Genomic DNA, 72,089 nt, shown 5'->3' with positions numbered 1-72,089 from the left:
GAGGGCAAACACAGTTCATTCCCCTAGCTCCGTTGCCCCGGGAATAAATTACTGGCGCAAAAGTGTCTGCAATTCCGAACAGAAACCGATATATCCGATCAAGTCCCGAACAAGCAAACCCCCAACTGCTGGATCAGTTGCCATGGACAGAACCGATTAGCTGAGTCACGATGGCGCAGACGCCAAAATCAGGGTTTTTTTGAAATCGTAATTCAGATCGTGCCCATGTCTAGTTCCATCTCCACCCTTATGTTTGGCTTCTTTCTTTTGAACAGCAGGACTATTTTTTAGCTAAGTATTTTATATGTACTTGGGTGGTTTCAGTGGAGTATCCTATTCCCTGAGTGTGCTTTCAGAGTCTTCCAGTTCCCTTTCTTCCAATGCTCTTTCCCCCCAGTCTGAGTATGATCTTATTTAAAGCACAGATTCTCTTTGAGCTCTTTCCCTATTGCACAGCGAAGGCAATGACCAGGTTAATTGGCTCCCTAAAGGATTTCCTTCTGTCCAAAACCTTCCTGGCAGGCTTCCCAGTCTGAGCCGTGGATTCCATCTCTCAGGGATGAGTGCTTCTCCTCAACCATTTCTTTCAGTGTCAAATTGGCAGCCTGCTGTCTCTTCTCTTCTGCCATTCCCTGGTTCTTCCTTCCCTTTCAGTTTCATTGGCAGGTCTTATGTGTTACATCTCTTCTGTCTTCATCTGTTCCATTTTTCTAACAGTGATACTTCCCCAAGCATTCCATCTTCCTATTTGTTTGTGATCTTGGAGAGTCAAGCTGGGAGGAACAATATTGGACCCAGGAAGTGTTTCAAATTTGTTGTACCCATAACTTTCATCCCAGGAAGTATATATGAACCTCGCTTCCAGGGACAGCTCTAGTGCTGTTCCATCAGTGTCCCTCTCTGCTGTCTAGAGAATGGTCAGTTCATTTCCTGATGTCTGTCACTTGTATTTTGGCAACTGTAGCAGGCACCATTGCACTAGCTGCCTGGCAGTTCTGTGTGACAACAGATGAAATCACAAAGAAGGCAAAATCTATTTTGAGCCGTTTTTGATTGCGCTGGCCTCCAATCTCCCGAACATCTGCCAAAGCAGTGGTCCTATGTGCACAGCAGCAGGATTAAACATAGAGATACACATGCAAAGCAACACCTTCAGGTTCAGCTAAGATTTTAATATCCAGAATGCATGGCTGGCAGGAGGCATAGCTGAACCCTGCATTCTGTTTTCCTTTCTCTCTTGAGCATCACTCTTCTACTGTAAATAAATTGAGTTATCCATATGGAATAGAAGTCAAATAATTTAGAAAAACCTCTCCAGATGCCGATGACATTTTGATTGTTTGGGATTTGTATTGATTTTTTTTCTTCCAGCCCTGGGGGGGAAGAGCGGATGTGAGATGCACAGCAAGTAGATGCCAGGCATTGGGTGCCTGATTTCAAAAGGACAATGAAAATGTTGCTGTATTAGAGTTTCTGTTCTCCTTTCATTTGGCATCCAGCTTCTAGTTCTCTAGCTCCATGCAAGACAGGGAGTAGTGGCAATCAACAGGAAGCTTGGAAGCTACTTGCTGCTATTTTCTCCTCATCACTTTGGAGGGCAGCAGGCAGGAAAAGCTAGTGATCTGTAAATGCGGTAGGGAAAGGAGGAAAGTGCTCAATTTCTGCCCTTACCAATAGCCGCTGCTGCATAAAAGATGGACAGAGCAGGGGGTTTCCATTAAAGATCAGAAACAGAATTTGTAAAAGAGCCATTACCGGCTATCAAAGGAGATGGACTTGTAAGCAGCACCAGGAAACAACAGTCTAGGAAAGGACCACTCAGAGTCATTTAGACACTGTCTAAGGTAGGAACCATTTCTATCTGATGAAGCTTCCCGAACTGATTTCAATTAAGCCATGGCCAATTGCATACTTATCCATACATCTCATTTCCAGTATTGTGTTTCCCCTTAGAAAAGTATCTGCTGAAGCAGTTGAGTTGAAAGAACTCACAAACATTTTGGCAGTGCCCAAAGGGTGTCCAGTTAGCGGCCCTCACTCTGATTTACTTGCCTTCAGTGAGGTCCTCCTTACCTAGTCACCAGTGCTGGATCCAGGATTGGCCACGCCCAGAGCAACCCTTGGCTTACTGCCGCATGCGCGCGCTCCCCGCGCTGCGTGATGACATCACTTTGGTGACATCATCATGCAGGGCAGACGGAGGCAGCGTGTGGGGCTGAGAAGCCGCCCGCCCCATTCGCCTCCCTGCAGGCGAATGGCGCGGGCAGCCTCGCAGCCCCCCGCGCTGCTTTCGCCTGCTCCGCAGGACAGGGGGCAGCCAGCTTGCCACGCACCCCTGCCCTCCAGGGCAGGCGAAAGCAGCGCGGGGAGCTGCGAGGCTGCCCGTGGCATTTGCCTCCCCGCAGTACAGGGGGCAGCTGGCTTTCCGCACACCCCCTGCCCTCCAGGGCAGGCGAAAGCAGTGCCGGGGGCTGCGAGGCTGCCCGCGGCATTTGCCTCCCCGCAGGACAGGGGGGGCGGCTTGCCACGCACCCCCTGCCCTGCAGGGCAGGGAAAAGGCAGTGCGGGGGTTGCGAGGCTGCCCGCACTGCTGCCTGTGCGCTCTGGCAGCTGGGAGCTGCTTCCAGCACTCCCTCCCTGGTGGCACCGGGGGCAGACTACCCCCCCTGCCCCCCCGTAGATCCGGCCCTGCTAGGCACATCCAATTAGTTGTGCTGCCCAATTCATTGTGTGATTGTTGATTGGTTGATGTCACCCATGTCATGAATCCATCAGCAGCCAGAGGAACCAATGTTGCCAGGTACCCCCCTCCTCCTGTTATGGGGCCTGCCATGAACTATGTCAGTTTCCTGCATTGTTACCTTAAGGATCCATCAAATACTCTGTTTAAGGGCAGCATTGCCCATGCCTATTTCCTGTTCTCACTGCTATAATGGACTATGCCATCCATGCCTGTTTCCTGCCTCCTTGGGCACCTATCTCACCTGGGCCCAGCACCATGCTGCCAGCAGCACAGTACCAGCCGGAGGGAGTCTCCATGAGCCTGTCCAGGCACCCCCTGGTCAGTTCCCGCAGGGAGCCCCTTGCAGGACGGTCACTGAGTCTGCCCCTGCCACTGGTCAGCCTGCTAGCAAGCCCAGCTCGGACAGTTCACTCCAAGGCTGCCATTTCGTGAAAGCAGGTAACAAAAATCTTGGCTGCCCTCGTAAGGACTAAAGTCAAGAATAATAGGTAGCCAGAGGGCAAAAGAAGTATTCAACAACACTCTTGTTCAAGAATTCATGAATCTCTTATTAAGACTGGTAGGTCTAATAACACATGCAATTAATACATATGCAGTTCATACATCACTATATGTGAATTGCTTGTTGATATCACAAGAATAATACATATGCTTATAACAGAGTCCCTGCCTGAGGACCCGGGAGTGTACAGGCAGATGAAAATCAACCAGGTACATTTTAAAGTTGTTATTGGAAAATTTCAAAAGTAAATGTTCCTTTTTCTTCCATTTTCTCTCTCTCTAGACAAAGAAGCATCCGAGGTGTAGATGGTAAACACCAATACAGAACAAGCCCGGAACCACAGCCGGAAAAACTTCTCTTTACTTTTCAGTTCTTCGTCATAAGACTTCCTCAGGGGCATTTACCTTATGATGTTACTTCTCAGATTCGCCTGCTACATCACCCATTGCGACGTGGAAAATCCTACATGGCCATTTCGTGAAAGCGAGCTGGTCATGTCCACAGCAGCCAGCCTCGCCCTGCTATGCATATCTCAGAAGCCGCCGCAGAATGGAAGCTACGTGCCAGCTGTTCAGGACACTTTATGGACGCATCTCAATGCTACCGCCGCATTCCAGAACTGATGCCATCAAGACAACTCCAGCATTCTGGCAGATCCAATCAACCCGCCAGGCACTCCCCTCCCCTCCTTTGTCCCCTCTTCCTGAGGTGTCACAATCATACAATCAGATACTAAAGTGGCCCATCAAGGATAGTTGTAGACCCATTAAGCATTTGTTCCCCTTTTGAGAACCACATGGAAGGCACTAGCCCTAGGGTACGTTTTGGGGTATTTAAGCAGGCTTCCCCTGCCATGAGGTGCACGTGCCATTCCTATCCTGAACCTCAACTATCACTCTGTGTGTCTAGTGCAGGCATTAGATATCACACACTTCGCTGCTACATCTTTATTCCACACCGTCACCAGGTGAGTATACCCAGTTCCTTCAATCTCAAGTGGGTTCTCCTGCTAATGCAAACGGCTCTATTTTTCCTACTCTTTATTTCCTAGTTTCTTGTATGCACCTTGTTTGTGTGTGTTATTATAGGCATACACAACACTATTAGTAAAAACACATTTTATCTTTCTTAGGCCGTTTCCACACTGTCTATAAGTAGCGCAAGACTCACGGAAGGCTGCTGGCTTCCTCGCGCCATTTTTGACACCATCTGGTTACAAAACGCCACAAACAGTGATTTATGGCATTTTGTAGTCGGATGGTGTTAAAAATTGCACGAGGAAGCCGGCAGCCTTCCGTGAGTCTCGCGCTATTTATAGACCATGTGGAAACGGCCTTAGTCTCGCCTCTTTATTGCACGAGTAATCTGGAAGAGGGACTCTGGTATAGCTGGTTAAGATCCGCAATAATTAAACCCAGACTGCAGCTAATTTCCCCATAAAATAGCAGTTCTGGTAACACCAAAATTGGTGGCAAAGTTGTAGCATCCAAGGAGAACATGTTCTGAACAGAACAGGGAAGGGGAAGAATCAACCCTATTTTAGGTTTATTGGGATAGTTAGATTCTACCAGAAAACTGAAACAGGAGACTATTCAGCAAACTATAATTTCAGCATCTTATGGACTCTCTCCCATTTTCGAGGGGTAGTTAAGCTGAGCCAATTAATTCAATAACCTGGGGTAGTGGTGGTGGCTCCTTGGTGCATTTGCCCTCAATTACACAGTCCGGTGCCAATATTACTCTGCACAGACTCACCGTACAGTGTATCGCTGCTATCTCACACTTCAGGGAATGAAGCTTGATGTTTGAAAACCTCACTGTTTATGGTTGTGCTCATATGTAATTGGCTTGCCATGGGAAGGGAGCCAATACATGCAGTTGCCAAGCAGATTTCAGAGACCACTACTTCTTCAGTCTTATGAATTTGTCCTTAGTGATTTCTGTATGGGTACAAATGCATTGCACATTTGACAGGCTTGTAAATATCTAAAGCACACACTCTCCTCCAAATCTACAGCCAGCCCCATTCATTGCAACCAGTCACTGTGGTTGCCTTATTTAGTGTAGAAAGTCAGATAATCTTCCTTTCTTCTGAGGCCATTTTTCATCACACTGCAAGGCTGAAGCAAGCATTTTTGATCCTCTTCCTTTCTCCCTTAAAAAAAGTTTGTTCAAGATTTCAGAGGGGAAACATCAGGAAACAAAATCGCCCGCCAACCCCCTTTTGCGCAACAATCTGAAACTTGTATGAAAAAACAGTGGGAGACCTATTGAAAACTTGATGGGAAATTGCAGTGAGATGATAGAAAAACTTTCAAATCACAGCCTTTCCTTTGTTTAAGGACCCTTCATTTTCACTCTGATTAGGGATAGTGCCAGAACAGAGAAGACATCTTCAAACTAATCCTTTCTCTCTTCTTGGAGTAGTCACAAAGCATAGAAAGATGAGCTATTATATAGCAGATGCTTGTCAAACATGTGATTTATTCTTGCCATAGTCCATAATATCCTAAAGAAAACAGAATTGACAGACAGACAAAGCAGAGACAACATTGCAATCAATGGTCTGAATGAAAATGTCAGACACTAACATTGGTGATGCCAGCTAAAGGATAGAAGAATTACACAAAGTAAATAATCAGCTATGAACCAGGCAGACCACAAGTCAGTGTACAAGATGTACAGCCTTTACAGCAATTTGTTTGCCTTTGAGCAAGAAACTGGAGCCAGTCTCAGTTCTGTGACAGTGGACCTGTTTGATACTTATGCTTTCAACAAGGGACAAGCTTAATTTTTCTGGGAAAACTTGCAGCAGAATTCCAGCATACCTACTCAAACACAAGAGTCCTAAAGGAAAAATGTCTGTTTTATTTCCCAAAGTTATAAATAGACACTATCATGGTAAGGGGTTTGCAGGAGAGGCAAAGTCCCTCTGGATCCCAGGTATAGTGAACCTATTTTCCCCACTCCACTTAGCTTTGGCCCTGGTTTTCAAACCCCAGTAAGCATCATTCATACTTTATGTGTATTAGCAGGCCATTTATAAAATACTAGTAGCAAAGCCCATTGTGAGAAAAAATACAACGGGATCTAGAAAGGGGAGGGTGGACAAGCGGGCATTGCCTCCTCCTCCATGACTGAAGGTGGGGGGAGTGAACATTGCCACCTGCTCCCCTCCTGCTCCCAGCTGGATGAAGGGAGGGTGAGCATTGCCATCTGCTTCGTGCCTGATCCTGGCTGGGTGAAGGGAGTTGGGCACTGCCACCTACTCTGCTCCTGCTCACAGCTAGGTGAAGGTGAGGGGCAGGCATTGCCACCTGGTCCGTGCCTGATCCCAGCTGGGTGAAGGGTGGGGTGGGCATTGCCTCCTGCTCCACACTTGATTCTGGCTGGGTGAATGAGGATGGGCATTGCCTCCTACTCTGTGCCTGATCACAGCGGGGTAAAGGGGGGAGGGCATTGCCACCTGCTCCACACCTGGTTCCGGTGGGTTGAAAGGGGGACAGGCATTGCTACCTGCTCCACTACTGATCCCAGCCGGCTGAAGGCGGGGGGGGGGCATTGCCACCTGCTCTGAGCCTGATCCCAGCTGGATGAAAGGGGGGGCTGGCATTGCTACCTGCTCCACTCTTGATCCCAGCTGGGTGAAGGTGAAGGGCAGGCATTGCCACCTGCTCTGCTTTTCATCCCAGCTAGGTGATGGTGGGGGGCAGGCATTGCCGCCTGCTCTGTGCCGGATCCCAGCCTGGGCTTCTGACCGTGGCACACTCTCTGGAGGGACAGGCTGCCCCCATCTGGGCTTCCTTCCATGGCAGTGTCCTCTGGACGTGCACCAGGGTAGGAAGTGAGTTGTCAGGAATATGGTTAGTCTTTTATATAGTAGGATGGGAGCTCAAAAAAAAATGTCTGAAGAGACTTCATGAACACAACAAGTGTATCTAGGTTGCTTTTCACCCCCACATTTATTTTGTGAAACAGTAATAAATCACAATGTGGTGTTCAAATGACATTATTCATCAGGAGTTTGCCCCTTCCCCCCAATTAGGATCTACAAATACAATATTTTTGGCATGTAAAGGACTAATTATGATGAGAGGGTTCTTTTTGTTGCTCTTCTGTAGTGCAAAATAGCACAGTTACACTAAAATAACACTAAAACAAACTAACAAAAAGAATCCCTTCAGTATTAACCCTTTAGTTGCTGAAAAACTAATGCATATTGGCACAAAAAGGTGAAATTTTAAATTTTAACAAAAATTCTGTGGTATTTTGCAAAGTACCGATGGGCTTTTCCTGAGGCCCCTGATTCTTGGTGTTGCAAATGTGCACACTAAAAGGTTTTGAGGTGGGGTGGAGAAGAGAATTACCTCAGTATCCATGGTCATCAGCAGAGACACTGGGGGAAAACAGCTTGGGCTCAGGGAGGAATGTGTTGAAGGTTTTAAAAGATTACAGTGTCTTGGTGTTTAAAGGCTTGATGTCAGGGTTGGGCCTGATAAGTCCTCCTTGGAAGATGAGGAGGTTGTAGTGACTAAACCGGAAGAGATCAAGATCTTGGAAGACCCCACAGTTCCTGTCAGATAGGCCATCCGCTGAGATGACAGGACCAGAAGCCTAAAGTGCTCCTGAACAGGAGCCAGACATGGGGCCACAGAAGAGCCCATAAGTGAAACCTCAGAGCCCCTGGAGTGGAGGAGACGGACAACCTGGGTAGAGGCTTAGCTCTGTGGCCTGTCTGGGACCTCTCCTCCACCCACAAACCTTGTGAAAATCAGCAACTATCATGAGATTTTGCAGAATGTTGGTGTGGCAGTAGCTGCCTGGATTTCTTCACTTTTTGGTTTGTGGGTGTGTGAAGTATATTGTGTATTTATTTTGGGACTACATGGCTTGGGTGTCCACTGATTTTATTTGTGGTGTAGCCCTGATGTGATGGGGGAAGAAGGGTGGCGAGCTCTGAGTAAAAGCACTCTCTGGACTGAATGCCGGCCAATTACCTCTGTACTCTGGCCTCTCCTTTCCTTCTGTTTAAACCCCACAATATCAGCTGCAATATCAGTAAAAAGCTTTTATTAACTGGATGGTAAGCTTTGTGTACCCTAAAGGGCCATATTTGTGACCCTAATAATGTGGTACTTAATAGTTACATACTTGGAAACTCTTCCCACAGCTATTTTGACTTGACAGACACAGATGGACATGAACAACAGCCAAAGATTTGTTTACAGAAAATAATAAGAGAAACAAGTTAAAGATTTAGTGGGGTATATTTTTACATCTGTAATGCAAGACACAAGGTTTTTCTCACATTAATTTTCTGCACTTAGCACCCTTGTTCTATCAAGCAAATTACAACATGTATTATAGCTAGCTTCCTGACACTCTAATTTACAGTACCCTTCCCATTTTCTGCCTGGATTATAAAGCCTCCTTCCTTTCCCCACTCCTCATATCTGACAAAGGGAGGTTTGACTTTCAAAAGTTCATACCTTGGAAATCTAGTTGGTCTTTAAGGTGCTATTGGACCTAGATCACAAGCAGAGTTACACCCTTCTAAATCCATTGATGCGAGTGGGCTGAGAAAGATGCTTAAAATGACACTATCACATAATGGATTTACAAGCCCAGCTTCTTCCTTCATAGGACCAGGCCCTTTCTGTACCTATTTACTGTGTTATGCTTGGGCCCCGGTGAACCTTCAAGTCACATAAAAATTGGAGACTCTGAAGTGGATTGACCCCCCTTCCCCCCTTTTTGTTTCCAGAATAAGTGATCATTTAACAGTAGCCAGGCAAAGCAGGCAGCAGCTGTTCCTCTGGTGAAAATGGGCAAGTAAAAGAGAGAATGTGACAAATGGTGTTTGCAAACTCAATCATCATATGTCAGGGAGCTGGAACTTGTAGCTGCTTTCAGGTGAGTGAATGCTCCATGGAAAACATAGAGTAGCCTTGCATAATGTGTCACCATTGGTAACTGTCCAAGTAATGTTCATGCATGTAGCGAATTTGCCATAAAAGAGAACTTTAAAAAAAGAATTGAAACACTGGCTCAGCAAGCACCTGTAACAACAATCAGGCATCTGCATTTAAGTTTGGCCCAAAATAGCCTTCATTGAAAAGACAGGAGGAAGACAAATCCTGTCTGGATTCTTTTCAGCATTCCCTCTGCAACCTTCCTATCATCTCCCCCACCTCCTTTTGGAAGAAAGAAGACTCTTTAGTGTGAAATACAGTCTTGCTTTGTGTCTCCATGGAGACAGTATAAACACATCTGCTTTCTCTTGGGCTGTGATGAAAGCACCCTGCGCAGAATTTATAATCGAAAGGAATGAAAAACATTATTTCATGCTAGGACATTTCAGTGACAGAACTCAGAAATGGAGAAAATTCATCTGCACGTTGAATGGGTGAGTTTCAACATAACTCGTTCTTGGCACTTATTCCCATCAGAGGATGAGGAAGAAACTCAGAAATCCAAGTCACAGCTTCAAAATGTTGCCACTTCAAAGGCTTGGGAGTTTGAACAAAAACACACTTGATATTAAGCTGATATCAAGAGGTGGGGGAAGGATGCAAAGCTGTGAAATGTTTTGCGTTTTCTTAAGTACTCCTGGTTGTCAGAATGGCCACCTGGGGCTGCTAAGGCAACTAACAACTAAAATACAGCATTATAAAAACAAATCAGAGCAGAGTTGGATTCAGCCAGTTTTTTTCATTCAGTCTCACCCAATATCCTTCCATTCTACAATCCCTGTGTCTTTTGTACATGTAGGTCTCGTCATCACCCACAACATAACTTAATTTTTTTTTGTAGCCTGTCTTTCTCATTGAGGCTCAAGGCAGATTACACAGTTGATGTGATCAAGAGGATGGCACATCTGCTAAGCAATGTACAAGGACTAAAATCTGAAGCAAGCATCGAATGTTAGACATGATTCCGAATGCAGAGAAATGGCATTGCATAGATACAGGGCAGAAAAATGGTAGTACATCCGCAGAAAACAGTCTGATGGCAACAGGAAAAGAAAAAAATGTGATTACAGGATAAGACATCCAACAAAACAATACCACATCCCGTAATTGGAGGTTTAGTCTGCAGTCCCTTTCCCTTTATGAATGCAACACAGTACAGCCCTATTACCTTGACAGAAATGCCTTACTGAGCAATTCTGTTTTACATAGCTTGTGGAAGTACAGAAGCATAGGAACCTTACTGAGCTCCTCAGATGGGCCATTCCACAAGGTGAGGACTAGAACAAAGAATGCACATGTATAGGGTGTTGATCTTGCCCATTTGCAGGTTGCCATCCGCAAAAGGCCCTAATCAGTTGACCGTAGCTGTCATGGTGAAACTTAGGAGGAGAAATGGTCTGGCAGAAATAAGGAGGATCCAACCCATAGTACAAATCAGTGTTTGTTTTAGCCTGAAGGTCACTGGGGAAAAATGCATGCTTCTTTTTTCCTTTTCTCAGCTGAAGTGACCATTGGAAAAAAACAACCCTTATCATACTTTCCAGTTTTTCTAAATATATGGCATTAATTTTTGTAACACACAGTATGCATAATGTAAGCTCACAGAAGTTCTTCTCTAGCAAATTTTCTTTATGTTCAGAATTGCAAACCATATTAGATCGCCAGCATTTTCCTGCCTGCTTACAGAGATGCTCAAAGCAATTAGTACTTAGTTTTATATAAGGTTATGTCAGGAATATAGCACAATCATAATTAACGTACAGACATCTTACTTGTTTAAAAGATGGGTTACTTATTAAAAATGCTAGAAAGCTGAAGATGTAAAGGAACATAATATATCACTCAGCGTCGAAACACATTCCCTGCATTGCTTGCAGCTGCTTCCTTGCTTGTATCATATAATTAAGGTAATAAAACTTGTTGTCCAACACAGCTGAGAAAGTGATAAACAATATTGAAGCAGTTACTCTGGACAGCAATAATAGACAGCGATAGTAGATAGTAATAATCTGTTTCTGTAGATAACTTCAACCCTGAAAAGCAACAGTGTGGTGGTGGTGGGGGGAACCACTCGTATGCCTTGAGCTGAAATTTCCATAAGTTTTGAGTGATGGCCTCTCACACAGTACAGCATCAGGGGAGATGAGATTATATTGAGTGTTTGGTAAAATAACTTATCTTCGGATGCCAAAGGGATAGTGTTTCATGTGATCTGAAACTAGAACTGGTCCCGAGAGAGGAACATCCTGTGTTAGGCTTTGAGAGATGGTAGTTGGGCAAAACCTCTGAAAGAATTCATCAAGGCGAGAAAAGAAAAAATATAGCTGTGTCAGAAGCTGGTAGCTGAGTGAGTGAGTCAAGGGCAGGAGCCAGATTCAGGAAACAGATTCAGGGCCAAACAAAGCCAAAATGATACAGCTTGAATTGTCAGTTCTGAACTGAAAGTCCCCATCAGCCACAACTTTCTGTAGACATTGATAAGGGTCAGCTTGAATACCTAATTAACTTCTTGTGTGTCTAATTGGTATTGGAAATTCAAGTGTGGACCATATTCAACTTGAGATCAAAACTACTATCAAGAACTAATAAGATAAACAAAGTTTATAATACCCTGATTATGAATTTTGGTGATTCAGCATTTGAGTCCAGGAGCATGTTAAAGACTAACAAGACTTCCAGGGTATAAGCTTTCGAGAGTCAAAGCTCCCTTCTTCAGATAGCTTTGATTCTCAAAGGCTGGTACCCTGGAAATCTTGTTAGTCTATAAGGCGCTACTAGACTTGAATCTTGCTCTTCTACTGTAGACCAACAGTATCGAAGGCCTCAGACTTACCTGAGGCCAGGTTGCTGCTGGCAGGTCGGGGGGGGGAGGCATGGCGGCTGCCATCTTAGGGCTCGCCCGGCAGGCTCCGGGCGAGCCCTCAGCCTTTCAATTCAAACCCCAGCGGTCCAATCATGGGCGCCGGGGGTTGGTCCGGGGGGCGGGGCTGGGGAGTGAACTGCATGCTCGCAGTCTTCCCTCTGGTCTGGTTACTGGGCATATAGCTCCGCAGCCAGCCCCCGCCCTCCTCAGTTGGCTCGGGCTTCAGAACAGAGCAGATCGGAGCAGAGAAGATCGCGGCGAGGGAGCGAAGATCGTGGAAGTCTGAGCGGCCGGGCACAGGTCGGAGGCAGGAAGTTTGAGCTGAGCCTTGCGCCTCGACCCAGCTGGGAGAGCGGCATCGGCCCAGCCTCAGCAGAAGACTGCGCGGCGGGGAGCTCCCGAAGAACACGAGAGCACGAGGTTGGAGCTGAGACTCGTGCCTCATGCCAGCAGGGAAGCGGCACTGCGGTGGATCGGGAAGACAGAGAGGAGCATCGGAGTCAAGCCTCCCCATTCCCTCAAGCCATCCCAAGGCCGGGAGCCTCTGCGAGCGGTTTGTGGGCCACATGGCTCCTTCTAAGCAGGGCAAGACCAGGGGTGAGGGCACTTGGCCTGCCCGGGCCACGAGCAGGAGGGGGCAAAGGGACCGCCCCCTTGGGCAAGGGCGGGAACCCGGCTCCCTCCCCTCAGGCCACATACCAGGAGGGAAGCCTCGCCCTGGCTCATGGCAGGCCAAAGGCAGTGGGCAGCCCCAACCTTCCACTTCAGGCACGGGCAGCGCCAGATGGAGTGCAAAGGCCAAGGGGCCCCTGTTGGGGTTGGCGGGGCCAAGGGTGCCCTCTTCAGCCGCCTGTTCTTTGGAGGGGAGGCAGAAGGGGCAGGGGCCAGCCAGGAAGGCTAAGGGGCTGGCCTCCTCTAATCAAAGGTCTTCTCCTGAGTCCCTAACTAGCATCAGCCGGGCTTTAGAACTCCTCACGGCCCGGGTCGAACAACTGGGGAACTCCGGGCCACGGACAGGTCAGCCTGCCCCTGGGCCTGTCGAGGTCCCCCAACGCAGCAGGAGCAGCAAGGCGGCAAGGAGGCGTTCCTTGTCGGGCTGTGAGACACCGCGGTCTCCCTCCACCAGTTCCGAGAGCTCCAACAGCAGGGAGCGACAGAGGCCGGCAAAACGGAGAAGAACTTCGCACAGGAGGAAAAGCCATCATTGCCGCTGGGAGGAATCAGACAGCGAGGGGACAACAGGTGAGTCCTCATCGTTGGAGGATGGGGCCCCATGGGAGGACTATTGGGAGATGGCGTCGGGGGTCCCGTGCTTGCCAGACTGGGCCCTCTGGCGTCGGGCGGGGGTTTCTGGGGATGAGGGCACCCCCCGGGAGGTTTGGGACTCAGGGGAGGTCCCCCCTCATGGATCGTCCTTCATGGATGATGAGGAGCCCCCAGGTCTTCACCTGTCCTGCAAGGTGCGGGAGCGCATCCTAGATGGCTATTACTTGGACATCTTCTCTCTCCTTAAACCGGAGGCGGAGGATGGGAGGTCGGCCCCCTCATCCAAGCGGGAGAGGAAGGGGGGCAAGAAATCGGTGGTCGAACGCACGTTTTCGAGTTGGCTAGAAGGATACTCAGTATATATGGGGGTGATTCAGGCAGCATATCCCAACAGGGGCTGGCACCTGTCAAATCACCTGAGTAATGTTCTGCGGGCCCGGGCCTTGGCAGGGGAGCAGGCTGCCATGGATTATGATGAGGCCTTCCTCAAGAGGGCTTCTCATAACCCCGGGGCGCGGTGGGACCTCATCAACCAGAAGCTGTGGCTCTGGCTGGTGGGGCCGCACATGAGGGGCAGGAGGGATGGGTCCCATAGTGGGCGCTGGTCGGGCCACCGGGACAGGCCCAGAGGTCCGTGTTGGGAATATAATCAGGGTAAATGCTTTCGTCCTAAGTGTCGATTTGACCACAACTGTGATTCCTGCGGTGGTCCACACGCACGCCCCTCTTGCACTCGGGGATCTGACCCTCCGCAGCTCTTTCGTGGGGGCCAGTCCTCCAACACTGCTGCCCTCAAGGACGGAGGGCCGGGAACCTCCTCCTCCCAAGCCACCGGTGGCAGTAACTGACCCTGGCCCAGGAATACTGGGCCTCGCCTGCACCCCTATCAGGCTTGCACCTATTCTCCCTCTCCTCGCTCGCTACCCAGATAGGCAGGCTGCCCGATATTTGCAGGAGGGCTTCTCCGTGGGCTTTCACATCCCATTCACAGGGCCTCGCGTCGCCACCACCTCTGGTAACTTAAAATCTGCCAGGGAGTTGCCGGAGGTGGTTGCGGCCAAGGTAGCCAAGGAGGTGTTGGCGGGCTGGCTCACCGGCCCCTTTGACACCCCTCCCCTCCCCAACCTCAGGGTGTCCCCGCTCGGGGTCGTTCCCAAGAAAACCCCAGGCGAATATCGCCTGATACACCACCTGTCTTACCCCAAGGGTTCATTGGTGAAAGATTTAATCCCCCCCGAGTGCTGCTCAGTGAGGTATGTCTCGTTCGATCACGTGGTCCACCTTGTCCGGGCGTGTAGGCGTGGCGCCCTTATGGCAAAATGCAATGTGCAGTCTGCCTTCCGCCTTCTCCCGGTCCACCCTTTAGACCACTGCCTGTTGGGTTTTAGGTTCAGGGACAAGTGGTACATTGATAAGGCCATGCCTATGGGCTGTTCGGTGGCATGCGCGGCCTTCGAAACATTCAGCACATTCCTCGAGTGGGCAGAGAAGGAGCGCATGGGGTCCCCTTTCATCACACATTATTTAGACGATTGTTTGATAATGCCCCCCCCCGGCGGCTCAACCTGCGCCGATCGCCTCAGCTCATTTCAGGCCCTAGCCCAGCAACTGGGGGTTCCCCTCACACAGGAGAAAATAGAGGGCCCTTCCTCCCACCTCACTTACCTGGGCATCGAGCTAGACTCTGTGGCCGGCATATCTTGCCTGCTGGCGGACAAACTCAGCCAGCTCAGGGGCCTCATCGCAGTGACCCTCCCCCGGCAGAAATGTACCCTAAGAGAGCTTCAATCTATCATAGGCCGCTTCAACATCGCTTGCAGGGTGGTTTCGCGCGGGCGGGCTTTCTGTGCTCGCCTCTCCAGGGCTTGCCGGGGGGTGGCTGCCCCCCACCACTGCATTCGTCTCACCAGGGGCATCAAGGCTGACCTCCGGGTGTGGCTCGATTTCCTGTCCAGATTTAACGGGGTCTCCCTCTGGCAGGACCTCCTAGATTTAGGTTCCGACTTGCAAGTCCGCTCAGATGTGGCCTGGAGCCTCGGGTTTGAGGTCTATTTCAATGGGTGCTGGTGCGCACGCCACTGGCCCCTGTCTTGGGCAGGGTCAGGAATCCTCAAGGATCTCACCTTCTTAGAGCTATTTCCCATTGTGGTGGCGGTGGTCATCTGGGGGAGCTTGCTACGGGACAGGCGGGTCACCTTCTGGTGCAATAATCTAGCCGCTGTTAAGGTCATCAACAGGTAGTCTTCTCGCTCTGAGCGGGTCATGTGTCTTATTTGCCGTTTTTTGCTAACATGTCTTGCTGCTAACATCACCTTCTCAGCCTGTCATGTAGCAGGTGTGTATAATGGGTTGGCCGACGCCTTATCTCGCTTCCAGATGGAGAGGTTCTTCACGCTGGCACCAGAGGCTCAATGTACCTCCGACCCGTTCCCGGAGGATCTGTGGTCGACTGGCGGGACTCCGTAATGCAGGGAGTATTGTGCTCCGTGGCCCCTTCTACCCTCCGGGCCTACACTGCGGCGGCTGAGCGCTTCCTGGCCTTCTCAAAAGCATCCGGCAGTCGAGTGTCCTGGCCCGCCTCCCAGGCCATTGTTCTGCAGTACTTGGGACACCTCAGGGGACTGGGGCTTTCCCCCTGGTCCATGCAGAAGGATTTGGCAGCCATCTATTTCTTCTGCAAGGCACAGGGTCACCCGGATCGATGTGACAGCTTCATCGCCTGCCGGGCCTTGGAGGGATGGGCCAGATTGGCCTCGTCACCCCCTGACCACAGGCACCCCATTACATTACCTATCCTGGGCTGCATGCTGTAGGTCATCCCCAGCCTCTGCTGGTCCGCATTTGAGGCACAGCTATTTCACACTTCCTTTGTTTTGACCTTCTTTGGGGCCTTCCGCGTCAGTGAGGTGGTGGCAGGCTCCCGTTCTGACGCATCTGGGTGGGCCCTCATGGCCTCCGACCTCGCCTGGTCCCCTTGCAGGGTTTCTATCACCTTGCGCCGCTCTAAAACTGACCAGCAGGGCCGGGGGGGGGCACCGTCATGCTGCGGGCGGCAAAGAACCGTGGCTTATGCCCGGTTAGCGCAGTCAAGGCCTACCTGGACTGCTGTCCGCTCCACGCAGGCCCTTTCTTCATGCACAAAGATGGTTTCCCCCTCACTCGCTACCAGTTTTCAGCTGTCTTGAGGGCAAGCCTACAGGCGGCCAGGCTCCCCCACATGCAGTTTGGGACGCACTCCTTTCGAATCGGGGCCGCAACCATGGCTGCCAGCCTGGGCCTGCCCGCTCCTGTTATCCAGTCCATTGGCTGCTGGTGTTCCAGTGCCTTTTGTTCCTACGTCCACCCTATGGGCTCAGTTTCTCGCTAATGGTATGGTGTTTGTTTGTTGTTCCCAGGCAGGAAGAAGACCGTGTGGGTGTGTGGCCACAGCATCGTTCATTGGGATGAAAAGTATGTGGCAGCCACTGGCTGGGGCCAGCATCTGGGCCTGGACATTCACCTTCATATCCAGTGGATAGGGGTTCGTGGCATGCTGTGGAATGCTTTGGTGCCTATGCTGACTCGTCAGGCCCACCAACGGGGCCCACCAGATGCCATCGTGATTCAGCTCGGGGAGAATGACCTGGGCAAGCGCGAGTGTCTGGACCTGAAGCATTCCTTGTGTGCCGACTTGGACTACCTGCAGGGACTCTTCCCCTAGACGGCCTTTCTCTGGTCGGACCTGCTGCAGAGGTGCGTCTGGCGCGGGGCGTGTTGTCCCAAGAAGGTGGATGGCATCAGGCAGACACTGGCTCGTGCCATGGAGCGCTACATCTTGGAGAATGGGGGACTCTTCATCAGGCACCCGGACATTTCTCATCACTTGAAGCCCCTGTTCCGTCCTGATGGGGTCCACCTTGCCAGTTGGGGGCAGGACATCTGGCTGCAGGACATTCGGGATGGCCTGCTGTCGTGGCTTCAGTTGTAGGAGTGTTGGTGGGGAGCCCGGTGGGCTCTCATGGCAGTTGGCATTGGATCAGATCCCTTTGGGGGGGCAGGGCCTGGGGGCAGGCCCCCTCTAAGGGGATTCCCATAAGGAATCTTGGGAGCGAGTTATGAGGGGCATGCCCAGCTCGGGGGCTGCCAGGAAAACTCGCTCCCAGGTGGCAGGGGAGGCCACCCAGGGGTGTACACCCAGGTGACTTCCCCTCAATGCCACTCCTTGGGTCCCCCCTTCAGCCTGGCTGAGGGGGGTGGGGGTCATTGACTGGCAGGCTTGCTGGGATCTGACCCACATGCTGCGCCAATGCTCCTTATTTTGTTAATAAAGTTGTGGCCTTGTTTATCCCAAAACATGTCTGAGTCTGGTTTTGTCACCACACTTTGCTGCCCCCACTCTCAGCCACAGGCAGCAACTCACCTGAAACTATCTTTGGTGATTCAGACTCTTTGCCTCCAAGGCACGCATCTCCCACCCAACCCCACTGCCCAAGTTCCTCCCTGGCTCATTAACTTCTCTCTCCCTCCCGCTCTCTTCCTACACACTTACTGATAGCTTTAGAATGAGTCTGCACAGCAGATGCTGCTCTTAGTTATAAAGTCCGTATGAGGTTTGTTTCTTTAGAAAAGAAATGGATGTTCTTTGTTGTTAAAGAACTTCATACTGTGATAGGAAAAGAGGAATCAGCATGCTATCTATCTATCTAAGTTAGAAGGCAGAGAGATTCTAAAAGGGAAATCCTAAGAAGAGTTACTCCAGTTTCAATGGGCATAGACTGGAGTAACTTTGCTTAGAGGCACATCTTGTCCTCCTGGCCTTTAGACAAAGAAGCAGGAAAAGAAAGAAGTTAGCTGGAAGGAAGGAAGACCCTGAGAGTAGAGATGGGCATGAACTGGAAAAAAACCGAACTATGAACTTTCACGAACCTGCCCCTGGCTTGCGAACCGGTTTGTTTGGTTTGTGAAAATGTCACATCCAAGTCAGAAAAATCATCACTTCCGGGTCAGCAGAAGGTCACTTCCGGGCCAGCAGAAGTTCACTTCTGGATCAGCAGAAGGTCTGCAGGAAGTCCATCCCCTGTTGCCTAGGAAACTGATTGATTGGCACCAGGCTGTCTGCAGTGACAAACCAAAAAATGAACCAAACAAACCAGCCTAGAAGTTCATGGTGGTTCGTCAGAAATGGGATCTGACAAACTATGGTTCGCGAACCATGAACCAGCCTGGTTCGTGCTTAATTTTGGTTCATATTTCAGTTCATGCCCATCTCTACCTGAGAGTAGCAATCTGAACAGACAAGAGGAAATCTACCAAGGAAACCGAGCTATCCACCTTACTAGCTCTGCTGCCCCCTCTAGAGTACTGGTATATTTGGTACAAAAAGAAATTGTACAGCCCTTCATTTCCAACACCAGGCTGCAACTACAAGAGTTTTTTTCACCTCTGCCCCCTTCTTGCTATGGCAGCTTCTAGGTGTCAGGGAACCTGGGAAATGTAATTTCCCCATTGGTGTCAGGTTACCTGAGTGCCTTGGTAGCTGTGATACTGCTACCTCCCTCCCTTATAGAGAGTCCTATGCAAAGATCACTTTCCTCTTCTTTTTGATCAACCTGAGACAGGTTCAGTAAAAGGAGCTCTCTATAAATAATGTCTAGCTGAATTCTACTATGAATTCTAGTTTCAGATCACATCAGTATTCAAAGATGAAAACTATGAATGAGCTTGTGCACAATTTTTTAAAGCTATAAAATACAGAATTGTGTCAAAGGTGAACAAGTTTAAATCTCTAAAATGTAGACGTAACTTTGTACTTATTGGAAAGCCATATAGAAAAAAGAAGTTCACCCTTTGCGAAATGACATATTTTCCTGAAACTAAACTTTATTGAAAATAGCCAGTTCCATAGCCATTACTTCTGCTCCTGGAACACAATGTAACAACTGATGAGTCTTTTCAAGATTTTAGATCCAACTTAATTATAAGCACTTGCAACAGGTACAATCATTAAGAAAGATAATTGCGGGCTTTGTTCTTTAATTTTGACCTTGCTAAAACAGCAATTGCCATTGGAAAAAATGTAACAACTGATGACTCAGTTGTTACAGTCCTTTGTATATGTTTTTTTTTCTTATACAGCATATCTATCAATCAATCAATCAATCAATCAATCAATCAATCAATCAATCAATCATCTCATTTATATGCCACTTTTCTCTCTAATGGGGACCAAAAGACAACCACCCTGTGAGGTAAATTGGGCTGAGAGAGAGAGAGAGAGAGAGAGAGAGAGAGAGAGAGACTGCTTCAAGGCCACCCAACAAGCTTCCATGGCAGACTGGGGAACCAAATCTAGGGAATGAAACACTCTGTGAGATTCGTATGTTGAGTGGCTGCCTCCCGAAGAGAACCTTTACAAAATATGGCTAGTGTAAAAACAAGAATTTGTTTCTTTGCCATAGGTACGCTATCATCCTGAACAAAGAGAGATGTATTTTGAAAAGGGATTATATTTTCTTTTCAAAACCAACTGGTAACAGGAAGTCAGGGAACCACTTATAGGGAAGGATAGACTTTCTTTCATAACATTTGGAAACTATGAGAACAATCAGCTTGTGGTTTATCCGTGCATAGTAAGTTTATTTTAAGACATTTAGGTAAGAGGGCAGACATAGCAACTAATGGCATGAAGTGGCAAGCTGAGGTTTAAAGGCCTGACATTCATCTTTAGCTGTGTCATTGGTATTTCTTCCACAGATATTTGATCCACATTTTTTTCTGTCACAATGCACAAGCCTCCAGAGACTGGATTCAGCAACACACCCTGAAATGTTAGCTAACCTCCTCATACCTTAGAACACTGTTTTGTTAGAGGATTAGCATTTCTTTTCTTATTGCAACTCTAGCAGGAATTTCGCCTTCCACATATAGACAGCTACCGTTTGTTGCCTTGTCACAGTATTGGGTGGGGGAGTGGCAGGGAGGATCTAAAGCACTTTACAAAACTCAATCTTTGAAGCGGTCTGATTAAAGGAGGTGCTATAAATGATCAACAGTTTCATCTGTCCGGGGGCGGGGGGAGGTTTGAGGTCCTAATGACACATATTAAAGGCTCTGTTAGCAAGGATCTGCTCTTGTCAGTTAGGACTAGACATGGGCATGAACCCAAAAAATTTAACGAATCCGCAGTTCGTGGTTCGGTGCCGATGACGATCCTGAAGTCGTGAACCACAACAGACATTTCCTGTTGCTGAACCGGTTCGTAGTTTGTAGTGCTCAGAATGGCCCTGTTGTACTTAGAGAGCCCATATTCACAGGGAGTGTGTAGCACGCTCTCCTCCAGCCAGCACCCAAGTTTGGTCAAGATTGCAATAGGGATCTTGGAGTTATACCTCTCCAATCTGAGGCCCCCAGGAAACTCCCACAAAAATCCAAGCTCAATTATACACTCTCTGTATCTCCCCAAAGGCTAGCAAGTAGCAAGCAACAGCTCTCACACTCCACTGCTCACTGAAAGCGAAAGCCAGCCTAGGATTGCAGTGCTTTTTATAAGCTGAGGTCCCATAGAGCAACGCAGGAGGTCTGTGTTTGGCCATCAGAGCTACCTATCAAGGTTTGCAGGGATGAGATTGGAGTGCCTGTGGCTACAGAACACTCCCTCCCCCTCCCTCCCCTGGGTGTCTTCTCCCAACTTGTAACCACTTTGCAGCTCCATGGTTGGAAAGAAGACCTGCTGATCAAGGTAAGCTGGGCTTCGATTCAGGTTTCCAGGGCGACAGAAGGAGTGCAGACAGAGTTCAGGCATTCCCCCGGCTCCATTTCCAGGGGAATTGATTGATGGTGCCTGACTGTCTGGCTTCCCGAACCGTGGCCAAATGCACCGAACCAGGCTTCTTTCTTTTTTTTTTTTTATAATTTTTTTTTATTTTTCATAACTACAAAACACTACACCAGACTATCACGAGGAAAGGGGAGAGGGAAAGGACAAAGGGGAGTGGAAAAAGAAAAAGGGGGGGGGAATGAACTACAAACACTAAACACTACACTTCAATGTTTCCCTTCATACTGTCATAATACAAAAATAGCTCCATAGAATAATGATGGAGTGGTTAATCATACAGAAAATAAACATTTCAAATTCTTATTAAACTTTCCTCCCCCTTCTAGGTCCCGGACGCAATTCTCTCTGTGCAACTGCTGTTGCGATGCTCTCCTCCTCCCCCCCCCCTCCGGCTCCTCCTTTTCTTCGTTCTTGGTGCAGCAGAGTTCTGGGTTTTTATTCTCAAAATCCTTTAGTTGATCTTCTGATAATATCTTATAGGCCTGATCTTTATATCTGAACCATATTCCTTCCGGGAATAACCATTTGTACTTTATTTCATGGTCCCTCAGAAGAGCTGCAAACTTTTTATATTTAAAACGCCGTTTCCGGACTAGAAATGGAACGTCCTTCAAAATCTTGACTTTCAAACCCATAAAGTCCAAATCCGCATTGTATGAGTTATATAGGATGGTGTCCCGAATCTTTTTAGTTGAAAAGTCAATAATGATCTCACGAGGCAACTGTCGCTTTGTTGCATATTTTGAAGAAGCCCGACGGACCTCCAAAATGGCGCTTTTAACCTCTTCTTTAGTCGTCCTCGCGGGTGTCGCCAGTAGTTCCAAGACCAAATCCCACAGATCCTCATTTTCTTCCTCTTTCACGTTTTGGAGACGCAAAATTGTCTGCGTTCGTTCCACCTGTAGCCCGATCAGTTGGTTCTCCACCAACTTCAGCTCCTTTTTTGTAGCCTTCACAAGTGACGCACTTTCCAGAGCAGACTTTTCTGCCCCCCCCGCTGCTGCCTTAATGGTTTTCACCTCGCTTTCAATTAAGCCCACCCTTTGATCAGTTTCGTTCAGCTTGTCAACAAAGGGTTTTATGGCTTCCACCACCGCCCTGCGCACCAACTCTTCGAGCGACTCCCCTTTCTGCAAGGTGGCCAAGATTGACTTACCGAGAGCGGGACTTTGCTTCTTTGCTGCCATTTTGGGGGGGGGGGCGCCAACAAAATTCTGGAACTCCACGAAGGGGAAGAGCGAGTCTTCTTCAGATCAACCTCTCCTTCACAAACGCTTGTAGAACAGAAGGGATTCGCTTGTTTACAGGCTTCCGCCTGTTTCTTTTACTTGCCGTTTCTCGTTGCCCGGCGGCACTCGAGGCGCCGCGCACATCTGCCGGCCTCCATAGGGACAAACGGGCAATTCCCCCCCCCCGCATTGATTTCGGGGAGTTCTTCCCGCCGCGTCCCGGACCCTGGCTCCCTCCCTGGGAGTCCTGGGGGCTAATCCTTACGGATCAGCCGCCCGGTCAGGGTGCCCGGTCGTTTCCTCCCGGACCAGCCGAGAGGAGCGTCCGGCATGGCTGAGAAAACGAAACCGAATCCCGAACCAGGCTTCTTTCGAATGCTGGTTTGTTTGCCGTGGACAATCATGAACTGCCGGATCGCGATCACATGATCAACAATTTCGTGGGTTTTTGAAGTTCGTAATGCGGTTCGTCCCCATGTCTAGTTAGGACCTGGCATTTTCACATAAAAATGCTGTTCTGGATTTCTTGGTTGCTGCCCTGTTCCCCCCTGAAGCAGTCCAAGAACTGTGCTTCCACAGTGTAGCCTTCTTCCACTTTTTATCTGCTTTTTCTTTGGTTTTGACTTAGGCTTCCTGTAAAATGTTTGGTGCTTTCATCGCCTACTGAGAACAGCAACGCATTTCCTTTTCAGTTTTTTCCCCTTTGGAATACATGTTATATCGATATGGGGGAATACCATGTGGCCTTATTTGCTTATATTACTAAAGGAAGGGCTATGAAAAAAATGGGGGTGGTGCTGCTGGTTCCAGAAGAGGAAAAAATCAAACACAGGTTGTCGAAGTACTTGCAGTTGTTTATGTCCAAGCCCCCGCCCCCAAAAGCTGCAAGATCAAACATAGGCCATTACTTCCTCCACCTTTGTAAACTTACTCCACATTTGTTACCATTCCAGCCAAAAAAGACAAAAGACCTGTACACATTTACTTGAGAGTAAGCCTCATTAAATTCAGTGGGATTCTTCAGCGGGTCTTCTATAGCAATGTATCACCATAAAACACAATGTTATGAAAACAAACATCTGTGTTTTCCAGTGAAAACAGAAAAGAAGGGGATGGGTATGAAGAGGTGATGGTGTAGTGGGCGGATACGGATAGCACCTTTCAAAGTGCAGCAGACATTACAGATTCCACAAAAAAATTTATTGGCTGATGTTTTCCCTCTTGTTACTTTCAAAGAGGCTATTTTCATTTTCTTATCTATAAATATAAGGAAAAAATTAATCCTGTAAGAATTTTAGCTAAATTGTAATTCCATGTCATTTCATGTTTTTTTTGTATTTATTTCTTACCATCTTAGTTTTAAACTTGTAAGCTTTATTTTGTTATGTAAATATGTTTTAACCTTTTGCTGTGGTACCCTGTTATATGTTGGTGTATAGGTGGGGATGTTATGGCCTATGGCTACAACAATAAACCAATCATCACCTTTCAAAGTGCGGCAGACATTACAGACTCCGCAAAAATCACTTCATCGTGTTCCTTCTGAAAACATCAGCACAAAAGTGAACTGGGAAAAAGGGGGGGAAACACATGAAGGGGGAACCTGGAAAGAAATGTCTGGAAAACAATACTGTGTATAAACTAGAGGTGAAAACAGTGCATTTGGGAAGCCAACCTGCAGCAAAAATTCCATGCATAAATGCACCGGGTCTCATTAGTAAACCAGTTTAAAACTGGATTGAAGATGCAACTAGATGAGACAGTAAGAAGTCCGTGGTACTGTTCTTACTCGCAATACTATTCTTACTCACTCTAGATCCTTTCCCTGCAGTAATTTGTTACCACCTACGATAATACAGTTAATATCTCTGTGCTTCTATCATACCTCAACTTGCATTAAAATATAAGACCTTCCTCTCCAGAGGGCATTCTGGATTGCTCACAGCTATGCCCCCACTCCACCCCAAGCCTGTTCCCACTAGACTTCCAAGTCACACAAAGTCCAGCATCAGCACAAGGCAGCTGCAGCAATGATTTATCACAGAACGTTCTGTTCATTTATTTAAAAATTTATTCTAAGCACAAATATGCATTTCAGGGAAGAAAGCAAGGCAGTTTCCAAAAGAACATAAAACAATTTCTGACTCGGCAAAACTAACAAACATCATTTATGAAACTCTTAGCAAAGGTGCATTAAACTTCTGTCAGTTGATTGATAAATATTCATCACTTCTAGGCTCTTTTTAGGGGGCTCAGAAGGAATGAGATGCAAAAGTGAGAGATTAGATGCAAATTTTCCTGTCTTGGGATCAGGAACAATGGCAATGCTTTTCACAGGATCAAGTGGGTTGTACTCAGTCTGTAAGAACAGCTGTGCTAGATGAGATCATTGGTCCATTTTTCCATCATCCTGTTTTATGCAGTGGCCCCAGAAGCCAATAAACGGGGAATAGCCAACGCCTGCCCCTATACTTGCCTCTCAGTGCTGTTCACTTACCCATGAAGTTGGAGATTTCATTTTGTCATCATGGCCTATACCCATTGACAGATGTACCCTCCCTAAACAGACATAACCTCCTTCAGTTTGTGTAAGGGTCTGATTACATGGGTGCTACACATGAGGTGGGTTGATGGAAACCCCAAACCAACTTGCATTTAATGTGTCACTGCACTCACCTTCAACATGGTGGTGATGGAGAAATGAGCTTACAAGCTCATGTGGAGGCAGGAGTGGCTTCATCAGTACCTGCTTCAGTACCTGCTGGGGGTGGGCTCTTACTGCCAGAGACACATGACAGTCACAGAGATAGGTGAGTGTGATCACAAATTAAACACCTCACATTTAGCATACATGTAATCAAACCCTAAGCTGCTTTTATTTTATTTATTTACTTTAAAACTTATTATTAGAGTGTTGGTCTAGGATCTGGGAGAACAAAGTTGGAATGCCCACATTCCATGGAAGCTTGCTAAGTGAGCTCAGGCCGGTCACACACTCTCAGCCTAACCTACCTCACAGCATTGTTGTAAGGATAAAATGGAGGACAGGAGAATGATGTAAGCTGCTTGGAGTCCCCACTGAGAAGAAAGGTGGAGTATAGAGGAAGTAAATAGATTTTAAAGCTCACAAGAGGCCATTGCTGCATCCTGTGGTAGTAAATCCTACAAGTTAATTACTCTCTGAGTGAAAAAGTGTTTACTTTGGGCCTGAATCCACAACAGAGCAACTTCATTGGGTGCTGACAAGCTCTAGTATTATTAGAAAAAAGTTCTTTCTGTTCACTTTCAACCTATACAATTTTATAAAGCTCTTCATGTCTTTCCTTTGTCATCAGTGGAAGATGTATTGAATACTTCAGGGATGATTACAAATATAAAATACATGCTGGGAGCCCACAAAGACTTGTAGGGGTCTCTTCATTTTCCCCTGTATCTCTTTCTTCATGCTATTTTTTTTCATTCTTTCCTCCTGGTAGCCCCCATATCCTCTCTCCTGTCCCTGCCTTCTTCTCTCCTTCTCATTCACCAACCAAACTTTTTTATCTGCCTCCACGGTGTTCAGCTTTATGTGATTTATTCACTTCAACCTTGAATTGGGGTTGGTAAATGATGGGCAGCTAATGGAGGGTCTGCAGGACAGGAGTAATGTACATGCTCTGTGTAGTTCCTGATAATAACTGAGCAGCAGTGTTCTGTACCAGCTGCAAGCTGATTTTGAGGGAAGGCCTATGTAGAGGCATTATAATAGACAAGTCTCAGTGTTACCAAGGCATGAATCCCGGTGACCAGATTGGCCATGTATAGGTAGGAGACCATCCTGGCTAGTCTGAGTTGGGTTTTTTCAAAATGTTCCATGTAGAAGTTTGCTATAACTGGGCTGAGAGGGCTCCCCATGGTCACCCCATCCATCTGTTCATAGAATTTGTTATCCCATTGGAAGTAACTGGTTGTCAGACAATGGTGGAATAAGGCTGTTATATCCTCTGGACAAATCTGATTGATAAGTGCGATTGTGTCTTTTACCGGAAAGCCTTTGACAATATATGTTTGTGGTTGACAATATATGTTTGTGGGGGCCAACTGGCTCTCCTCCAGCCATCATCCAAGTCAAGATCCCTACTGCACCACTCCCAGAAACCTGACCTGAGCAGGCACCAGGAAAGGTACCAATAATAAATAATAGCTTGGCCCAGAGCCTGGCAGCAGCCCTAGAACTTCAAGGGATAGATCCCTATCCCACCACACACAAAGAAAATTCAAGCTCCAATGCACTCTTTCTATCAAAATGCCAACAGCAACTCTCTCCCTCTTCACTGTCTGCACACTAAGCCAGAGTTGGGAGCCCCCCTCCCCCCCTGCTCTTTGCTCCCTTGTTGTAACAAATTTGGGGCGCCACACTTGAAAGGAAGACCTGCCTATCAAGCTAAATTGGGCTTAGATTGGGGTTTCCAGGGCAACAGCAGGAGTTCAGACAGAGTTCAGACAATCCCTGCCTAAGTTGCCATGGCAATTGATTGCAGGTGCCAGACTGTTTGGCGTCACAAACAGCAACGAACAAGGCTTGCAATGACCACCTGTTTGTTTAGAATGGGGCTTCATGAACAACTTGTTCACGAACAGCAGATTGGGCTGTTCATGCCCATGTCTACTCAGGAGGACCTGTGCACCAGGGGATTTGGATAGTGAGATAGACGGCTGGGTATCATCTGCTTATTAGTGATATCCAATTCCATAGCTGTGAATTATTTCTCCTAAAGGCTTTACATAGAAGTTGAACAACATAGTAGGTAAGGTTGTGACATGTGGAACACCACATGATAATTCCCACACTGAAGATAGATGATCACGAACAGCAACCTTTTGAATCCATTCCAAGAGGAACAATTTATATCAATCCTTGATAAGTACTTCTGCCTCCAAAAGCCTTAACAGTTTGGCTTACTGGGGAACTAGGCAGCCAGTAAACAAGCAGAATGCCTAATCTATCCTTAGATCCCGACATAATGACCATGCAGTCAATGCTTGCTATAGTTTGTACTGAGAGTCTGCAGAAGTTGAAAGTCTCACCGAGTATAATAGCCCCCTCTCCTCTCCAAGCAGCTGTGTGGAGTTGGTGGAGGACCATATAACTAGGTGAGTTAGTTGAGACAGATGCACCGCATCATTTTCATCCAATCATTCTGTTATATGCAAGCCAGTTCAGTTCCCTTATTTTCCTGCTGCATACTTAAGGATCCAAATTTCTAATCATTGCCCAAAATAGTCCATGCTGCCCTGTCTAAATAAAGACATGGGCCGTTTCCAGACGGCTTACCTTCTGCCACTCCATGCCGCAATGTCGCGGCTCGTCCTGGGGTGAACGCGAAATATCGCGCGAGTTTTGTGCAACGTTGTACAAAACTTGCGTGAGAAAACGCTATATTTCGCATTTTACCCGGCACAAACCGCGACGTTGCGGCATGGAGCGGCAGAAGGTAAGCCATCTGGAAACGGCCATGGGGAAACTGCCCTATACTTACATGAACCTAGAAATATTAGATCCATCAGGAAATCTGTACCATCCTATTAGTCATGGCTGGGTATGATTTGTAGCCATGTATGACATGGACTGCATATAAGTTAATATCTCTTTATTTTGTTACATTTATTTATTTATTTTTATTTATGTCATTTATAGTCTTCCTTTCTCACTGAGACTCAAGGTGGATTACATAGTGTGAGATTAGTACAATCAGTAGCAAGGACAAGGGCATTTCCATAAACAATGTCATAGGGTAAATGAATACAAGTTTGCAAAAACAGCATTAGCAAGTATCCAATACAGGGTTGAAGAACTGCTGAAACAGAACATAATCAATTCTAGGACTGACATTAGACAACATAAAGCACAGGTAGTATACAGGAGTACATATTTAAAGCAACAGATAATATGCAAGGCAACATAATGGTGAAGTCTATGGTCCCTATCTCATCAGCAAAACATCTGAGACCCCCTCCTTACAATACCACCCTCCTATCTGAGTTAAAAGCCTTTTTGAATAATTTGGTTTTGCATTGTTTGCAGAAAGCCAGGAGCATGGGTGCTCTCCTGATCTCCTCAGGCAGGCCGTTCCACAGGGTAGGGGCCACCACAGAGAAAGCCCGTGTATGGGCTGCTGCTGATTTCACCCATGTGCAGGCTGGCACGTGCAAGAGATCCTGTTCAGATGAGTGAAGCTGATGTGGAGAGACATAGGGAGGAAGGCGGTCCTGTAGCTATGTCGGGACAAGGCCATGAAGAGTTTTGCATGTAATAACCAATACCTTGAATTGAGCATGGTAACTGATAGGTAGCCAATGGAGTGACTATAGGATGGGAGTGATGTTCATGCTCCAGCTCGACATGTTCTTCATTGTATTTTTCTAGATTGTGCCTCTGTAGTGATTCCATTGTCTGTCTATTATCATACTTGTGTTGAGTCTGTAATTTCCCCACAGTCATGACAGAGTACGGGAGGCAGTCCATCCTGCCTGTGTTTTCCCACACCCCACTCTCTTGTTCAGCTCTCCTTGTCTCCATGTTGCAGTGCTGGCTAGAGCTATCCACAGATATATAGGGATATATCCTTTGCAGGGATAAAAAGTGAGTTGTCAGCAACACAGTTTGCCTTTTATATCTTAGGATGGGAATCATTTCAGTAGACATGATGTAAATGTAGTGATATAACTGGTCCATAGCATAGGAAATTCAGAAACAGAGTTTTTCTTTTAGCTGAGCAGCCCCTTATATTCCATTTGAGCATGTTTGAAGGTGTAATAAAAGTGTTGAGAGGGGGTGGTAGATGACTTCCATTTTGAATGTCATAACTTTGAACTGTGAGCCCAGAGTGCAGATAATGAGACACCAAAATGTATCTTGTATATCTTGAGACAGCCAGACAATAAGGTACTCAAATGTCTAGACTCAGACAGGCGGCAAGGCAAGAAGAAAGTACGGGAAAGAACTAATGAGGAGACCCTCTTCAGTAAAGATAAGAAAGGCATCAGATGTGTTATTTGCCTGTTCGCAGCTACTCGAGCAGTTCTTACAAAGAAGCTGTGGATATAACACTTTTTTTAAAAGCTATCTTGTGCCACAGTCATTACCAAGGATTGCCTTTTTAAAAAGTGAGTAGGCTGAAAAACATCCAATGCCTTATAAACATACGGAGGAATAAGAAAGTGAAGTGTACCTGCCTCTGCCCCCCACCGAGGACTGTAAATAAAGTACGCTTATTTTTCAAGGATCTAAAGGAAACCTTGTAAGGAGTTCAAGCACACGTGAAAGCATTATCTTTAACCATATTTTGACGATGCTTATTTTCTCTCATTCTGGATGATGCAGTTAGACCACGCCATTTTGTTTCACCCAGGAATGGGAAATGCATGCATAGAATATCATCGTCACAGGGTTGCAGAGACCAGAACATTCCAGTCTTGGCCCATATACATCATCTTCCAGTTTGTTTCTGAGCCCAATTCCTTGACCTTTAAAGCCCTATACAGCTTGGAACCAGCATACTCAAGGACGGACTACACCCACACAAACATACCCAACCACTAAGATCATCTTTTGATGCCCTGTGGGTATCTCCACTCGCTGAGACTAGGGGAGTGGCAGTCTCACAGAGGGCCTTCTTGCCTATGGCACCAAAACTACAGAACTCACTCTCCCTAGAGAGAATCACCTGTCCTCTTCTGCTGCCATCTTCTAACAGCTGTTGAAGAATTTTGTTTTGTTTTGACTGCTGTTCCCACAGTTATCCCTCCTTACTGCCCTTTGTTTTAATTACAGTTTTATGTGCTTTTAATATGTATTTTAGTGTTAGTTTTAATCGTTTTTTGTGAATTGTTTTTAGGATATGTTTTTATAATGTTTTGTTTTAACTATTCATTGCCTTGGTGCTTTGATTGGGCAGAAAGGAGGCATACACATTTTGTAAATAAATAAACCCACACATACTGGATGGGAGATACACTTCTGGACAGTAGTATATGTGAAAGAGATCTTGGGGTAAGAGTGGACTGTAAACTAAATATGAGCAGTCAGTGTGATGCAGTGGCAAAAAAGGCTAATTCAATCTTGGGTTGTATCAAAGGAGCCATAGCGTTGAAATCGCAGGAGGTCATTGCCGCTCTCTATACTGCCTTGGTCAGGCCGCACCTGGAGTATTGTGTGCAGTTCTGGAGGCCTCACCAAAAAGGATGTGGACAAAATCGAGAGGGTGCAGAGGAAAGTGACGAGGATGATCAGGGGTCTGGAGACTGAGCCCTACGAGGAAAGGCTGAAGGCCTTGGGAATGTTTAGTTTGGAGGAGATTGAGGGGGGACATGATTGCTCTCTTTAAGTATTTGAAAGGCTGTCATTTGTAGGAGGACAGGGAGCTGTTCCAGTTGGCAGCAGAGGGTAGGACCCGAAACAACGGGCTTAAATTACATGCTCAAAGGTACCGGCTGGATATTAGGAAGAACTTTTAATGGTCAGAGTAGTTCAAAAATGGAACCAGCTGCCTAGGGAGGTGGTGAGCTCCCCTTCACTGACAGTTTTTAGGAAGTGGCTGGATGAATATTTGTCAGAGATGCTTTAGGCTGATCCTACACTGGGCAGGGGGTTGGACTAGATGGTCTGTATGGCCCCTTCCAACTCTATGATTCTATGATTTTAAGAAATGCCAAAGGATTCTGATAAAGCCTGTGTTACAAATTTCCATTTTTAAAATCAGTTGTCATCATTTACCCCAAAGAATCGAGGAAAGAGTAACATAGCGTTGAGATTTTTAAATGATGCTTATGCGATGTCCCCCCATGTGTCAGTAATGACTTGGTGCTTGCGCAGGGGACTACCTTTTTACCTTTAAGTTTGTTTGAAGGAGACTCGTGGCACAGACTGGTAAGCTGCAGTAATGCAGCCCAAGCTTGTCACGACCTGAGTTCGATCTCGGCAGAAGCCGGGTTCACATAGCTGGCTCAAAAGTTGACTCAGCCTTCCATCCTTCTGTGGTCGGTAAAATGAGTACCCAGTTTCTTGGGTTTAAAATGTAGATGACTGGGGAACCCCATAACAAAAGTCTGCCAAGAAAACATTGTGATGCGATGTCCCCCATGGGTCAGTAAAGACTTGGTGCTTGCACAGGGGACTACCTTTTTACCTTTAGATTTGTTTGTTAATTTAGTGCATTTTCATCCCGCCTTCCTCTAGAAAACTCAGGATAGCACATATGGTTCTCCCGTCCCCCACTTTATTCTTACGACAACCCTGTACCATAGGTTAGGCTGAGAGTGAATGATGGGTCAAAGGCTACCTAGGAAGTTTCATGATCAGTGGAGATTCAATCCAGGACTCCCCAATCCTAGTTCAATGCTTTAACCACTACAGCACAATTGCTCCCCTTGCAGAAATACAGTCCCTAGGGGTCTCTAAGATATCAGTCCTGTAGATAATTGCCCACTCCTCTGTGGAGCTGGGGTTAAGTACTTTATTTTATCTATTAATTACATCCTTCCTGTCACCAAAACTTTAAGGTGGCTTGAGAGACTTTTTTTGCAGGATTTTTCAATCAATCATAAAGGAATGATTGGTTAAGTGTGTGGTCTAGGATATAAAATCTTCAAAGGTTCACTACCTGTCCTTGGATATGTTGGCAATTAGTTTCAGTTCTCCATTTGCATGGTGGACATAGTTGTGAATTATCTCAATGACAAATGATTGAAGGAAATTAGACAAATTCGTGGAGGACAGTCTATCAATGGCTATTATCCACAATGGAACCTTCATGCAGAAACCTGAGAACAGGATCTTGTTGAGGAATACAAGAAACAGAACACTGGACTAGATTGACCATAGATCTGACCCAGCACAGCTGCTCTCGAGTTCCAAAGTGCAGTGGGACCCAATTTCTTGTTAGATAATGCAAACAAGGAGGTAAAATGTGTTGGCGGTACTTGCCCAAGGATGTCTTGTTCTCTGTATCTTAATAGATTCTCCAGGGGTATTTGGTGCCTCATTACATTTTTCATCCGAAGTCTAATTAAAACAGATACTGGAAACCATACTAACAAAGTTCTTAATAAGGCTGTATTTGAGTATGTTTCTATTCATGCTGATGCTATGCAATCATTTCAGTGAGGGTCCTGAGAAGGTAGAATGGGTCAGATGGTTAGCAAGAAAACTGCTCCTTCAGAGACAGGCCAAACAATTAAAGCCAACACTGTTAGTCATTTTGCAGCTTGCCTGGGTCAGCCTGTGGCATTTCATGCCTCTCAGAATATTTAGCAGAGGAATTTCATGACAGGGCAATACTTTACATGAAAAGGGCACAGTAATTAGTTCAAGCCATGGAAGGTATTTGATTTCATAATGGCAGCCTTTCTGAATGCATTATTTTTTAAAGGAGGGTTATGCTTTCATTTAACAAAACTACAGTGATCCAACATCCTAGGGGGGAAATCTAAACTTAAAACAATATTTCTATGTAGACCAAATGCTATGATCATGTGGAACAAAAGAGAGAAACAGTAGTTATGTTTCCTAACATCACTCACCCAGGAAGCCATCCTATAAGGTCTTATATGAGAACTTGAACCTGGACTAGTTGACTCTGGGGCCACTAGTCTAAGTTCCTATGCAACCCAAGCATCAGAACTCAACCCTTGATGCAAGAAAACGAGGTCAGCAACCCAAGTGAGCCACGGACTAAGGCTGGTCCTGACTCCTGAGTGAGCCACAGGCTAAGGGCCAAGACCTCACTGGTTCTTGCCCTTTGGCACGGACCAAAGGCATGTGTCTCTAGACTCACCTATTTTCTCCAGAGGAGAAACAAACTCAGCCTAGACTTTATGCAGCTGCCGCTAACAAGATATCTCCCAGTTTCCCCCCTGCTAGAAATGCCTCTGGCCACAAGCCTACCTTATATACCTTCTCTGCTCCTCTTGAAATCTCACTTCTAACACTGCTGTTTCATTTTCTGCTTTCTCTTGTGTTCCTGTTTGTGTTCTTACTACTTGGAGTGTATCTTGCTTTGGAAACCTATGGCCCCTTTAATACAACCCAAGATTGAATTAGCCTTTTTTGCCACTGCATCACACTGACTGCTCATATTTAGTTTACAGTCCACTCTTACCCCAAGATCCCTTTTACATATACTACTGCCCAGAAGTGTATCGCCCATCCAGTATTTGTGCTTCCCATTTTTGTGGCCCAGATGTAATATTGTGCACTTGTCTTTGTTGAATTGCATCCTATTCACAGCTGCCCACTTCTCCAGAGTATTCAGGTTTTGTTGAATTTTAATTCTATCTTCTTGGGTATTTGCTACTCCTCCCAATTTGGTATCATCAGCAAATTTAATGAGCAGCCCTTCCACTCCTTCATCCAGGCTTATATGATGGCACAGAACACTGTGAGACAAGGTTATTCATGAATCTGTACATTATTGTAACCTATGGAATATCCTGCAGCACAAAATACTGACGGAATATTGGATGGTTTCTGTATCAACTCCCACTGTAGCACAGTGGTTAAGTATATATCCCCAGCTATATTGTGGGGATAATAATAACACTGACTTTATTCACTGCTCTCAGAGGATCACTAATCTGTCTAGAAGAGTGGTATTTAAGCACATTTGTTATTATTATTATTATTATTTCTTTTTTACCTCTCTGGTTACAAGACTGTTGCTTTTAAATTTCATTTATGACCTTTGGTTTATTTATTTATTCAGATTTTTTCCCCTTTTTTCTTTAACAGGAGCCCAATTTCTTTCCTCCTCAGTTTTATCCTCCCAACAACAACTCTGTGAGGGGTAGGCTGAGGGCAAAGCTGCAAGTGACGAATGACACTTGAACAGCAAGTGTATTTCTCCCTGTTCACTTGCACTCCAGTCAATCCACTTGCTGTTCAAGTGTCATTCGTCACTTGCAGCTTGGCCCTGAGAGAGACTGACTGGCCCAAGCTTCCAGAACACTGTGAGCATTTGAACATAGGTCTCCCAGATTCTAATCTGACCCTGGACCAATTCACTGTGCTGGCTACTTCTGTACTGAGAAAGGTGCTGCATTTTCAATTTAGCCACACAGGAAGCTTTTGCCATGTTTCCTAAATTCATGTTACTTTTTCTTGACTATGACTGTCAAGAGCTTCTGACTTGTGCTTCACATCACATGGCTGCACTTGATAATCTTCTGTAAATGGAAGGAAGAAGAGATGAGGCAGGGGAGGAATGCAGCTCTATTTTTCTAACATGGATGAAAAATATGGGAGGGGGAAGGAAGGAAAGCCCTACATATATTTAATATATACTCGAGAGACGTTAATACTGATCCAACAAATACTGATGCAGAGAAAGCTAAATTTTGCCTTTGCCCTTCTTCAGAGGTGAATTCACAGCTGCAACTTGCCAGATGCTGCCTACATGAATCCTCCCTAATGCGGCTTTTGAGCAAGTGTGATCCATCTGGCATCTTGTACTATATTATTATAATTCCTTTCTTGTTAAGAGAGGGAGTTCCTGTTCCAAATGCAGAACTGCCACAGCAACGACAATTTCTAAGCAACACTGGAAGCAAGCAGGGACATTCTCTTCTCCACAGTAAGCTCCTGGCACCCAAAAGGCACGCCTACCTACCATATTTACCCAAAAGGAAGATCACCCTTAAAAAATATTATGCAGAGCAATTTTTGTGTTACTGTACTTTTATTGTATTACTGTACATACCCTGTATGTGAACATAAGACGATCCCCTCCTTTTCTTGACAGCACACCTGGGAATAGAAGTGTGCTTCCTTTTGAGCAAGGGGTCAAATATTCATCCAGTATATATGACCATCCAATTCACTACACACATCAATTGCATTAATGCTATTTAAACCATTAATAGCTATTGGATCTCCATGTGCAGAGTCAGTATACCTATGGATACCTATTGCCAGGGTAGAACAACATGGGAGGTTTTGTTCTCTGTACCCATTTATGGGGTATCTTGTTGTCCAGTCCCAATGCTAGATGGACCATTGGCACGATCCTACAGTATCTTATATGCCCCTAGGACTATGAAGATTAGTTAGAAATTCTTGGAAAAATCTGCTTTTTGAAGTGCTTGCTGGCTTGCCTTTCTGTTTCAGCATGGTAAGCTGTTCTCGTCAAGCATTTCTTTAAAGGCTGACAAATGAGAAAGGTGTTAATAAGAGTCTTTAGCATTTGACATTATGTCTCTATTAAGCTCTGTACAAAATAAATTATAGAGATGTATAAAAATATGAATGGTCTGGAGAAAGTACAGAGGGGGAAACATCCTTTTTTCTTTTCTGTTGTGAGTTTGGAATCTGGCTACTATGCCAATGAGCTCGCTGTAAAATGGCATGCCTCTTGGGAACTGGAGTATATGATAAAAGAATGGTAATGATTCTAAACAAATATGGCCGATTCCCTAATAGGCCTCAACTGTTGGCTCTGGCCAAGCACCTACCCAAGCTTGTAAGAGGGGTCATCCTTAGCTGAAGGGAGTGGTGGGTATATCTCCGTGAAGAAACAGCAGTGAGGCAGATGGATTGGATGAGTTCTTATCAGCTGAATCTGTTATGTGTTGGCTGAAGCCGCATGATGAAGTACAATCTGTGGGGATCTGAGTTGGGTTAGTAGGGCTAATGCTGGTATTATCTAGGGTTAAAGTGTCAGACTAGGATCTAGGAAGCTTGCTGAGTGACCTTAGGCCAGTCACTCTCCTCCTAAGCTAATTCACAGTATTGTTGTGAGGATTAAATGAAGGAAAGGAGAATGATGTAAGCCACTTTGGGTCCTCAATAAGAAGGAGGGAAGGTTATAAATTAAGTAAATACATAAATATATTTGTCCATGAAGCAGATATTACAAAACACTCAATGTCTCCAGTGCTCTCTCCTTCAAAGGAAACTAACCCAGGTAAATGTTGCCTCTGGAAGGTCTGTTAGCAGCCAGAACCTTCCTCCCATTGAGGGGCAGTTTATAGATATGAAATCATAAACACCCTCCCTCAAATGTCAGAATTGCAAGGCACTGCTTGGCCTAAAATGAAACAGAATGGATGCCAATCACATAGGTGCCTGGAAAACATTTTAGACGTGTATCAGAGCAGCTGACTGATTAATGTCACCTTCATGCCCCAGAGAGATGCATAATTTAGGACAATGGTTCTTCCATGAATTCCTAACTAATCTCATCTACACCCTGCATCACTTCCCCTCATCCATTCACCCTGATTAAGTACTACCTAATGCTATTCACCAAACCTAGTAGCTTTCCCCATCCAGTACTCAAAGGGTCATCAAGCACCATTTACACCTATAGTCTACCTCAGGTAGATCCATTAAGCCTCTCCCAGCTCATTATCCATCTCTGGAAAACCCAATAAGTCATTGTTTTTGAGGCAAAGATGTCATCTCACTCCAGGGAGCATTTTGCCCTATATCCAGATTCTCTAGCCACCAGTGAGTGAGTGTGTTTGGATACATGCATACACCCCCAACTCCATTTCGGCCTCTTCTTTTCTATGAAATACTGATCATTTTGCTGCTGCCTCCATGAATCTCTATCCTTGAGACTGGTAGGTATTGCCTCCCCCAAAACTATTTTCTCCCCTCTCCTCCCTGATATTCTCTTAGTTAACCTCATATGTGTACTGTGTATATGTAACTTCTCTTTTCATGGGTTCTATGGGGCTTAGAAAGCAACTTTCACAAAATTTTAAGAAATAACTTTTGTTCCCTTTTAAACTTTTTAACAATTAATAAAATACAACTTTAACAAAAATTAACTCTTAAGTGCAACCATACAAAAAAACTCCAAATCAACAATGTCCTTGAAAAGGCAAACAGTTCCACATCCAAGAAGTGATGATGAGTCCTCTCTCATCCATTTGAAGCAGCTGTACCCAGGCTTCAGGCTTCTTGTTGAGAATTATAGCCCTGCAAAAAATAATACAACCCTAGTAACACCAACTACACACAATACACAAACACCACTTTAAATCATATTTTACATACAACATTTGATTATCTTATTCAAGGTGATAAGAGCTTATAATTCATTAAGCTCCCCAGCAAACAGCCTCCTCCTCAGCAGCCTGCCTCTAGCTTCTGACTCCACCCCACTGGGCTAAACCAATTAACCTCACAGGGGTTACATATAGAGTTTGCACATTTGCCATTTTATTTCTCTTTTAATAAAAACCTTTCCAGTTGAACATCTGGCTTGTTCATTTTAAGAGTTCTCTTAAGGGAATAATCTGTGTAAACATAGATGGAGAATCCTCATTACTCCTCCTCACTTTTCTCCTTTAAACTAATTCCCCCAACTAATTAGGAGACTGCCTATTTGGGTAACAGTTCTTGCTGCCTGAAGAATCAGAGAGCTTGAAACAATACTATATTATAGAGTTACTCATTGAGCCTGATTGGCCAGAAGATCAGAATGGGAAAAAACCCTTTGTTGATACAACACATAATTAACATAACTGACTTAGATGTCTTCTAAAAAAAATTTATAGGATTGTATTGTATTGTGAATTTATTGTATGTGGCCATAGGCCTTCACAATCTAAAATCATTCATTAAAAACAGAACAAAAATACAAGAATACAAATATAGTTACATATATATAAATAAAATTACTATAAAATGCATTTTGCCTAAAATGTAAACATTAAACAACATTAAAACATTTAATGTTTTAAACAACATTTATGGGGGATAAATCTGTTAGCAACTATGAGCCATGGTATCTAAACAGAACTTCAATTTTCTATGGTAGCTATCACCAGTGGGCACAATGACTCCCACGTAGCATTTTCTGGCACCTACATGATTTTGTGAATCTTGGAGATAAAATCCAAAAGGAACAGGGGAAAAGAGAGAGCTTCGGGTCTCACCCAACCAGTTAATTAGCAAGGTAATAATCTCATCCTGGGTAGGCATGTCACAACAGTGTACCCTCAGCTTGGCCACAGACACAGCCTTTCTCTTCAAATCTCTTCTGTGGCTGTACTGGGACCAAACGTTCCCTTTTCTTGGAAACTGAAACCGAACATTGTCTTTTCTCATAGCAAAGAGCCAACCAACCCGCAGATGTTCTGTGGTGGCAACCACCACTCGTTCACAACATCTCCAGAAGTGCCCACAGGCCCAACGAGTTTGGAGGACCCTGTTCTAAGGAAATGCACCTCTGAATATATTTCTGGGCCTGTCACTGATCCAGCAAGCCTTTTTAAAGGGTTCTTTTCATATAAAGCAATCTTTTGTGATAGTAATAGCTTAACTGCAGGTGTATTCATTTCATAAAATCCTAAATTTGTTACAGCAAGCCTCAGACCTACCCCATTAACATTCCTTTGCACTTCCCTATTAGAAAAACTGAAATAACATGCCACTTCCAAAATATTCATACTGTTCAATGAAGTTTTATTAAGTATCATTATGTCCCGTCATGCTTTTCTGAGGATGAATTGAACCCGCTTATTATAGAACCAAGGAATAAAAGCTCATCATAAAAACAGTGAGTTTGCTCCAGTGGCCAATGACATGAGGAAACATTCTGTAGTTAAGATGTTCTCTCTAATCACCTTGTTTTTTTCTAAAATTATATTCAATCAGCAAATTACATTTGTATGTTACAATTAGTGCACACAGAGACAATAAATACTTATGCCACATTTACCTTCAGTTGAAAGAAAGTAGTGCTGAAAAGTAGCCTCTGAAGAAGAAACGTTTAGCAGCAAAATAGCAGGACAAATGGGCCAAATCTTTGTTACAGTGATGGAACAGTATCTCCGCAGAATGCATCATGAAGCCCAGCCTGCTGAAGCTTTATTTTATGATGCAGTTTATGTATTATTTAACTAAACTCATAAAGAAACCAGCCTAAGACTGACTTATGCCAAGGACACTTAAATCAAGCCTAGCTCAGTGCAATCCTAAGCAAAATCAGACTCAAGTAAATTGACATCAATGGGCTTAAAAGGGTGAAAGTTCATTGAAGCCAATGGGCGTAGAAAGGTGTAACTGTGTTAGGACTACACTGTAATTTACATATTTATCTAGAGTATTAACAGTGGTTGTTGTGGGTTTTCCGGGCTGTATTGCCGTGGTCTTGGCATTGTAGTTCCTGACGTTTCGCCAGCAGCTGTGGCTGGCATCTTCAGAGGTGTAGCACCAAAAGACAGAGATCTCTCAGTGTCACAGTGTGGAAAAGGTGTAGGTCATTTGTATCTACTCAGGAGGGGTGGGGTTGAGCTGAGTCATCCTGTAAGAGTTTCCCAGGGTGTGGAATGCTAATGGCGGGAGGCTTCACTGTATCCTGAGGAGGTTCTTTTGCATATGGATTGGTACTCGATGTGCTAATCTTCTCTGCAGGGCTATTGTCGGGGATAGAATGTTTTGTTAGCCTGGTGTTTTTCAGAACTGGAAACCATGCTCTGTTCATTCTTAAGGTTTCTTCTTTCCTGTTGAAGTTTTGCTTATGCTTGTGAATTTCAATGGCTTCCCTGTGCAGTCTGACAAAGTAGTTGGAAGTGTTGTCCAGTATTTTGGTGTCCTGGAATAAGATACTGTGCCCTGTTTGAGTTAGGCTATGTTCAGCCACTGCTGATTTTTCAGGTTGTCCAAGTCTGCAGTGTCTTTCATGTTCTTTTATTCTTGTCTGGATGCTACGCTTTGTGGTCCCGATGTAAACTTGTCCACAGCTGCAGGGTATACGGTATACTCCTGCAGAGGTGAGGGGGTCTCTACTGTCTTTTGCTGATCGTAGCATCTGTTGTATTTTTCGGGTGGGTCTGAATACTGCTTGAAGGTTATGCTTTTTCATAAGCTTTCCCATCTGATCAGTAATTCCTTTGATATATGGCAAAAACACTTTTCCTGTAGGAGACTGTTTTTCCTTGGTTGTTTGATTTATCCCCGACAATAGCCCTGCAGAGAAGATTAGCACATCAAGTACCAATCCATATGCAAAAGAACCTCCTCAGGATACAGTGAAGCCTCCCGCCATTAGCATTCCACACCCTGGGAAACTCTTACAGGATGACTCAGCTCAACCCCACCCCTCCTGAGTAGATACAAATGACCTACACCTTTTCCACACTGTGACACTGAGAGATCTCTGTCTTTTGGTGCTACACCTCTGAAGATGCCAGCCACAGCTGCTGGTGAAACGTCAGGAACTACAATGCCAAGACCACGGCAATACAGCCCGGAAAACCCACAACAACCATCGTTCTCCGGCCGTGAAAGCCTTCAACAGTATTAACAGTGTTTAGGATCTTAAGTGGGAAGGGGTAGACAAGATGAAGAAACAAAAAGGCAGTGGATAGTACAAGAACAGCTCAGTCTGTGATAGAGCAATGCATTGCTCAGGTCAAGGAGCCAGAGCAGAGCAGTCCTGAGACTAGGGTTACCAGTCCCCCAGTGGGAGCGGGGCATCCCCTGCTCCCAGCCTCCACCCCTGCCACCACTCGTCTGGCCAGTAGAGAGGGCCCAGGAGGTCTGGAGTGCATGGGAGCGAGCTCCAGAGTTTTTCCTTGTCACACCAGGAATTACTTCATTAGATCCACAATGCTAGATCCAAGCCATTGTCTAGATTTCTATAGCAAGCATTAGGAATGTGACATTCGTCCCCTCCTTGAGAGGGAATCCAGATGGTTTTAATTGCTTCACCATTACATTTTCACAGTTCAGTGTGTGATCTGATTTCAAAGTGATTTGATTTACTGTTCAGATTGGATTGTCCACTATTTTGATGACATTGCTTTCTACCAGTTGGCTGCTAGCATGTTTCCCATGGCTATACACACAAGAAAGTCTTTGGTCCAAATGCTGGTTCAACCTCCATGATAAGATGCAGCATTTCTTTGAATACCAGGTACTGGAAAAAAACGGGAATGCCTCTCAACAGTTGAGGACCCAGAAGTATCTGATTAGCTACTTTTGTAAACAGAAAGCTAGACTAGATAGATCTTTAGTCTGAAACCATAGATGGATGAATGTAGGGTGCAGGATAAAATAAGATCTATAAGTATGACCCATTGAAACTTGGATGTGTTCCTACTACTGTCTGTGAACTATCTCATGGATGCTTGACTGGCAGGGTTTTTTTTCAGCTGGAACACGGTGGAACAGAGTTCCAGAACCTCTTGAAAATGGTCACATGGCTGGTGGCCCTGCCCCCTGATCTCCAGACAGAGGGGAGCTTAGATTGCCCTCCGCGCCGCTCCAGCGGCGCGGAGGGCAATCTAAGCTCCCCTCTGTCTGGAGATCAGGGGGCAGGGCCACCAGCCATGTGACCATTTTCTCCGAGGGCAACCCACTGAGTTCCACCACCTCTTTTCCCAGAAAAAAGCCCTGTTGACTGGCAATATCAGAACTGGTCCCAAAGCCCTCTTCCCATCCTGTTTGTTTCTTGAGTAATTTCTTAAATTCACCAATGGCAGTTTCCATGGCAACTACACAGCCCTTCAACTACTTCAGCCCTACATTGGAAGATGACAACAAAATGTTGTGAATAAGTTTTTGCTCTTTTGTATAAGAAAATTCTATGCACACTCTCCAGTCTGTAGCGGACAGCACAGTTCTGGAAGGTTGTATACAGAAGAGGTGAGTGAGTGAATGCAAAATGCAAATGAATTTAACATTTGCTTATATCAACTATTCATGTTTTAGCAAGAAACTGTTTTTTTCCAAGATCTGCACAATCATTTTAAACAACTTTTGTTGTTAAGAAGGGGTTGCATAGTTCCACAGCCAAAGAAGTAGGAGAGGAAAAATAATCCCAACACATTTAGCAATTTAGACTTCAGCCTTGAAAACGTGATGGCTGAACTGCTAAACTCCCACAGAAGCGCTGGTTTGGAAAATAAACACAGGAAACAGATGGTGCTGTGTACTGATCAAGCACCATCATCCAAGGAGTACCAGTTGCAACATGTGTAACATGAGCCAGCATCTGCATGGCTGGCTGTGGAGGTTGGTTAGATAGGTCACTTTAAATCCAATTAGTATGATTTCTCCATCTTCCCTTGTTGCAGTCGGGCATTGTTTAAATTAATGAACACTAGACAAATGTGTTAGAATAGGAACAAATACTGAAAACCGGATTTTTTCCCTGCTTTGTCTCTCATATTTTGAATGGGAAATTTTGAATTCAAAATTCAGATTTGCATTTTTATGAAACTTTCTAGCATAAGTCAAGTGATTTTGCCTTTTCTAGCATCTCATTATTTTTGCCCACATGTGTTATCAATATATCTCATTCTGAATATGGTTTCAGAATGCTAATTTAAAAATCTGCACAATGGCGTCATGTACAGAGAAGGGATTTTTCCCTACAAATCTGGGATAACCTTCAGGATTACAGAAAAATCCCAAACAAAAAATCTCCCCCTAGTAGAGATTTCTAAATCTCTCAAAACCTCACAAGATCATGGCAGACATTGTGGTATTGCATAGCAAACCCACCACGATGGGAAGTTTTCATCATTGAAAGGAACAGCAAGGAGCAACTGGGAGATGTGAAGGAAAAGAAAAACAGTGACAAGACAGGAAAAGGGAAAGAAAGCAGTGAAGTGATAGGCAAGGCAGGGCAAAAGTCGTGAGTGGTGTGGGATTCAGTTAGGGGAAAGTCACTAGGGGGTGGGGAAAGAGGGAGTGAAAAGCGCCAAAGAGGTAGGGAGAGGGGGAACCAAAAATTGTGAGTAGGGTAAGAAAAGAAGCAGCAAAAGAGAAAGCAGAAAGTGTTGAGAGGGCAATAACAGGGGTGCAAAGTGGCAAGAGATAATAAGGAGATGCTAGAAAAAGGCAAAATCACTTGAATTTTAGATTCAATCACTGCATGCTGGCTATTCCATACAAGCAAATATTAAATACAGGAAGGAAAAGATAGTTTGGGCCCTGAGGCAACACAAGTGCATAGGCAGGAAAAGGGGAGTTGGGGCACTGAAGATAATTAGCTGCGTGGTGGGTAAAAAATGCCCCTCTCTTCCACATACACTCAGCTATTACTCTAACCCTAACCCTTATTCTTTTCTAAGTCCTTACAAAGGATGGAAATCCCATCGCTAACGCAAAGGAGGGCACACAAGAAGTAAGCACCAAAATTCTACACTAAGTTTAAATGAATATATCTGCACTCAGTGTCACATATTCTAAACTGAATATCACTAATATCTACAGAACTAAGTTATATTTTTGCTTATTTCTTCCAGGTTCATAAATCCCCCTCCTTTTGACAATACTTTATTAATTGGGGGTTCATATTAGGTGTAGGAAGATTTACACAGCATTGCTAGCAATATTACTACAATTTATGTGCCTGATTCTAGTTAACAGCTGCCCTTTCTAAGTGTTAACACTTCATTTCACTTTATCCATAATACAATACATACTTCAGGCTCCTAAAATGGTTTAGCGTTTTCTTTTCTCCATGTCCGCCTGCTGAAGGACCACTATTCCTTAAAGAATTCAGCTTTATAAGATAAGTTAATACTTTATTATTTTTCCCCCTGCAGGTCTCTGAGGCCTGAAGTTTGAATTTAATGCGAACAGAATAAAATCATTTGCTTTTTATCAGCACGGTCCATGAACCATGGTTCGAGGCCAATATGCGACTCGAAGGAAAATGAGTTCAGCTCCAACTCTCTAATCCCCACACAAGATCATAAAAATTGCCACACATCACTCAGCATTGCTTAGCGAAAAATGACTGCCTCTGTGGCAATAATAAAAAAGACTGAATTATAGTTGCTGTCTCCTCAAAAGTTGACAGCTTCTGTGGGTTCATGGGAACTATGGGATTACACCTCAATGGGTTTGTTCTACTGAAGCAACAGTGCAGAACTCCCTGATAGGCAGAAGAGCAAAATTAGTACTATTTTGCCTTTGGAACCAATGGATCTCATGTCTTAATCCTGCCAGTGCAGGAATTTTGCAGTTTTTCCCCTACTGAAAGGGCTTCAGAAAAGCTAAACCTGAGGAAAAGATTCTTGCTTCCCCTGGACATTAAGACCATGTTAGATCACTTTGTTCAGTACCTGAACTATAGGTAGGTTTACCAGACTTCCCACTGATGGTGGGAGGCCTCCTGCCAGTATGCCCCGTTGCCCACCACCACTCAGAAGTGGAAGGAGAAAAATAAAATTTAAAAAACCCAAACTCTATGATTCCCAGCAATTCCTAGAGCTACTGTTTGTACTAGGTTGCCAACCTCCAGGTGGGACCTGGAGATCTGGAATTACAACTGATCTCCGGGCCGCAGATATTAGGTCCCCTGGAGAAAATGGCTGCTTTGGAAGTGGGACTCTATGGCATTATACCCAGCTTCCTATCCCAAGCCCCACCCTCTCTAAGCTCCACCCCCAAATCTCTAGGAATTTTCCAACCTGGAGATGGCAACCCTAGTTTGTACCCAGAAGTGATGTTGTGACATGAGCAATGTAACCAATGTCACACACATGCCCTCTTGTCCCTCCCCCACTGCCCTCTCACCATTTGCCAGGGTTGTTCCTTCCACACACCCAATAGCTGATGGGGTATCTCTAGGCATGTACATGTGAAAATTTTGTCCCTTTCTGTATGTGCCTGCCTGTATTTTGAGAACAAACTGGTGAATGTAATTTGTGCTGGAATGTGTGTTTCCTGTCTATATGTCCCTTGTTGCTGGATACTGTCCTGTTCTTAACTTTGTCTTGGACCACATTTTGTCTAAAAAGTATGGTTCAAACATTACCTTGCTCAGTGACAGCTGCTTCCAAGTGGCCTGGTTCTATGAAAATCCAATTGGGATTCATAGTTTGACTCAAAGTTTCTGGGGAATCTTTCCTCTCAAGGTTTCTTGGTGAAGGTGTTAAATAAAAGTGTAAAGATCGAGAAACAACTGTTTTTCACATGGCCCTTTTCCAGCTGTTTTTTTTTTAATTTAACCCCCCCCCCTCCATTTTCCAGCATATTAGCTCGATCCAACCAGGGTTTTCCACTGATGAAAAAGAGAAGGGGGAGGATCCCCTTTGATCACCAAAAGGCTATGCTGGAGGTCATGTGTACTGCTTGGATAAAATCCATGTGGGATGAGGACTGTAGAAAGGAGCAGGATCCAGTGAAACTGAATGGAAAAGCAGGCTGGATCCAATGTTATATTTCTATACTTATTGTCTTTGTTGCTCTTCTTAGGGGAGATGATCTCTAAACATATGGGAATGACAATTGAAAGCATATGGGGAAGTGAAAACAATCCTGCACTGGGATCAGTTAAAAGATGTTTAAGGTCTTTTGTTTAAAAAGTTGGAAGTGCCACCAGTAGTTTCCAACTTGAACCCTAAAATTTATGCTCCCCCCCCCCACAACAAATCTTAGGGACTGAACCTCAGGTAATCTAGCAATACTTGTGCACCGTGAAAGGACAGAATGACTTTCCATACCACAGTCAAGCCATTTACTCTGGATCGACACTGCGGTACCCTCAAGGCTAGTCTGTTGTAATTTACTTTTGATTTACTTACTTCAAGCTTTGTCCTTGAAGACAACATAGAAACTTCAGTTGATGCAGAATGCCGTGGCTTGTTTACTGTCAGAAGCTAGGTGGAGTACGTACATCACTCCTATTCTGCAATTACTCTGTTAGTTCCTGATTAGGGCTCAATTAAAAATGTTGGTTATTACCTGCAAAATGTTTCACGACCACTTATTTTGATATGTTCCACTGAGACATTTCTGCTCATCTGAGCAAAGCCTCTTAAAGGTGGCCACTCTGCAAAAGGCTAAAAACAACTGTGACCTGTAGTCAAGCTTTCTCTATTGTGGCTCCCACCTTGTGAATTGGCCTGCCTGATGAGGTAATAAAGGCTCCCACACTGTTCTCATTTTGTAGAACGTATAATATAGAGGGCATTTACATAGAGGAGAAAAGGATGCAATCAAACAGAATTTTGCAGAAGGGCAATTTCTAAATGTGGAATAAAATTTCTATTTTAATTGCCTGTGAAATTGTTAGACAGTCTTGGTTTCCTCCCCCTTTAGACTGCTTTGCTAGTTATATATATTGCACTGTCTGTAGTTCAGCATCCTGTAATTGTGAAATCCAGTTTATTGGATCTTGGTTCTCTAAGAAATCTTGGTTCGTTGTTCATTGCCATCCACGAACAGAGACTCATGAACAACCATGAACATGGCCCTGTTCATGAACATGTTCATGGTTGGCTGTTCATGGGGGCCAGCAGGCTCTCCTCCAGCCATCATCCAAGTTAAGATCCCTACTGCACCACTCCCAGAAACCTGAACTGAGCAGGCAGCAGGAAAGGTACCAATAACAAAAAATAGCTTGGCCCAGGGCCTGGCAGCAGCCCTGGAACTTGAAGGGTTAGATCCCTATCCCACCACACACAAAGAAAATGCAAGCTCCAATGCACTCTATCAAAATGCCAACAGCAGCTGTCTCTCTCCTTTTCCATTGTCTGCAAAGCCAGAGCTGGGAGCCCCCCTCCCCCCTGCTCTTTGCTCCCTTGTTGTAACAATTTTGGAGCTCCACACTTGGAAGGAAGACCTGCTTATCAAGCTAAATTGGGCTTAGATTGGGGTTTCCAGGGCAACAGCAGGAGTTCAGACAGAGTTCAGACAATCTCTGCCTATGTTGCCAAGGGAATTGATTGCAGGTGCCAGACTGTCTGGCGTGACGAACAGCAAGACAAACAGCAACGAATGAAGCTTGTAATGACTACCTGTTCATTTAGAATGGGGCCTCACGAACAGCTTGTTCGCAAGCAGCAGATTGGACTGTTCGTGGCTTTTTTTTGTTCGTATTGCTGTTCGTGCCCATCTCTACTCTTAACCACTACACCCATACTGTGCTTCTTTAATATGTTACCAGAGTGACATAGGAGTGGACTCTGGAAGTGGCTCTCATAAATTTTGAAATGGCTTGGAGGATTGCCATATGTTCTGTATGACTTGTTTTCAGAACCGAGAACCAACCAATCACCATTCTTAAAGTCATGAATATATCTAGTGGTTACTCAGCTGATTTATATGTACTAATATAATTCTGAAGAGCTAAGATTTAGGCTGCAATCCTATGAACACTTTCCTAGGAGTAATAAAATAATATACTAGAAAAGGGCCTACTTCTGAGTAGTTCTGCTTAGGATTGTTCTCACATGCTGGAATTTGACTTTGAGATTCAATTGAGTCGACAGCTCCCTTTTTTTTTGTTAAAGCAACCTCCCCTCCCCATAATTTTTAATCAAATTCTTAGCTCTTACAGCTGTTCCTAAGAAATGCACACTGAGACATCAGCCTAGAATAATATGCAAGCATGCTTTAAATGGTAGTAAATAAAATTTCATATTTACTTTTTAATAAAAGAACATAACACAACGTCCAAGTAATAGCATAAAAATTCAGACGGCAATATAAAGTAGGAATGTATTATTAAGGTACTAGATTAAAATGAATGTATATTGACCCAAATGATATTGGTACTCAATTATTTATTGGTAAAGTATGCAAATAATGTTACTGTTTATTACAATGAATTATTTAAGACAGGGATTACATTAATATATTGTGGCACAGTATCTTCTTTCACAAGAGAAAAAAACTCATTCACCTCTAGTCTAAGACAACTTCTGCAAATCATTCCTTGGTACTTACGTTGTAGTTCATTTTGTTCTCCTTCTATGAGAAAGTTGAAAGGGACACAAACTAAAACTATTCCTAATTTAAAGTAGGGAAATCTTAATGTTCATTCAATGGGTAGGGAGTTATTTCTGGAGTAGGAGTTGTGGGTTCTAAATTTGTGATATAGGACTAAGTCATTTGTCATTAATTTTAGTATTTGTTGTATTTTCATCCTGACTGTTTTCTTTGCTGATTTCCCCATTTTATTCATCCATTTTATACCATTATAAGCCCATGTGTCATATGCCATTTATATACAAAAACAGGCATCAATTTTAATAGTGATATTTCTATTAAATTTTCTAAGTATAGTTGGGGAAGAAACTACAGTTTCATCTCAAGAAAGGAGAGCTCTTGTCTGAAATTGGAATTTTTGAAATGTAATAGTATGTATAGTAACATCTCTACTGCTAATGAGTCTGTTATTGATTCATTAACAACTGTCCATAGAAATGTAGTTGAACTTCTATTAAAATCAGCAGGACTCATTGCCTGCAGCCAAGACCATAGCCAGAACTTCCTCAGTAGATGCTCAGTTGTGGTGCTACAACTGCGTGTAATAGGGTTGCATGTTACACTCAGCCCTGCCGATTTGTGAATAGGGAAACACAAGCATTTTCTGTGGTTTAATATGCACAAATGCATTCCCTCAAAAATCTGGGATTCCATCCACATGTACTGAAGTTGTACATGCCTGAAAAATACACATTGCCCCATTCACAGAAAATGTTGACCATGTATACTCCTATTATATACAGTTCGAGTGCTAACTCACAGTAGCTTTAATGAATTGGATTTTCTTTTAACCAGAAATGTTCCTAAGAACATTTAGAAGAAAACTCCAATGACATAAAGTAATTGGTGGTGTTTATTTTTTTTTCCTGGTGACCTGAAATTATGGCCGTTTCCACACGGCTTATCGCTGCTCGTAACAACCTGGAAGATCGCACAAAAAACGTGGAAGATCACGTTTTCTCACGTGAGATTTGCACGACATCATGTGACATCGCGCAAATCTTGCGCGAGAAAACACGATCTTCTGCACTTTTTGCACGATCTTCTGGGTTGTTACGAGCAGCAGTAAGCCGTGTGGAAACGGCCAATGTGTCGGATGAATTAGCACATCCAGTTGCTCCACCCTGCATTTATGATTGTGCTAGTTTAAAATCCATTCATTTCTATGGGAATTATGCATGACTATATTTCTTTGGATTGGAATTGTTGTGTAGCCCTAGGCAAGTCTTTCTCAGTTTGAGTTATCCATTATGAAAACAAGAACACTCATGAACTACATCCTTGAGTTACCACAGAGTAGACAAAACCATTAAGGGCTGGTTTATATTTAGCAAATTAAAGAAGGTATAAAGATCATGAGGCAGCACACATCGCTTCCTCCCTGCCATTTATTAACACAAAGATGTTGTGAGCAGAGCTGCTGAGAGTCTCCACAGGCTCCTGAAAAAAGATTCTCTCTGCCCTCCATCACATATCTGAAGGCACAGGCATGAGGGAGAGATAGAACTCAACAGTCATTAATGGAACAGAGAGAAAAGTCTCTCTCAGAATCCATAAATACTACTGTCTGTAACCCTTTCCTTGACTGAGAAACATAGCAAGCGCTCTCTTGCTGCAGGAAACAGCTTGCTATGATTCCAGACAAGTAAAAGATTAAAGTGAGAGGTTATGGGTTTCTGAAGTCCAGAGATTAAAGACATCATACCAAGTGAGACTATGAGAACAAATGAGGCAAGTGAGCGGCCTAGTTTCTTGGCTTCCTCAGGCCTGGGGAGTTTTGTACTTACAGTTCCCTTTCTTGGTAGGTTAGGCTAACAGGCAGTGACTACAGGGCTCTAAGTCACACAGGGAGAAATCCTAAGCAGGTATACTCAGATGTAAGTCCCATGTTATTCAAGGAAAGGGTTCTAGGGATTGCAGCCACCATGGCTGAGCAGGGATTTGAAACCACATCTCCCAAACCCTAGTAACTCTCTCACCACTATACCATAATGTAGGGTTGCCAGCCTCCAGGTGGGGCCTGGAGACCACCTGGAATTACAACTGATCTCCAGAAAACAGAGATCAGTTCCCCTGGATAAAATGGCAGCTTTGGAACATGAAGCCCCACCCCCAAGCCCCACCCTCTCCAGGCCCCTCCCTGAAAATCTCCAGGAATTTCTCAACCCAGAACTGGCAACCTTACCACTATGGCTCTATGTGGCATGGCAAATTGCTTTTGAAACAGAGGGAAGTTTCCAAAGCGTTTCAAATGATTGGGAATGCCTTCATGTGAATCTAAGTAGCTTCTTACAACCCAGCTTGGAAAATAACAAAGTACTTGAGAGAAAATATTTTATCAACCTAAATCTATTCCGTCCCCATCTTGAATCCATTACTGCTCAGTCTGACATATCAGGAGTGAAAAGTTGCTCCCTTCAGAGTTCCAGTGGTAATCGTTCAAATTACCAAAGTCATTCCCTTGGATCTATTTTTTTTAATGATTAATATGATCAGAACTTTCATGTTTTCCTCACATAAGCAGCACTTGAAATTCTGCCCTAAACCATACCACAAGTAATACAAGCCACTCTGACTCAATTCATCCAGGAAGTGCCTGCCTATCTCACTTTAGCCTGGAGTGGTGGTCTGGAGAATTATTTTAATTAAGGGATTTCTAAAATTGTGGGGTTATTCAAGTTGATTCAGACTGCCCACTTCAATCCTGAATAAATTGGTTTATTTTAATTGTGTGTGTGTGTTTTAATCTTGTTTCTTAACAATGCTTCAGGCAACTTACAAAATCAATGCAACCTCACAATCAAATACAACACAAAACAACCACAATAGCATTAATCCACAAAAACAGCCCAACATGATTGTACTAATACTAATACAGAGTTGGATTGTCTGATTCAAAATGCAACTGGGTCTGTAGTTTTGCAGAGCTACTGATGTGGGTTGGTGAGCTTGTTTTTTTTTTAATTCAAGAAGCTTGGCTGAATTCTTTCCTAAGCATGAAGGACTGGAAGAATTTCCAGCTCAGTACAATTATCCATTTCTAGATGCCAGACAAGCTTTAGCAAAATCAGAATGACAATGTTTGGCTCATTGCAAAAGATGATGGCAATTTTTTTTCTCCCTCCTTTTAAAATGCAAATTCAAAAGCAGGTAGAATTTCAGCATCTGGGGAATCATACATTACCAGTTCAATTCAGAGCACAGCATTTATAGTAAATAGGTAATTTTCTTCCATTCCCTTTTGGGACAATTTGATTTTATATTAGTAAACATAAAGGGGGGGTGTACCTTTGCTGCTTCTTCTTTCAAACTCATTGATCAAGAAAGCTACTTTCCTCCTAGTATTTTAACCAAAGAAAAGGACACTCCTATACACTTTTTAAAAATCAGTGTGCATTGCTGATACTCAAGCAAAATAACATTGTATGCGTGCCCAATTTAAGAATTAAAGAGTGAAAGTGACAAAGAATCATAGTATGAGAGGGGAGAGAGAATACAAAGTTACTGCATCAGAAAGTATGTATTTTTTTATTGCAGGCCTTGTTCTATTTTTAAAAAAATATTGTTTGGGCATGATAAAAATCCTAAATCTAAAAGATCAGTTTAAGATGGAGCAGAGAAAGTGCTACACAGATTTTAGTGGGTTAGAGCCAATAGATGTCAAAAGAGCAAAAGGCCCCTGGGGCAAGGCCACAATAGCTGTTCTTCCCTATAATATAATATGAGAGAATATACATATTTATTTTCTTCTTTTATACCCTGCTTCTCTCCCCAGTGGGGGCCCACAGCAATTTATCCTCATAACAACCCTGTGAGGTAGGTTAGACTGACTTGTGAGGGACTGTCCTTGCTGGTCACCCAGCGAGCTTTGATGGCAGAGTGGGAACTGAGTCTCCCAGATCCTAATCTGATACTCTAACCACTACATCATGCTAGCAGCAGTTGTTCAAATCTGTCTCCAGTGCTAGTTGAAACTCATGCGTCCCTTATAAGCTATCTTTTTCTGATATGCTGTAATAATATGTTGCGCTAGATGGCTGCATGGGCGAAAACCAAGATGATAATGATAATAATTACTACAATTATTTAATCAATACAGCACCTTCAGTGTGTTATGTGGGCACTTTACAGGAGGGAAGACCACAGCGGAAGGGGAGGGAGAGACAAGATTAGCTCTATGAACAAATGCAATTACACTTACTTAAACTTCCAATTAACAGTTTATCTTCACCCATTAAAAATTAGGTGAACAATAACGCATGCTAGTACTACATTTTCACACTTTCATTCAAATGACTCTTAGCATGCTGGGGAAAATTTTCACCTGCTACGTTTCTGCTTTTCAGGCAAGGCAAAGAAGAGGAGCCAGCTGTGAAAAGGGTGTCAGATTTCCTGTTTCCCAAGCTTAGGGGTGGGACAGTTTAAAATCTAAACCAATAAAGAGGGAACACAACACATGCTTGCTAATGCCCTCCAGCACAGATTCCGTTTTAATGGAATTTTGGCTAAACACATAAGCGTGTTCATTCATTTGCTATGATGGCATGCTCAAATCAGGCAAACCACCCATGTGAATGTTCCTCATTAACTATTTGCACTTACAGTTAACTAATTTGTACACAGAAATTTGGTAATTCTGTGCGAATAAGCTGAGCACAGGGTTATGATTGCAATTGCTGTACAATTGCCCTGATTACTGAGTTTAATGTAAAGATTACAGATTTATGGTGTGAACAGAATGCAATAACAGACAGATCTATCTTAAAAACCAATTATAATCCAGACATGGAAAGAACCTGCTCAAATAGAAAAACAACCAATATGAACGAAGAAACCTCGGAGGTCAAAAGAAATAAATTGTTATTAAGAATTTTTAAATTTTTAAATGTATTTTTGGATTTCAAAGTGCAAAGTACTAAAGTGTCAGCATGAAATTTCTAATCATTAATACACATAAATATCAATAGATCATCTCATAAATATCCAATAAATATCCAAATATACAATTACCAATCAGGAGTCCAACCGGTAAAGTTCCATCCTATGCCAATAATGCAAGTCTTCCAGAGATGTACTCCGTGATGGTCCACCGGATTCTTTCCTGGAGATGAAAATCTGGGTGTTGGAGTGATTTATGTATAATTAAGAGCCTTTGATAAAGAATTTGCCGAAACGGAATAACAAGCTGGCCGTACCCGTCAGACTCTTGAGCTCATGCTTAGCCATATAACCATTGGACTGCATTGTCCTTTGAAGAAAACTCCATTTGAACACCTATAAAGAAACAAGCAAACATAATTACATCATGGAGTACATCCCTGGAAGACTTGCATTGTTGGCATAGGATGGAACTTTACTGGTTGGATTTCTGATTGTATTTGTACATAATTGTATATTTGGATATTTATTGGATATTTATGGGATGATCTATTGATATTTATGTGTATTAATTGTTAGAAATTGCATGTTGACACTTTAGCACTTTGTGCTTTGAAATTCAAAAATACATTTAAAAATTTAAAAAAATCTTAATATCAATTTATTCCTTTTGACCTCCGAGGTTTCTTCTTCCATATGGGCTGTTTCTGACTCAGAGGAGCCCTCTTGTCTACTCCAAATAGAAAAACAAGCAAGACATTGTGGGAACTAAAGCTGAAGATCCAAAGTTATATTCTTTTGATTACTTCTCTTGGAATTGTGCATTAAAAGATCTACACATGGAGTTCTGCTTGTCTAAAATATTGTCTGCAGTTGGAGTAAAAATTATCGCCTAGGACACTCATGGGATGCCACTTGCTGTAGCATGCAACAGGAACCTATTCTGCTCATAGAATTTGGGGACCATGGAACTTAAGGATTCATATGATATGAATAAACATCTAGCAAACAATAGCAGCTCTCTTACCCAAAAGGCATTTTCAAAATGTCATGTTTTAACAGAAAAAATTAAATCAACATATTTCCAGTATTTACTGTGCAGCCCAATCCTATGAATCTGAAGGTGAATTTAAACCAACACCAATTATAGAATTATAGAATCTCCAATTATAGAATTCCCCACTTCACTACTAGTCTGAGAAAACAAGGCATAAACTTGGGAATCATGGAAAAGAAAGGCTTATTCACAATAAGACTTGATGCAATCAGGTTTGGTATCTGAATGCATGCAGAGAAGCAACGTCACCTGCATTTTATATCTTTCAATCACCACAGAAAAAATTGTATACAGTTCGTAAGAGCTCATGTAGTTCCATAAACAAATAAGTCAAAGTACATGGTCTTCTGGACAGTAGAGAATTACAGGTTATAGTCAGCAACAAAAAGAACATAGTAAGAATAACACTTCTGGCTGCCACCATTAATTTCAAAACATAACTGGGAAAGAATCCTCAAGGCTGGGACTGAATATCTCTGAATAAACAAGTTTTAACTTTCAGCATACAGTGGAAGTCACATTGGGCCGGATCCCAACAGGTTGAGTGGGCCTTTGGGACTGCTCACTCCGATGGATCTGGAAACAAGGGTCACCAGGCAGGGCCGGTGACGGAACAACATGTGCTGAGGTACCAGCAGGAGGCTGGTGGGTGATGCATCGGTCAGCAGCCAGGCCAACAGGGATCCGTGCCCAGATGCCAGGCCCATGCTCCATCCAGCTGTAATCAATAAAGTTTTGGCCATTTCTAACCCATGCAAGTGTCTGGTGTGATTCTTAGCCTCAACACAGTCTGACATAGCGCACAGGCGACAACAGAAAACACAAAACATAGGATATAAAGAAGAATTTTCTCACAGATTTTGAGCAGCCGTGATCAATAAGTTTGAATTGCATAGAGGAGGCTATCCCAAAATTCTCTAACAGAATCATCATTCAGAAGAAAGTCTCAGTGAGTCCACTGATGTTTATTTCTAAGTAAGCATGCATAAAGTTGCTGACTTAGGGACAGAAATCATCCAATGTCTGTACTCCCGTATGTCACTAAAGATTTCCTCTTCCTGTCTCAGTTCTTTGTCGTACTCGCTACTCTTGCACTTGGTGTTTTTAACTGAAAGAAAGAAATGTAAATCCACTACAAATAGGACAGCCAAAGTGAAAACAGTTGGGCAAACCCCAAATGACATTCTAGCAATGAGAACAGCTATACTGTGCCATGGTATGTACTAAGGTGTTCTTGATGCTTCTTTAAGATGTGAAAGATGAAGTTGGAAGTGTGTTAAATATTTTAAATATTTTAAATATGTTTTCATGGAACAAGGAGATTATCAAAAGGAGTTTTCAACTCTGGGACTATCCTTCCTTTTATTTTATGTATTTTTATTTCAAATATTTTAACCATGCATTTCTCACTAATAGGAACTCAAAGCAGCTTATGACATCTTTCTCCATTCCTCCGTTTTAATCCCACAACAGTCCCATGTGGTAGGATAGGCTGAGAGAGTGATTGGCCCAAGGTCACAGAACAAACTTCTGCAGCAGAGTAAGTATTCAGACCTGGTTTTCCCAGATCCTAGTTTAATACTCTGAAGTACTGTACCATGCTGATGCCAGAGGACAAAAGTAGAAGGAAGGAGGCTGGACATAGGACTTATGATATGAATATGATTTCTAGATCAATATATATTTTCGCAGCATTAAATTTTGGCACACATTTTGTTTCTAAAACAGGAACTGGAATTTAGTTCCTAAATCAGAGAAATCTGTCCTAAGCAAAAATCCAAATAGCAACTAAGCACTAGCATTATGTATATACACTCATTTACTAGTACAGATCTAACTCAAACCATGCCCTTTCATAAATATTATAAGTCCTCAAAATCTTTGCAAAACTTTCCCCCCCTTGCCAGGGACTTGTTCTAATGGCCAGTCTGCCCTGGACAAAGGCTTGGCTATACACACTGGAAGGGCACAGGACAGATTGGGAAGACAGAGTCAGATGCTAAGGTTTCTTTTGCCATTATAGGCAGCCCACCAGCCCAGAAGAGCCAAAAACAAAATATTTGCTTGCACACACTGGCTGGCATGCTTGGTTGCAAAGATTGAGGGGACAGAGGCAGAGGCCCTGGCTTTATTCCACCATAGACTGTATGAACAAGACTTCTACCTGTGATTGATAACCAGCCCTCCTGTACAGAGGTAATGGCTTTGCTTTCATATGCTGGCAGGCAGGCTAAGTAGCAAAGCTTGTGGAAGGAGAACAGAAACGAAAACTATGCTATGCATCACTGTGCTCCAATGTCAGGAGTCAACCACATCACTAGAGAGGATCTGTTTAAAGCTACAGACCATGTGGTCGCTCCTCGTATTAGATGGGGGCTAGATTTCACCCCATTATCCCATAACATCAAAAGAATTATTAGGAGATATTGGTATATCATTCAGGACCTTCCAGGGTGTGAAACATCTCCATCCATAGGCTTTAGAAAAACTAGGAGCCTTAAAGACCTACTAGTACACTCAGACCATCGGGTGGCAAAAGAACAATCATTTTCTACCACAGGACATTTTCCTTGCGGCAGATGAGTGTTTGCAATCTTTCTCTGTCAGGAAAAAAAGTGAGGGTTAATGGAGAGACCATTACGTTAAAATCTTTCTCTACCTGCCAGACAGAGGTAGTAGTTTACCTCATAATATGCCCCTGTAATAAACTCTATGTGGGCAATACTATTCGTCCAGTTAAGGTGAGGATTCTGGAACATATTTCCAGAATTAGACATAGAGTAATTGATGCACCATTAGTGGAACACTTTGTGGGTCTTAAGCACAAGGAAACTGAATTTAAGTACACAGTGCTTTTTGTAGCCCATAGGGGCTCTGCACACAGAGCTTCACAGTTGCTGCTGCAATGGGAGGTGAGGTGGATTCACCAGCTTCAAAGTATGCAACCTTCCAGACTCAACCATGAGTTTAATCTATCTTGTTTTCTATAATGGGACTGTGTTCTGGTAGAGGCTTGTCAGATCATGCTTCAGATGTTTGCATTGTTCTGCATGTGGTGATACGACCACATTTTTTGTTTGGGTTTCTGCCTCTTGTATGGCCCTTTAAGGTTTTTTCCTGTGTGAATGTCCCTTTAAGAGTGTCTCATAAGTGTCAGTTTGTTGGGCTAATCTTTGCGCATGGCCAATTAAAAGAGGTGTGACAGACTGCAGCTGAAGTTTGTAACAGCGGCAGCAGTGGTGAGATTTTCCTCTATGTATAACAGCTTTAATGTATAATGTTGTGATATAGCAAGCTGATATACTGTTGTTTTATTAGAAATTCTTATACATTTGCAATTCTCAGAGATGTTTGGTGAGGAGGTCTGTTGGCCCCTGATGCAGTCTGGAAACAAGCGTTGTTGATGACCAGTTCCTTGTTGGGTCTCGGTCCTGCAGAGTGTTCCATCTCCTTGTTCCACCTGTTGAAAGAAAATTAGAAGAGTACATCTATCTAAGAACTTACCTTGAACAGGAACGAGGGGTCCTCACGGCTTCTCTGGTTTGCTGTCTATGTTTCATCTCTGCTTTGAACTCTGATATGAACTTGATTGCACCATTGGATATTTCTGTATTGGCAGATCATGAGCTGTTTATTGCACATTGTTTATTTATGTGATTTGATATGCTTATAATAGTATTGTTATTTATTCATTGCACTGCGCCACTTTAATACACTAGAATTTCAGAACCTGACTGACTGTATCCCTTAGTTGTGGGTTTCCACTTTGATTATTCAGTTTGTTGCTAAGGGAGCTTCCTTTTGTTTTATATTGTCCTCCTGTTCAGGCTGAAGACGACGGAGGCAGAATCTTAAGGGTTGGTTAGTCTTAAAGGTGCTACTGGACTCTACTATTTTACAACAAAATCTACTTTTCACAATTCCATCCTACTGGAACCCCTGCCCCAGCATCTGCCAAAACATTATTTAAAAACAAATGTTCCATATCAAACTTAAGTCAAGCTCCCTGTGAGCCATTGGCCTACCCCACCCTTTTGAAAACAATCCTACCTGCCCACAGCAAAAGGAAAACTTATGGGGAAACTGTAAGTCTTTTTAAGTGGGGAAGGGGATTCAGGCAATCATGCTACCTGCCTACCTGCACTTGGGCTATGAAAAAGTGAACATAAACTAGGATTTTTAAAAATGTCACTGCACTGAACTGGTTGGAACGCTCTCTTCCTTGGGTGCCACTGCTGCCACCCCAATACTGCTTGGGCCACCAATTTCCTGCTCTAGTGTATGCCTGCCAACACTCGCCTTCTTCAAAGTCCATGCATGCGTATGCATGCATGCAGTGTACTTGAGGATTGACGGTGGATTGACGGTTTAGGGGGACTAATGCATTTAGAGGGAGGGGGACTAATGCAGTTTTTGGTTAAGTGCAAACACATCTGCCCCAGACCTCATTTCTGACAACCCCCTGAAAAGAACAATGCATACATGCACAGTCTCACTACACTAGTCGTGACGCCTTCCCCAAGCATTTTTGGGGTCTGTAAACACCAAATCTCACCAAATCTCATTGTTGTGTGTGCTCAAATTTGGTAGGTAAAGGGTTGAGAGGCAGGACTGGGTTCTGTATAGTTTTGGTGCTGTTAACTGAAAAAACAGCTGCCCCAAAGAGCCTCAAAGGTCTCATTGCAAACAATAGGTCTGAAACTAATGATAACAACAACAACAACAACAATGGATTTGAGCCAAACCAGCAACTCCACACCTGGAAAAAAACAATGATAAATCATTCAGAAACCCCAGATTAGAAACTGAAATGAAAATTTTACCAGTACATACTCCTATATTCAAGAATCTGAGTAAAGTTTTTTAGAAGGACAAAAGGATGCAAATCAGAATATGACTTCTTTGTGAGGGCTCATTTTAGCAACAATGAGATAATAAATACTGCAACAAGATATGTACTTTGCCTGAAAAGGTATCAAGGCAAGTCACATAAATTTGAATTAAGGAGGCAAATAACAGTTCCGAAGATACTGCATATAGATGCTAATATCTTTTGTTAAATGAGAAATTCTGAGTCTGATTTTCAAATTTGTAATGGATAAAGGCAACGGCAAACCACCTCTGCTCATCTCTTGCCTGAAAACCCCATGAGGGGCTGCCATAAATTCACTGCGACTTGACAGCATTTACTTGATTATTATCTCCTCTATAATCTGAAAGGGAAAGTACTTTGCAGTCTACATATGGAAATAAAGATATTTGTTCAGAAATGCATAGAAAGGCAAATGTCTCCTCCCCCACCCCTACGCACACTACAAATGGCCCGTAAAAGCAATAAGAAGCTCAGCACCGCCTGTTTCCCTAGTAATTAATGACAAGTTGAGCTTTAATGGTGGTTGCCTGTGTTTTGGACCATCAACTCTTCTGGCCGTTTGTCGTTGATACTTAATTGATAGGAAAGCACTAACATAATGTGACCCGGAGCAGCCACTCCATGATCTCATAATTCAAACCAGTGCACCCAGTCTCGAGGACTAGTGAATGTTTATTTAGTATATTTTTAATCTGACTTTTCTACCCCCATATGGTTTGGAAGCACCTGCTGCTGCATCACAGTTGAAACTAAGCAGATTGGTGCCTAGAGACAATGCTGCCCAGAGCCTTATGTAAATGAGGAACAGACTAAATAAATCTGCAATATAATATAATACAGCATCAAGTCTAGCACAATTCAGCTGGATCTTGTGGAATACACAAGCCAACACACAGCGCACACTACCACTATCCCGTCCCTTTAGTCGTTTCCTGTTGTCTCAGACAGCAGGCAAAATAACTCATGAAAAAGCTTTAATATCAAACCAGCAGGTCATAAATAAACTGCCACCCCACCCCTTCCCACTAACCCACTGAAATGCCAAGTACTTTTGTTGTGTCCCTCCCTACCCAAAAAAAAATCGTTACTCATCCTAACATGAATCCTAATTAAATTTTTACACAGTATGTCTTTTAATTAGCTGTGGCTGTGACGGTGAAAGCTATCAGTATGTACAAGGATAATTGTATGAAATGACTTTTCAAAAACGAACAGCAGGCCTGAATCCACTTGACAGCAGGGGGCTATTTGAGAGACACAAAGTGCAAAGATGGGGCGCCTCAGATATCATGCACGAGAGAATAATGCATGCGGCAAAATGACTTGGACCACCATATTTCATGCTCTGTTGGCTCCTTTGCAAAAGGAATTCAGCTCAGAATGAATTCTGGACAATAGGATTCACACAAGAGACTAGTTGGCAGTTTCTGTCATTTGCTTGTAGATTTTGTTCTAGCTTAAGTTGAGAGATATCTGTTTATTAAAAGCACACACAAACATGTACACTAGTGTTGAGATACAGCTACGCATATGATTTAGCTTGGTTATATTGTACTCAGAGAACAATGAGCCATTCAATATCACAGAGAATAGAGAAAGATGTATTCACTGCTTTTAAATTCTCCGCACATATAAGCCAAGGCTGGAAAATGTGAAATACAAAATGTGACAACAAACAGACCACCCTCCACTTAATTGTCAATTTACCCAAAAATTTCCATCTCCCTCCTTTGGATTTCCACAGACTCAAGTGACAAGACGTTTATGATGAAACTCTGTAAAAGCCCAAGGGCTGGTTCGCATATTCATAAGCACTGTTGCACAAGAACATCAAGTGATGACTTGTATGTGTGAATGGACCATCTACTCAACACGACAGATAGAACTGTCATATATAGATTCATAAAACCTTGGACAGCTGCATTCTCTTGTGAACTGAGTTTCTGATCTCCTCACCTCACTATCATTTGACCTGAAAAGCTGCTGAACAGTGTTATAGTGGGACAGTAGGTGTGATGGCAGCATTTCAGTTCTGCCTCGTGGATACTGCATCTGCACAGTAGGTGAAATCAGCCCCCTGCCCCCAGTGTCATGTCTGTGCCTCATCCATGCCATACTTAATGCAGACCTGTTGTTCTGAACCAATGTTTCATGCTATAACTTGATGTCATATTGCCAATACCATAACTGTTTCCTTTCACAGGCTTATTGAAGCTCCAGGTGTCTTATCTAACGGACTGTAGATTTTTTAAGAGCTGCTGACCTTGTATACTGCTCACTCCCAAGCACTGCTATGTCTCAACTTTGATCTCTTGCTTTCTCGGTGTCTCGACTTGATAAATCAGGCACTTCTGCTTCTGTTATTTACCAATTTTAAAAATTCAGGAAATCTACTTACTGAATTCACATATTGTCTAGTCTGATCTTGAGCTGCTTAAAAATTTACTGGCTCAAGCTTCGATCTTACAAGATTCCTGAGTGGAGCAATGTTCACTGAGGGGGACAGCAGACACAGGCCCATTTTGTAGCTGAAAATGAAGAGGATGAGCACTCTGTCAATTACAAGGCAAGATCCCTGCCCGGAACAGCATGCAAGGACCATTGAGAGTTTATGCCCATACAAGGAGATCCTACTTGGAAATGTAGCCATTGCTGCTGATCTCAGTACTCCCAATTTGGTGGTAACAAAACTGACCTTGATTTTTGCAAGTGCCCTTGACCCACTGGAACGGGACCTAAAAAGTGAATTGGAGAGTTTCACGAAGCAGTCATTTGTGTTAAAGGATGGAGTAGAGTACCAGATAAAGATCTCCTTTTGGGTGAACAAGGAGATTGTTTCAGGGTTGACGTACATTCTACACACATACAGAAAAGGAGAGAAAATTAGCACAATGAATTACAGGGTAGAGAGTTATAGGGCACATTCTGAAGAGGATGAGTTCTTAACCTTGTGGAGAAATACCCCAAGGGTATGCTGGTCCAAGGCAGATTCCACATTAAATCAAAATTTACCAATGGTGACAAGATGGACCATCTGTCCTGGAGTGGAACCTGACCATCAAGAATGTGTGGATTAGTCCTTCTAATGGCAAATCCCACGAGTTGCTGAGACAGTGGCAATAGAAGAAACCCCACCCTGTACCAAAGTTCTGGTATTGGATACCATTCCCTTCCCCTTTTAGCTCACCAGAAAGGCCTACTGGCTCAATGTCCTCTGAGAATTTCTAAGTGGCATTTTCCTACTTTCTCCTCCTGCTACAGTCTGCTGCTTGTTGTGTTAGGCAACTCAATATGCCTTGGACATTAGGGGGGGGGGGGGTTACATATGTCTCTGTATGTATGTATTACTTTCCTAATAAGTAAGTAGCTTCTGTTTGTCTAACGTGAGAACCCCTCCTGACTCTTCTTCTCTTCCTGTCTCCATTGAGAGTTTCTCTTTCTTTCCTAGTGTTCTCCAAGGGAAAGGCAGCATCTACCTTGCTTTCCCCTGCAATAGGGAATTTCCCTCTTACATCTAAGCAGCCACAATGCTGAACTAGTCAGCTGCGGTACGGGGAAAGTTTACTTTTAGACTGGGGTTCTTTCTTCTACAAGAAATTGCTGTGAATGGAATCTATCTCAATAATTGTAAATTCTATCTTTTCTACAGTTTAATTTACTGAAAATTAATTACTGTACATTGGGGAGAATGTTTCTGACTGGGTAACTCTGCTACCAAATGAAATATAACTATTTCTAATACTGAGTACCACAAAATTCTCTTCCTAGGAATTAGGGTCCATATGAGAAAAAGGAGTCTGTAATAGGCAATGGAGTAGGTAAAAATCGCTCCCTCGTCAGCCTAGAGAAGTGTCCTTTCTTCTGCAGGAACAGACCATATAATCCAAGTTTCAATCTGAACAAGACCTTCATCATTTTAACAATTAGTCCTGAATAAAGCTACCTGTTGGGTAACCTTGTTCCAATAATCTCATTAATTTATGTTTCGGTGTGTTGGTCCCTAATCTTAGTAATCGTGGGGAGGGCCCCACTAACCATGCAGTACCAGTATCCAGAACTAGAGGGCATCACCCCTCTGCCATGTCCATGTGGCCATAGCTTTGAGGAAAGACATGTTTTATTTATGGAAAATCACAGGTTCATTCCCTGACTTCTCCGGTTGGGTCTCAGTTGTAGAAAACCCTTCTCAGCCTATGCTCATGGAGAGCCACTGCCAATCAGAGTATACAGTACTGAGCTTGATTGACCAATGGTCTGACTAAATACAAGGCAGCTTCATATGTTCGATTAAACAGCATGGAGGAATACTGTCCTAATTTTGAGATCAAAACTGCTCTGTTGACTCAGAATAGAAGCTATGAATTCTGGGACAGTCTCACCATTTATCTCTGCAAACTTCTTAAATACCATGTTTCCCAGTTTAAAGTACTGTAGGCTAGAATCCTTCAATGGCTACTTTCAGCACTCCAACCAAATCACCAAATACTCGTGTGCAATTTTGCCCACATATTCTGGAAATGAAAGACCAAGGATCTTTGTTTTATTGTGCTTCATGCATTCACAGAAATCTACACATCCATTGTAAGTTCTTGATGGAGCAGAAAATAATATCAACATAAAAGGAATTGAACATGTGTCCTAATATTATTTCCTGCCAGTGGTATTGATTAGCCTCCCAAAATACATCTGTTTGTCTTGTTTCTTTGAAAGACATTTTCTTTTCATCGCTAGTAAAACGTTTAAAAATGAGCTCCCCATTCATAAGTCGAAGTTTATCATGCCTTGTAAACCATCACAGCCGTATATTATTTTTGTACTGAAAATCATGAAGTGTGCAGGGGGAGGGAATGAGCTGAAGGACAAGGAAAAGAAGAGGAATAGCCTGCAGATTGTTTCTTTCTTAAAAGAAGAACTGTACAGTGTAATCATAAACAGTTACACCCTTCTAAAACTGTTCAAGTCAATGGGTTTAACTCTGTTTAGGGCGTAACTCTCTATAGACTGCACTGAGAGTTTCTTTAAAAAATCACCAACTGGGATAGTCTGTCTCCTATGTCCCTTTGTAATTAAGTGAACCTGTGCATAATTGGAAGCAGAACTAAACTTAAAACTTGAAGAGGGAAGAGAAGCAAGGAATATTGTTAAGCAATAGCTGGGTTAAATAATAGATTCAAACAGGGATCTGCACATCTCCCTCCATTTTTCCTTTAAAAAAACATTTAATTTTGTTCAATTCAATTCATTTTTCATGTGCATTCATTTCTATGGGAAACATATTCAAGCAGTAACCCCCCCTCCCCCATCCAACTGGGATGGAATTCTCGAGAACTGGGATCCACCCTGCCAAATCTAAGACAGATGGGAGAACGCATCTCTGTTTTGTAATGAACTGAGATTCTTGCTTGAACAACAAGTACAGGAAAGTCAGACCTCCCTGGTTTGGCGGGTGGTTTTTGACACACAAGCAGGTAGTACGGCAGAATTGATGTGTAGATGTGTAGATGTTCCATGGCCACTGCAAATGCCTCTGCATTCACAGCAGCAGTGAGAGGCACACAAACAATCCTCTCCATGTGGAAGCTTCCTAAATCTTTGGCTCTGCTTGTAATGTAGGTACATCAGCACACATACGGAACCCACGCTAACTACTTTGACCTTAACTTGCTCTCTACTGCAGAACATTCTTAACTCAGAAGGCTTTATTGGTAGATAGAAAAATAGTTTACTGTATTATTAGCATGTACTTCATTTCCCAGTCGAGTTTTTTTTTAACTTTCTCTGTTTCCAGATGCTGTATGTAACTCAGCATCTCAAAGCACAGCCAGGCTACTATAATCCAGTGAAGACAGGCTGCAGTCCTGCACCTTGCATGCTTAGAGAAAGGTTCAGAGTTGCTCCTATGGGGCCTCTTTTCCCAGGTCCCTGGCATAAACTATTTGTAGTAGGAGTATAACTACTTGCAGGAGTCTACAGAAGAGCAGGGGCTTGAATAGAAGGTGATAGAAGGCCTCAGCTGGAGATGAATGGCATATGAAGAGCCTTGTGGGATCAGACCATTGGTCCATCTAGTCCAGGGTCCTCCTTCACACAGAGATCAACCAGTTGTCACGGAGGGCCAACAAACAGGGAATGGAGGCCAAAATCTCCCCTTGATGTTGCCTCCTGCTATTCAGGTTTACTGCCTCTGAATATGGAGTTTCTCTTTGGCACCATGGCTGGCAGCCATTGATGGACCTGTCCACCATGAACCCCCTTTTGAAGCCATCTATGCGTGTGGCCATGACTATGTGCACTTGCATTGAATTTCACAGTTCAATTACTCATTAGGTTAAAAAAGTACTTCCTTTTGTGTATTATGACCCCATTGCCCATAAACTTCACTGGATACACCCAATGGCCTGGCTGAATTGTATTGCACTTGGAAGTGTAGCAGGCCAGGTGCAGTACTGGAAAGGGAAGAGTCATACTGGGACCTTATGGGATCCAGTAGGCATCCTGCTTTTTAAGCACATAGAGTTCAGGATTGCAACCTCCCTTAAACCTTCCTTCCCTAACTCGGATTGATCAGCTTCAGCCTGCGCTTGCTGAACTGGGGTGGGAGGAGAGAGAGAGAGAGAGAGAGAGAGAGAGAGAGAGAAAGAGAGATGGCTATGAACTCCTATTTAAGAAGAGTTCTGTGTTAGCTTAATGCCAGCATTTTAAAATTCATCATACCAATGGTATCACTTGCTCTTTGTTTTAATCCCCATGAATGGAATGAAATTCTTTCCTGGTTGCTGCCTATCTGTAGCAATTATATATCCCAAAATGACACATCCTCAAGTCGAACATTGGTTCTGCTTCCCTACAAAGCCCCTGAGTTAGAAAAACATCATCTGTCATGAATAAGTTGAATCTATGTGCGGGTGAGTCATGCTGGAGATCATGTTACAAATTCACAGCCTTCTTCAGGCATTAATCTAATACTGCCAGTAAAATTAATTGCTGGAGAATTAACTAGGGATTTCGGGAAGGCACCTTACTCTTTAAGTAAACAAAAGTGTTAGTGTATTTAGTAACCTATATGAAATACGCAGTAAATAAAAGGACATTTAGACTAAATCGTAACAGAACGATGGATCAGAAGGAAAATGAAGAACCTTCTTCAAGTGGACAAGGCATAACACAATTTATCTAAACCTCAGTGATTACACCCTGCCAGAAATTGCCCACATTCACTATGTGCCGCCTGCTACTTTTGATAGCAGAAGCATTATGCAGAGCCATAACATTTTTTACATTTCTCATAATTTAAATATCTTCTGTAAAATCACTAGAATAAAATTGGTTGTGCTAATGTGGCAATTTATATAGATTGTTTCTACTGGAATGTAATGTTTATTTATACCCCACTTTTCTCCCCAATTGGGACCCACAATGGTTTATAACATCGTTCTCCCCATGAGGTAGGTTAGACTGAGCGAGGTTCACTGGCCCAATGTTACCCAGGAAATTTCCTAAGCAGAGTGGAGATTTGAACCTGTATTTGCCAGATCCTTGGTCTCCAGCACTCTGAACTCTACACCATGGTGGCTCTATCTTGCCTCATCCTTAAAATGTCTTCTAGACGTAGGCATAAAACTTTCTGTACTCATTTTGCTGCCTACAGTCATGGGCTGTACTGGAATGTAACATGTATGTGATAATGTAGCCCAATGAAAATATGAAGGCATCCAGTTGATTCAATGGTTTGAGTTGATTCAATGAGGTGCTAAAGTGAGATTCAACCAACCCAAGTGTTATACAGGATCCCTGCATAGAAAATAAGATAGCAGCCTCCACAAAACGAATTAAACTCCATCAAGGGACCAATTTAACCTGACCTCAGCTCTCTGCCAAGTTTAATTCAGAACTGAATAGGGCTAAATTAATGTCCAGTGGCACACTACAGCATCAGCATATGAGATGAGGTTGTAGACTAGTTTCTAGATCCAGTATTAATGTAGCAGTCTGCAGGATTTTATGTGTTCCCGAAGAGCAGTAGAGCCAAAACGGATGTGTGTGGGGGTGGGGCTCAAATACCTGCACCGTAGTATTCATGGTGAAGAAATTTATTCATTCATTGCCAAAGCACAGGATAGAAACTATTGACAAATTAAGTAAATATAAAAAGAAATGAAACAGGGATTGTTTGCTCATCTCTAGCTCTCAACCATAGCTTGCTTGCTTTCTTGCTTGCTTGCTATCTTAATCTATATCCTGTCTTTCTTCCCAATGGGGACCCGAAGCAGATTACATAATTCTGCTCTCCTTTCTTTTATCGTCACAACAACCCTGTGAAGTAGGGTAGGTAGGGAGCATGTGACTGGTCCAAGGTCACCCAGCAAGCCTCCATGGCAGAGCAGAGAATCAAACCTGGGTCACCCAGATCCTAGTCACTGCTCTAACCACTACACCACACTGGCTTCCAGGCTTGAGTCTTCAGTCAAGATAAGGATATACCACTGTGCCAACTAGTTCCCACACTAAGGAACCAAGAAAGAAAACAGGGTCATTCAAAAGGAGTCAATGTCTCATAAACAGAATTCCATGATCCGTATACTGATAATTGTTTAAATTCTCTGTCTGGCCGAGCAGGTGGATTTAATACAATGAAGGGGGGGGGGGATTACCCTCTCTCATACACATTGTCTCGATGCATCAGTGTTTTCTGCCATAGCCCAAAATTATGACATGATATTCATCCTTTCAATGGAATCTTTCTGAAATAACAAGTGTTATTGTAAGCATTCCAGACCACACTTCAGACCATTATCATGGGGGAGAAGAACAAGAGGGAGGAGAGGACAGGAAAGCTCATTAGAATGTATGGCAAGTCCTCTTCCCCTCTCGGTATGCATACATTCTTGAAGAGCTGTTTTTTTATAAATGGTTGGGCAAGCAGGCAGCGGTCTGTGAAAAGATGCCATCAGGCTGGACCTGAGAGAATGGAGCACAGGGAACAGGAGGAAGCAAAGTCCATTCACAGACAAGTCATCTGGAGTACCCACTGGGGAATCCAGGAGAACTCTGAGCAATGGCAGGATTACAAAGCACTGGAGAACAGTGGAGAATCTTAACTAGGGATGAAGAAAAGCTTTTGAGAACAAGGGAACCAGCTTGCAGGCCACACAGCATCTTCCTCACTTTCTTTGCTTCAAACACAGGCTTTTAAGCCTCTTTCAAAGGGACTGATGGGGCAACGGTGCCCCTGAAAGAAGAAAGTGGCTGGGAGTTTTCATGCCATCTGTGCCCTACTAGAGAAATAATACACATGTGCTTTCCAGCACGAGTGAAAAATTCTGGGCAATTATTTAAGGTTTAGAATGTGGATCAGAAACAAAAAGGCACGAATCGGAGATCTTGGACTGAACACAGTTTAGCCAAATAATCCTTGTGTCTGCCTGCTGTGGTGTGATGACATCTATATTCAGTTCTTAGAGCCAAACTACAAGTGACGCCTGATACAGGTTGGTCACTGGTCAGCTTCCCTCAAGTTTTGATGGGAAATCTAGGCAGCTTGGCGGAATGTTGGACAAGTGACAGTTGAAAAGTCCATTGGACAGCAGTTGGAGAGCCAAGCTGCAAGACCAGGATGCCTACATTTCCCATCAAAACTTGAGGGAAGCTGACAAGTGTCCAACCTGTGTCATTCGTCACTTGTAGCTTGGCTCTCAGTCTGGAACTAAAATGGGATTTAAGCTAAAGTTTAAATCCCATTGATTTTATGATCACCCAGGAAGCTGTCTCATACCAAGTCAAGAACATTGGTCTGTCTCTAGACCAATACTTTCTACAGACAAGGGATCTCCAAGGCCTCAGAAATGGATCTCCAAGGCCTCATGTTTTTCTGAACTCTGCTACCTGTGACCATTTAATTATAGATGCTGGCGATTGGCCTTGGTACCATCTGAATGCAAAGGCTGTGCTCTAGAATGATGGTTCCTCCCTTAAAAATATATTCAAGTAACATGCAACAATACTGCCATTGGAAGCCCTACTTACAATGCAATTCTAAATAGAATTACCCCAATCTGAGACCTTTTATTTCAACAGGCTTAGGCTGCAGAGGATTGTTAGATATATTCTGGCTTTTGAGCCTTTTGTAGAAATGTGTGAAGTTTTTCATAACCCGGAAACATGATTTAGCTGGTGGAGGAGGAAGGTTGTGAGCATCTGTGTGCCATCTTATGAGATATGAGCTGAACTTCTGTTCTTTCTCTGTTGCAGGTAGTTTGCTTGGAAATGATCAGAGGTACAATGTTTGTACAGGCCAGAGGGGTACAGCCGAAGGGATGTTGGCCTTTGGCACTTAGCTTGGCTGTGAGAGTCGTTCGTTCGTTCGTTCGTTCGTTCGTTCGTTCGTTCTTTCTTTCTTTCTTTCTTTCTTTCTTTCTTTCTTTCTTTCTTTCTTTCTTTCTTTCTTTCTTTCTTTCTTTCCTGTCTCCAAATTTTATTTTCCTGCTTTTTGTAAGCCACTTTTGGCTTTCAGTGGGGAGAAAAGTGGAGCAGGACTACTTAAATAAATAGCATTTTTTTATCCCACCATTTCTTCAAGGATCTCAGGGTGGCATAAGCATTTTATCCTCACAAGAACCCTGTTAAGTGCTGTCACTGACCCAAGGTAAGCAAAACAAAGCTATATAGCTGAATTGGCTTGAACTCAAGCCTCTTTGTTCCAGATTCAACCAATAATTGTGTTGGCATAGTAATCTATGCAACTCTGTGCAAGATTGCTACCTAAATTATGTTCTGCTATTACTGCATGGAAGTGTTACAGTTCCCTGAATCTAAGCCAACTTTCAGATCTTTGTATATATAAAAAACAATTCTATATATTTGCTTTTGATTTCTATCTTCTTGGTGACAGAAATATAACTGGGCTTGAAAGTGTCTCTTCATTCCCTATTCTGAGATTTTCCCCATTTTTCTACCTGTATGTTTAATCAGTAACAGAACCCCTTTTAAAAAGATTTTTTAAAATTCAGCCCAACCTTATGTTTTTTACTGTATGATTAACAGTGTTCAAAGCTTTCTTAAGAACTCATACTGTTTTTTTTTCTTTATGAAAGGTTTTAGCACGGCATACTGGTACAGCAAGGCACAGTGGTGGAAAGTGCCACCAAGTCATAGTGGACTTTTAGCAATCCCTGCTGAGGTTTTCAAAGCAAGAGACTAACAGAGATGGCTTACCATTGCCTGCCTCTGCATGGCAACCCTGTTCTTCTTTGGATTCTCTCATCCAATTACTACCTAAGGCCAACCCTGCCTAGCTTCCAAGATCTAGAGCAACAAAGGGAGGTCCACCAGTATACAAGATATGCTAGCAAACACCAAACCGGGGATGCAATACGCAACAGTTACTGTATGATAGTGTATAAACTATTTATATAGTGCAAAGTGCAAAGTGCAAGATAACATACAGTCAATTAATAAATACAATAAATGTATATAATAATAAATCCAAAGTCTGTCTGACCATTTTCTATAAGTTAAGTAAGCTACAATGAGCCAATCAATAACTGAAGAGCGGAGTACTGGAGGTGCGTGTGCAGGTAGGTGGTCAACAGTCCAAGATGGAAATAAAGATGCCAAGGGGCATGTAGCACTTTGCACTATATAAATAGTTTATACACTATCATACAGCAACTGTTGCATATTGCATCCCCGGTTTGGTGTTTGCTAGCTTCCAAGATCTGACAAGATCAGAGCCAAAACAGATGTGACGAGATACCTAGGTTCAACTCGTGTTCTCTTACCTCAAGGTTTGTCGGGAAGTGTAGGCGTCCTTGCAGGTTAAAGTTTATGCAGCTCCGAGCTGTGTGGCTTCAGGTGGGGGGCAGGCAAGCAAGGGGGAAGATGCAGCAATGCCCTCACCCAGCCCCCGCAGAGCAATGCCAGGCTGCATGGGGAGAGCAGGAGGAAACCCAGAACATTGCTGCATCTCCCCTCCCCGCTGGCCTGGCTCGCCTGGCCCCCACCTGAAGCCGTGCAGCTCGGAGCTGCATAGCTCGCCGATGCTCTGCGGGGGCTGGGCAAGGGGTGGGTGGAGCGACAGTCCGTGCGATCAGGGTAAAGGCAGAGCAAGCTGGGCTATGCAGCTCTGGGCCATGTGGCTTTGGGCAGGGGCCAGGCGAGCGAGGGGGGAGATGTTCTGGGCACCTTTCCTCCCGGCTCTCCTGGTGCAGCCAGGCGTCGCTCTGCATGGGCCAGGCCAGGTGAGGGGGGGAGGAGATGAAGCAATACTTCGTGTAATCAGGGAAGGGAAAATGCCGCGATGCACCTTGAGAGCAGGAGGAAAGGCGCCCCACGCCTGCATTTCCCTCCCTGCTGCTCTGTAAATGCTAAACTTTAAGCTGCAAGGACACCTACACTTCCCGACAAACCTTGAGGTAAGAGAACACGAGTTGAACCTAGGTATCTTGTCACGTCTGTTTCGGCTCTCAGACTAGCCTGGGCTATCCAGATCAGGGTTTGCATATGATTTAGAAAGTCATTCATATGACTTATTAATAATAAACGTACATAAATGCTATTGAAGATTGCTATCTAATATATTTTTACGGTGTGTGTGTGTGTGTGTGTGTGTGTGTACTAGGGGTGTACAGAATGAAACAAACATGCCAGAAATACTCACAGAAATTGCTGCTTTGTTTTGATAAAGCAGCTTTCGGAACAGTGAACCAAATCTGGGAAACCAAGTTATAACAAACAGTGTCCCACCAAAAAGTTCACGTTTCTTCTTTTTGCCTCTTATCATACCTTGGCAGCAGCAGGCAAGCAGAAACTGGGCCAGGAACATTTTGTTCTCCTTAATGGTATTATCTCCTACCAATCATATCCCCAGGGGAGAGAGCCCTTATGTTATTCCACCTAATTAACACTGTTAGAGGGAAGGGGAAAGGGGGGATGTGCTCATGAGTGCCTCTCTTTTTTTGGTGGCGCTACCTGGGTAATGGTACCATCTCCCTGACAATCCGGTCCTTGCAAGGGAAGGCACACCAACTCCTCGCCGACTATCACCTTTGAAAAAGTTTAATTAACTTGGTTGAAAGGAAGGATATGTTGGGGAAATGTATGAAGGACGACATTGTTGCCTGAAAAAATCATAGGGAAAGGTATTGGCCTGGTCAGAATGGAAGTCTCCTGGAG

The 72,089-nt window shown here is 43.8% G+C and overlaps 1 pseudogene; it reads left to right on the top strand.

The window, feature by feature from the left end:
* The first annotated feature begins 17,145 nt into the window (after positions 1 to 17,145).
* On the top strand, positions 17,146 to 62,042 carry LOC129330419 (rho GDP-dissociation inhibitor 1-like; annotated as a pseudogene).
* The last annotated feature ends 10,047 nt before the right edge of the window (positions 62,043 to 72,089 follow it).

Source organism: Eublepharis macularius, chromosome 5 (genome assembly GCF_028583425.1).
Source record: "Eublepharis macularius isolate TG4126 chromosome 5, MPM_Emac_v1.0, whole genome shotgun sequence".
In the NCBI taxonomy this organism is placed as follows: domain Eukaryota; kingdom Metazoa; phylum Chordata; class Lepidosauria; order Squamata; family Eublepharidae; genus Eublepharis; species Eublepharis macularius.
Note: the sequence above shows the minus strand (reverse complement) of the source record. Positions and strands in the feature narration are given on the sequence as shown.